Consider the following 72,089-nt stretch of genomic DNA (forward strand, 5'->3'; position numbering starts at 1 on the left):
TCAACTATAGCTGTATCAATAAATCCTTCCCCTGTATATGACTAACAATATCTAACATCATCAAACCAATCCCTTGTATGGTTTGTAAAAGAAGAAATAGTTTTCTAGGTCCAAATAAATTCAAGGTACACCCACTCACAATATTTCTCATCTTGGATATTGGAGGATGACTTTGACCTGAAAAAAAAGAGCCTGCTGGTCTGTTCAAGGTTGCTTGGCACAATGAACTGCCAATCAGATTTAACACCGCCACCAGTAAGGTAGAACTAGTCATAAAATCCGATGATTTAGGCTTGGCAGAAGACAGATAATTACATTTGTCAATGATAACCATCAATCTTCTTCAATAATCAGTAGACACTCCCATAAAGACAATTTCAACATTATTGATTATAGAGTTTCTATTTATAGTATCCAATTAAAAATAACCCTTCAAATCTGCTGTTTTCTTTTTTCAATAGTTCTAAACTATGCATAATATAACATTTTCATGAAGCTGCATATGAATCATTTGCATTTCTACTAATGTGTGTTATTTTAGAACAATCTATTAGATAAACTTCCTTGCTCCTTATCATACCGCCTGTGGTTATAAATGTATGTATGGCTCAGTCCTAATCACCCAGCCTGACACTCTGACTAATGAAAGCCTATGGAGGAATGGACTTGATTAACATTGATATAAGAAATAAAACCCAAGTTTTTGTCAATGCTAAGATATATTTCTGTATACATCACTGTATTTATGCTCAAGGAGAAAAAAAATCCTCTTTAGATGGCTTCATTATCTACTACAGCCCAAACATCATAGTTTTAAAACTCAATAAACATGTAGCATACCTGTTGATTAAACTGACTAAACAACGCTGTGATTCTACCATGTTATAATTCCACAAGATTGTAATCACGTGAGATTTTTACCCATTTTGCAATTATAATATCATGCTAATGAAACTCATTGGGTTGGATTGAATGCTGGTGATACATCCATCACAATTATTTGAATAGAAAGCCTTGCCTAGATCCTTGTAATAGATTTATCTGCAGAATTGAATTTGTTTCTTTATGACCACACGTAGTATACTCTAACAAATTCTTCTTTGTTTTTAAGAGCTATAAGGAACTCAACTCAGTGATGTAATCCACAAAATGAAATGAAGCAATTTATAACAGAATATATATGGGCAGTCAAAATGTTCTCTTATAATAATAACTGCACAATTTTGAGCTCTAGCTAAGTGTTAATACCCAGTTGTGAGCCTTAATATGAGTTATTTCAATCTCATAGCCTGAGGTAAGAAGTAACATTTTGAACGCATTTGGATCCAGTTACTATCAATGCTCTTGAGAGCTTTTTCATTTTTGTGTGGGTTCAGTAACCTAGACCCTCTAACAATTATATAAAATGCAGTATACATTTATGGATGACCATGTGAGTAAAAACAGTCAGTTTATGTGAACTAAAACCTTTTTTTTATTTTATTCTATTGCTTAGGACTAAATTAAAACACTGATTGCTTCAGAAATAACACGTTAATTGCTGTGTTTCTATGACGTATGATGGATGATTACTCCCTTGGACAGAGAACATGTGTTTTTTTTTACATCATTGAATTCCAATCACGTTTTCTTGGCAGGAGCGGTGTTATAGAAAATTGCAATATTAATGAAGCAAGGAGTGATTTCAACAAGAAAAGGTGTGAAAACAAATCCATTCTCTTGCAGTAACATTTTGGTAGCTATGCAGGGAACTTTATTAACACAGTTGATGCCTTGTTGAAAATTACACTTAAAATGAATGTATAAAGGTAGTGGGGATTGTTCTCTAACTACCTAAAGAAACCAACAAACAACAACCCTACTTTTACCCAAATAACTACCGACACAGTTGTACGGATGTTAACAGGCCACAGCTTTATTACATTATAAACAACCTATTGTGTTAACCTATGATTGAACACAAAAACTTCTCATAACCAAACAAATGTTAACATATAAATACGTTAAGCCCCGACCCAACACAATACTGGAACCAACAGCTGTCTCTGCCAGCTACACTTTAGGTAACCACCATAGGTACTCGCTTCCCTCTTCATCCATTAACGCCAACAGCTCCATATGCTGCCATCCCACCAGTGGTAACGACAAAGGTCACTGACCTTTCTACAGAAGAGGTTAGGGGAGATTCAGACCTGACCTACCATCCTTAGCACCAACTTCCATCTCCACCACTTATAATCTCTGACTGGCAAGGACAAGCCACCCACCTGATGTGAGAAACAGTAATCTAAAACGAGACCCTCATACAGACAGCCAATCACACCGCACTCACACACACTGACACACGTGCCCTGTCCTGAAGATATGCTAATTCCCAGGGGCCTTTCTTAAATATTCACTAAATATATAGAGCAGTTGATTATGTATTGGCTTTAGTGTTTTACCTTTTCAACGACAAGAGTTTGGCTTAACACCACAATTTAGTGGGGACTGATTGCAAAACCATGAGATAACAGATTTATTAATGCTTGTAGATGGTGGTAAAAAAAAGTACCCACATACATAATTCACTGTTAGTGAAATACAGAAAATCTTTACTTGGACAGATAAAGGCATCTTTAAGTCCACAAGTCTAAATAAGGTTGGAATAGCATCATAGTATGTTAATATCCTGAAAGAGAATTAAGAATTTGAGTCTCTACAACATGACAAACCTGCAGACTAGATGAGCCAAAACTTTTCTGTCAAAATGTATGTTTCTTTGTACCTGAGGAAACATTTTTAAAGAGGACTATCCTAGCTTTTACCATAACTAAATTCCTTTATTGAAACCATAGCTTTCTACATGTTTTATTTGTTGCTCCAACTATGTTTGGGTTTATTAGCTCAAATTTTTGAGCAGTATGTGGCTGACAAAATCTAACAGATCAATTTCCTGTTATGAAATGTTCTCTTTTTTGCTTACCCACCTGTGGCTACCTGAAAAAGCAACATCAATCGGAAACTTAATGTTAGAAGAGATACTTAATGCAGATTCTGAGAACAATAAGTTAAGATGGCTGCTCACATAACATATGCATACAATAGGATATATGTCTACTGCTTTTGTTCATTCACTTATCTCCAATCTTGGCTACTGTAACACTGTCTTGGCAGGTCAACCTCAAAACCATCTTGCCCCTATGCAATACATGATGAATGGCTGTATGTATGTTTCAATGTAAAATTCTGATTCCTGCCTACAAAGTTCATCATAGCAGTTCCAATTACTACATATCCTCACTGTATTGTGTATAGCTATGATGATATTAACATTTTGGAGAGAGGAGGACTACCAAAATGGTAAATGGTTTGCAGGATAAATCTCATCAGACTCAATATGTATGAGTCTAGACAGACCCTGTTGGGTATATCCTTTCTTCCAGTAACCTTCCGGTGGACATCAGCCCTCACAGTGTGCAACCAGCCAGACAAGCTTTTGGAGAGGTGAGAGGTAAGCGGGGCAGGCAGGGATATGTAGGTTAGTTTGTTTTTATGTATGTAAGCATGAATGCCTAAGTGTGTGAGCATGGGTGTGTAATTGTGTGTGAGCATGGATGTGTACTTTGTGTAAGTGTGTTTACATATGTGTGCCAGAGCATATGTTGGAAAGAGGGGCAAGGGGCAAAAAAGGCACAGACAATTTGCTTGGGGGCAATGATGGTACAGGCCAGCTGTGAAGCCCCTGTAAGAAGTGCCTTTTTTATTGTTTATTAAAATAAAATTGGTACTTATACAATCATGTAGAGAGAGTGAGAATGAGAGAGAGAGAGAATGAGAGAGAGAGAGAGAGAGAGAATGGGAGAGAGAGAGAATGAGAGAGAATATCAAGCATTGAAATATTTTTTAATGTATTCTATATACTTTTTATATTTTTTATTTAAGATTAGAAACTTTGGTCCCCTTGTTTGCTGATCACACAGCTGCAAATTTCAAGAGAATATAATAGTTCTTCTTAAGTGACGGTTTGTGAGGTCATACTGGTAGGTCCTTAGAGGGTTAATTATTTTAGTGGGGAAATCATTGAATTTTCGGAAGTAGCTAATATTTTAGAAATGTATTATTTACGGCATTAAAAAAATTCACGTGGACTGATATATTATTGAAGGACATGTGTGAAGATCAAGGGCCAGTCCACTAGGTCTTATAGTTCTCATGACCTTGTGACCCAAAAGCACACTGGCAACAAAACCTGTCAAAGACACTTAGAATCCATCAATAATATCCTTAGGCAAAAACAGTGTTCCTAGTTCTGTATCTACGTATGTTGATGTTTATTACAGTTTGATAATAAGAGCAAACATAAACACATTCTTAGTCATTAATCTTTGAAATGGGACCTCAAAATTAGGTAAGTCAGGCATGATATCTTTTAATATAATGTAATTTTTTTAACGTTATCAATCTATGTGTTGTTTTGCTAAAAAATTCACTTAAGAGGAGTATCACTTAACTTTTGGTACATATACCCCTTGTGAAGTAAGTTTAATTCTGAAAGTGCATGACATTTTATATAAACAGTTATATGAGGAGGCACTTACCAAAAATGTACATTGAGAGTACATTGTTGGACACATAATTTCATTAGGGTTAATTTTTTGAGAAACACTACTTTAACCCTCATAATGCCTCATAATGATTTGTTTGTACTGTATAAGATACAATTTGTTGTGTTAGATTTGTGGTACTGTTCATGCTACATTGTGCAAATACATTTTAAGATTACATTGAGAGTACATTGTTGGACACATAATTTCATTAGGGTTAATTTTTAAGAAACACTACTTTAACCCTCATAATGCCTCATAATGATTTGTTTGTACTGTATAAGATACAATATGTTGTGTTAGATTTGTGGTACTGTTCATGCTACATTGTGCAAATACATTTTAGTTGTATGCGTCCAACTTTGTGGCACCAGTTTTGTAAAGGCATTTTCCTGTTCCAGCATGGGTGTGTCGCTGCGCTCAAAGCAAGGTCCATAAAGACTTGTTTTCACTTGTTTGAGGTGGGGGAACCCGAGTGGCCTGTGCAGACCCCTGACCCCATTGAACACCATAGGGATGAATTGAAATACCTTCTCATTCAACATCAGTGCCTGACCTCATAAATGCTCTTTTGGTAGGATGGACACAAATTTTCATAGACACACTTCAAAATATTGTGAAAAGCCTTAGTAGAAGAGGAAAGATGTTATAGCCACAAAAGAGGGCTAACTCAATATTAATGCCCACGGTTTTGGAATGGGATGTCTAACAACCTCATAGCTATGATTGTCAGGTGTCCATATACTTTTGGTTATATAGCATATATATAGAAAATATTACAATTTTGACTACATATATTGAGTAGAAGAGCTCCTCTTTCGAATAGATAAAATAATCTGAGTTTAAACCATTTAGCAAAATGTGGAGTATGTCAGGGACCATAAACCAGAAGGATATGAGAAGTGCAGTTTTATTTACAAAGAGTAAGAAATTATGAAAATGATACAATTAAGGAGCATAGTCATAGAGTAAGCCAGGACTCAGATGTCAAAGCGGGTAGTCGGACGATGCCAGAAGCCAGAAGGAAATGAAGATCGGGAACTGAAAAGGAAAGTCAGCCAAGCCAGGGGCATACATGAGAATTCAGGATACAATACAGGAACATACTTAGAGGTCAGAAACCACGCAGAGAGTTACTGAACCTTTACAGCTAAATAGCCAGAGCACAGCAAGAAGGGAGACCTGTGAAGGTCTTTCATGACTGTGGGGAATGGGCCAGGGATGTAAAGGGTTAAATGTATGTATCTGGGCAGAATAGATAAGGAAGTTGCTAGGGGGAGGGGCTTATAGGTTAAGTATATGTCAGTTAGATTTTAAATCAGACAGAAATTTGCAGTTGAGTGAGTAGGACCCTTTAGGTATATATATAGGTTGTAAACCCCCTCCCATCCATCCCTTTTTTAAAGCTTTACTGTCGCGGCGCTTGGCGGTTGTTCTTGCCTGTTATGTTAATTTGGTACATGCACACTTGAGTGACAAGTGGCGGGCATTCTTTACACGCCCACGAAGGCTCGTGGCGGGCAGTTTTATATGTGGTGAGTAGAATTTAAAAGATGGTTATAAACGTGGTTATTGATGGTGATTACAAAATTTGATTTTATAGGCAAGACATAAGCCAGGTGCTGTGGCCGCTCCCACCCCACACTTTATAGCAGGTTATGTTAGCTCCAATGTCAGGTTATATATATATATGCAATTGCATGATGTATTTATGTTGTGTTGTCATTGATATAATAAATGTTTTGAATGTATTTCTTTGTCGGTATTGTTTTTTAGCCCAGTCCCTTATAGCAGTCAAGGGCTTGGCTAATTAGCAGCTAATAAGGTAAGGATATGTTTCCCAATAAAAGGGAAAAAAACCATAATTATAACTTAAGTGTAGTGTGATAACCATAAAAACAATAAGATGGAAACTCTATTATCAATATTTATATCCAGCTGTTTTGGGGATAATGAATTATAAATAGTCATAAGGCTACACATATCACATTATGTTTGAACAACTACTGTCTGCCTCTGTAGTGGTTTGCAGTTATCAAAAAGCAAAAGTAGGTCGCTGACCTTGAACCACAGGTTTCACAAGCTCATTATTTTCATTTGGATAATTGAGATAACTTTTATTATTGAAATTACCTGTTTATTTAACCTACTGTGCTAGAAAAATAATAAGTAAAGTCTGTAACATTTAACTCTATTCACTAAGAAGTCTTACAACGATTAAGCTCTTCAATAGGCTCCTGCACAACCAACCACCATTTGAAAATCTGTTGCCATAAAATGCAGAAAGGATTACAGTATTTTATTTTGCTTGCTACATCTGTTTTATCAAAGAAATTGTGTATGGTCATGTATGTCATGTGTTAGAAAGAAAACTGATAAATTAATTTAAAACCAAGTATGGTCATTATTGTATCATTGTTCTGTATCCTATATATAATATTTTTTATATAATATTTGTTAATCCCCTGATGAATCCACTTTTTGAGTAGGGAAATGTGCACCTTGTCCAGATTACAGGGAATATGGGGCTTTAACTACTACAAATTAATTTAGGATCAGTAGATTTACATCTGATGTGATACAAAGGAGTAGTTACTAATTGTAACATAATGATGCTACAAATTATCTAATAGCGAACTAGCTGCCTTTCAAAGCTATCTGGATAGAGAAGCACTAGCACTGAATAGGGAAGTAACAATCTAGAGCCGAATTTTAGGTCTATTTGGGCTGGAATTTGATAGAATCGAGGGCATTAAGCCAAGTATAATATTATGATGAGTTAACTGGATTATTTCAAAATTAATTAAAATAGATAGTTGCAGGAGTGACACTATCAATTGCAATAGTAGTGACAATAATACTATTTATAGATCAATATATATCTGAAGACAACTTTATTTAACTATGTAAATATCAAGTGCGTTAATCAATTCCAAGCTCCTCCTGAAATACCATAGTATCTATGACTAGAGGGCAAGATACACAATGATCAGGATTAATATGGTATACACACCCTTAAGTCCAGACTTGGACACATCGCATAGCACTGGTTTAGTTATCAATACCCTCATATACCATGTCATTTTTCTTTCTGATGGCCATCTCTCCAGATTAAAATATCCTCCCTAGTCTACACATCCTATGACATTATTCTTCCAATCAGTAGGCGTTTTGAAATATACAAAAATTAAACACAAAAAACCAAGCTACTCATCTAAACAAAATCAGAATCTAATTTTAAGGAAAACTGGAAGAGCTTGGTCTCTTAATACACTGACATTTTAAAACTTATCAACATGATCTCTAGTTTCCTCAACATTGTTGCTACTAACTTGAGATTTAAACTACAGGAGAAGCCAATATTGTTTCTATACATTTTACAATGTGTCATTCATCGTTACATTGCCAAAAGATAACACCTCTATGTCTTTGTTAACCCCTTTGTGACAAAGGCTGATTTTACTTTTTGTACCCTTCGTGACAATGGCCGTTTTAACATTTCTGCGCTGCTCGTGTTTAGCTGTAATTTTCTTCTTTCCCGTTTACTGAACCCACACACATTAGATATTGTTTTTTTTCAGGACAAGAAGGGCTTTCTTTAGATGACATTGTTTTGATTGTATCATATTATTTACTATTAAAAAAAGTATAAAATATGGTGAAAAATTTAGAAAAAAATGACTGTTTCTAACTTTTAGTTGAAAAATCTTTTACTCATCTATAAAAGGTAATAAAAAAACCTGCTAAATAGATTCTACTATTTGTCCTGAGTTTAGAAATACCCAATGTTTTTATGTTTTTTTGCTTTTTTCTGCACGTTATGGAGCAATAAGTACAGGTAGCGTTTTGCTATTTCAAAGCCATTTTTTCCAAATCTGGTAATTCTTCCCCCCATGTGCCATTTCGGGTATCTTTGAAGCCGGCCAATGCAATTTACCCCATCAAGTCATATATTTTTGAAAACTAGACAGCCCAGGGTATTCCAAATGCTGGTATTTTAACCCTTTCCAAGCACTTATTCTACCATCAGCCTTTGTCAAACTTTATGGTAGTAATTTTTTTGCATTTGTTTTTTCACACACATTTTACTTTAGGTATAAATAAACAGGTTCTGGTATATGTCACTATCAAAAAGCACCCCAATATGTGTTCAGCAACATCTCCTGAGCGCAGTGATACCCCACATGAATGATTTTGCCTGGCTGTTCGGGGGCAAAAGAGCCACATTTGGGGCATGCACATTTTTCAATGTTGAACTTTGGCATTTGGGGATCCACTGCCCGTGCCCTATTTGGTACATCTTTGAGCCGGGCCATTTCAGTGTGCCCAATAAAGCTATATATTTTTGAAAACTAGACACCCCAGGGTATTTCAAATGCTAGTATTTTAACTCTTTCCATGCACCATATCTACCACCAGTCTTTGTCAAACTTTGTGACATTTTTTTCCATTTGTTTTGTCACACACATTTTACTTTAGGTATAAATAAACAGGTTCTGGTATATGTCACTATCACAAAACACCCCAATATGTGTTCAGCAACATCTTTGGTACATCTTTGAGCCGGGCCATTTCAGTGTGCCCAACAAAACCATATATTTTTGAAAACTAGACACCCCAGGGTATTTTAAATGCTGGTATTTTAACTCTTTGCATGCACACATTTTATCACCAGCATTTTTTCAAAGTTTGCAGTAGTATTTTTGTGTGTGTATTTTTCCCACACACACCTACTTTATGTATGAATTTACAGCTCCTGGTATATGCCGCTGTCACACGACACCCCAGTATGTGTTCAGCAACATCTCCTGAGTACAGTGATACCCCACATGCATGGGTTTGTCATTTTTGGGGGGAACTAAAAGGCCACATTTGGTACGTGTGCATTTTTCTAATTGGAAATTAGATGTGTGGCCATCCTTCCCCACGTGTTATTTGGGACCTTGTTGAACCCGGCCAATTCAATTTACCCCATCAAATCATGCATTTTTTAAAAGTAGACACCCCATGGGCATTTAATATGCCAGTATTTTAACTCTTTCCATGCGAGAATTGTTTTAAGCTAATATGCTAATTTTAGGACTTGCTCACAAAAATATATTTTTTATATATATATATATATATTTTTTTTGGCTTTTTTTTTATTTTTTTAACATTTTTTTTCAACTTGAAGGTTCCCCTGATAGTGACATCAGTGGGAAATTATTTTTACATTTTACTGGTTTTTTACAATTTTTTTTCTAATTATTATTAATTTTATTTTATTTTTAATTTATTTTTTCTAATCACACTGTGATTAGAAAGCTGAGCTCCATTGACTTGCATGGTTGAATGCAGTACCTATATTCAACCTGCAAGTGGAGCCAGAGTTCTCTAGAGGGTCTGGAGACCGTCTAGCGAACTTTTTAGACTTTATTGTTTTTCTTAATTGAATTTTCCCAGACCGCCGCCATCTTGCAGATGGCGAAGATCACCGGCAGCTGCGGCTGTGACCGCTCTCCGGAGCGGTCACAGTCCATCCCCAGGTAAGTGTTTGGTGTCGCTGGATGCCTCGTTGATCGCCTCCTAAACGCTTTTAAAACGGGCGTCCGCCCGGGGAGGGGCCAGAGATGGCCCCTTTGTGCCGATAATGGCGTTGCTGAATGCCTCGAGGTCGAGGCATTACAGCAACGCCGTTTCGGTGCAGAAAGCGAAAATAGATCGCTTTCTGCACCCGTTTAATGACGTGCCAGTCCTGGCACGTCATTTGTCGTTATCCACATGAATTTCCGTGACGTGCCCGGACCGGCAATTGTCATCAAGGGGTTAAACATGGTATGGCATTTAGAGTATATTATTAACCCCTTAAGGACAATGGGTGGTCCCTAAACCCATTGAAAACAATGCATTTTGACATTAAGGGGTTAATTCAATACCTTTTTTGTTCTTTTTTCTCATTTTCTCAAAAGAACCATGTATTCTTATCTCCTAGAGCCTTCAATGATTGTCCAACCTGCCCAAATGCCATTCATTCATTTTAATAAAATATTATTTTCAAGACAGGATAAATGTTTCTACCCTTTTTTCTTTCTTTCTTTCTTTCTAACTTTAATCTTTAACTTAACTTCCATCTTTAAACGTTTTGACTCCCTGCTTTAGAAAACAGCGTGAAAACATTTTCAGGTCATGTTCTTGACTGACATTTGGATATAGTTGAACCTATAAAATACGAACATGGAAAACAGTAAGTGTCAGGAACCAATTTTTCGCTGCCTGAACCATGGCTTTTTTATACCTGTGATGTTTACATCTGCAACCACTAGTGGCCACCCTCCGCCCTCTGGAGCACTCTGAACTCAGGTGTGCCTTGTTACCTGGGTTGAGCCCTAGTCTACATCCAGCTGGGCCTTGTTACCTGGATTACCCTGCCTTTATGAACCTGCCCTGCCCTTCAGTCAGGGCCTTGGTATTGAAGTCTATGGACCTTCCGGCTGTGGCTCTGCACCTGTACTGTTCCTGGTTCCCTGCTTTGTGTCCTTCCAAGTGGACTCCCTGCTTTGTGTCCTTCCAAGTGGACTCCCTGCTTTGTGTCCTTCCAAGTGGACTCCCTGCTTTGTGTCCTTCCAAGTGGACTCCCTGCTTTGTGTCCTTCCAAGTGGACTCCCTGCTCTGTGTCCTTCCAAGTGGACTCCCTGCTTTGTGTCCTTCCAAGTGGACTCCCTGCTTTGTGTCCTTCCAAGTGGACTCCCTGCTTTGTGTCCTTCCAAGTGGACTCCCTGCTTTATGTCCTTCCAAGTGGACTCCCTGCTTTGTGTCCTTCCAAGTGGACTCCCTGCTTTGTGTCCTTCCAAGTGGACTCCCTGCTTTGTGTCCTTCCAAGTGGACTCCCTGCTTTGTGTCCTTCCAAGTGGACTCCCTGCTTTGTGTCCTTCCAAGCGGGCTGTGTGCCTTTTGTACCCTTCCAAGCGGGCTGTGTGCCTTTTGTACCCTTCCAAGCGAGCTGTGTGCCTTTCGTGCCCTTCCAAGCGGGCTCTCTGTCTGTCGCGCCCTTCCAAGCGGGCTCTCTGTCTGTCGCGCCCTTCCAAGCGGGCTCCCTGCCAAAAGACTTATTACCTGTATTTTATTTTGCCATACGTCCGGTTACTTGCTTAGACTATATTACCCTTATTTGCTGGTCCTGTTATATACATGAAATACACTGCATTACCTGGATTTCTGTTTGTGGTGTCTTTGTTTGCACCGTGGGTTACATACTGAACCCCAAGTATCCCCTGCGCATGGGCTCCTACCTGACCTGATCACCCGAGTCCTGACAGAAAGTGAAGAAAGTAAAAACAGTTTGAAACAAAGTGTTGGTGTGCTTGGAATGCTAGCACTATATGTGTACGGTAATTAAAAGATTGATTTGACAAATTCCATATGTCTCCAGGAACTAATAAGGACAAAAAGTATTCATTAGGGCTGCCTTGGGAATATTTTGATGCAATTCCACTTAAACATTTTTCTTACATCGGATAGTAAAAGTCCAGAAATAAAATAAATGGTCATGCAATACACAAATAGTTTTCTAATTATTAATTAGCATGATAAATGCATGAACCTATTCAATTCAGTAAGTTGATGTTTACATATAAATCACATGTTATGTTTATTATATATTTGTAAAAATTAATATTTATTAAACAGTGAATAGTAGGGGATTTTCACTAAGAGATAACTAATCATCCACAATGTGTAAGTCTGCAAACTAGCAACTAATTGGTAGGGGGTGTTATCTTCAGTGTAAGCTTCAGTGTAAGCTAACAAGCACATTCAAGGAGGGGGCAATGGAGATACAGCTCACCTAGAACCATAAAAATACAAATACATTGCAAGGAATTCTGTGATTTTATCTCCCCACATAACCTGTGCATTTTTTTTATGGTCAACTGAGACCTCCATCATAAACAACTCCCCAGGTTGGGGTTAACACACCTACTGCTCACTTATGTAAGGAGACCAATCTGTTTAGTGTTGACTTCTCCGCAGGTATTAATGAGATCTAGACAAATAAATAATATCAACTAGAATTGAAGGTTTCCCCAGTAAGAACTAGTGTCATTATTTAATAAGCATGTTATAAAATGAATAGACATTCAATTTACAATTTAGCAAGTTTTATTAAAATAAGAGGAGCATTATTCACTACATGAATAAACTGTAAAGTAAGGATTAGACAAATTGCCTAGTGGAACAAGCCTCAGTTAAAGACATAGCAAAGGATATGGTTTTTGTGGGTGACAAGCACATAGCTGGGCCAAGGGCAATAAATAACCAAATTACACAATTGATTCTATCGCGTAATAAATATATAATAGTTTACCACTAGATAAGAAGGTATAGTTATTTAATCTTACTGAGACCTACTGTCATTTCATGTTGTGTGTTTTTAAGACTCCTCAGTGCCTAATCCGACATTATATCTGAAGACATGACCTTTAAGGTCTTATCGACATCTTACTCTGTGAATAGGTTGACCCGTTAAAATGTGTCTCCATATTCTGAAAGAACAACATGCAATGTATATTCTCCTCCTTTATATTACAGTATTACAGTATAAAAATTGACAAGCGAGCAAAAGAAACCTATGATATATAACAAATGCCTAAAAAACTTGCATTTTCATATGTTTTATATATATATGTTTTATACATTGCTATTTTCACAAAATGTAAAAAATTTTTTTAACAAAGTGTGAGTACAGCTGGGGAAAAAAATAACCAGTTTCCAAAAAATGGATGTAAAGTAGTACTTTCTGCACTGCAGCTTTAGTTGATGTGTAAAACATGAGTATCTAGATGTCATGAGACTACTCATGATGTCATAACACATGATGTCTCCACCCAATTTCTCTAATTGTCATTGCTTCCTTGGGAGTTAAAGCAAAAGCACATAAGAAAAGCTTTTTGTGGTAATCCTTGCTGGAGCCGTTTTCAATATTTCACTCTAAATATGGGCAATTTTCTACAAGGAGTACAAAGAAGAACTGAAGACTATCCTTAAATGGCATTCAAGTCCTGCTTATGTCTGGCTATCAACAAGGTATATGGAGAGTTTAATTATTTTTTGTTAATACATTTCCTTCATAAACTAATTTTAAACATAAAAAGGAAACAGTTGCATATGTCCACTCTGAGTCTGTGGTTGTACCGTTTTCCTGTCAACATAAAGACAATATAAAGAAAATGTATTTAAATGTATCTACTGTAACTGCATAACTGATTTTCTTCAAATGTATTTATCTTTCATCACTATTTGGATTACCTCTGCACTTTTCTTCACATTTAGAAAAAAAATCAACTGTTAAATATTTTGCCATGTGAAACTATGTACATAACACATTTTAGCTCCTCTGCTTGTTCTTTTACATGTCTGCCTAATCCCTTCACTGCCCATCAACCACAATCTCCCACTCCTAGTTTGATTCCTATATTAGTTCATGTCCTCGGTTCTTCCCTGGTGTCTGGTATTTTCCATACTCTTTTAAGGTAGGCAAGTGTGAGATCTCAATTAAAAACACCACCCTTGACCCCACAAATGTATCCAGTAAACTCCTCCTGCTGTATTTTATTTTTACAATCTCTTAACTACGCGTAATAATACTTACCTCTGACATCTGGCTATTGGAATCTTGCTTGGACACATATTCCTTTTCTTGCTTTGCTAATTATCTCATTGTTAACTGGTCTCTCAAATAATTCCTCCTACAATCTCCACACTTCTTTATAAAGTGGAATAACGCACATCTCTGGAAACAAAGTTAAAACACGCAACCTGGGAAAAGTGGCATGAGGAATGTACGTTAAAAGTGAACCCTGTAGACATGGGGCAATTATGCTTTAATATGGTAAAGTAACAGTTTTCCTAAGGCACAATGGTTATATCATTGACCTGGGCCCTAAGTTGTTGATGGAAAATGCCTTAGACATGAAGTCGCTAGGGACTTGTCGAGAGACAAGCTCTCAAACAAACTCAAGCAAAAAAGAAGAGTAACGCTGAGCACAGGTATGTGGTTTTTCTGAGGGCTGGACTCTACATAGTCCTTGAATATAACTATCACTATATAAATGAAATAGAGTAAATGGCTTAAACCTTTTTCTTTTTATATCAGCCATGAACAGGTTTGACCTGTTGTTCTTTCCTGGTGGTTTTTGACACCAAAGCATCTATGCGTAAACTTCTCCCTACTGAAAACTTCCTTTTTCTCTCAAGATTTGGTAACCCGAAGGGAAAGGCCATAACTAATGTAATGTTACTCCATAGAGCAACTCAGCATGAGGTTCAGAAAATAACATCCTGGCTGAGTTATGTGAAAAAGCTCATAATAAAAGAGGGATTGCTTCTTAGCACAATAAATGAAAAGTGGCACTTCTGATAGTTCCAATCAAAGCATGGATCAGCGGACGAGACCAATTTTCACAGTTCCTAGTTTTGATGGCATTTAGGACTCAATTAGAAAACTATTGACTACACTAGCCTTCAAATGGCTTTCTTTCAAAGTTGTCAAAAAGATAACATTTCAACTCTTGGAGGAACTCAAGGGATAACTTTCATCCCTTACAAGCAGTTCCTTCTTTTAAGCTCCAGGATTCTTGACCTTTGAGAATTAAACTACTAAATCTGTTATCATGTTGCCTGAAGGCCACCACTCTGATATTTCATCAAGGATTGAAGCATCATTCTGTATCCCCCCCCCCGCTAGTTTATTTCTCTTCATTCCATTTGGAGCCATGTAAAATATATTTGTATGCTTATACCATATTCTAATGTAAATATGTAACCAAAATTTAAAGTAAGCATTCGTTGTGGGAATTTTCTCCAGTTGTTATATTTTAAATCCACAGTTTTGGAATTTATGGAAATAGTGGTGTGATTAGAGTATTTCAGGTGGTATATTTCCTAAATATGAAAAGTAAAGTAGTTTTTTTGAGTCAAACATTTTGTGGTTCTGTGGAATGATGCATTGCCTCTGCTACCCAAATAGTTAACATCCCAATATATATCTATGTATGTATAGATATATATAGATACTGTATATATATATAGATAGATAGATAGATAGATAGATAGATAGATGTGTGTTTCTGCCATGTCTTCAATTGCCCTGAAATACAGATGTGGCCCAGACCATTGTGCATGACCCACAAAAGATTGTAGCGATTAGTAACATACCTCTCTTTTTTGCTCATTTAACTCTTTTGTGACCTCCTACTCTTTTAAGAACCTTAAAGAGTGAAGCATATGCAAGTAAAATAATTACTGTGAGAGAATTTAAACAAGCATTTGATAGACCATGGCCTGATTAAGATTTTATTCTTTACATAAAAAATGGGCATACTTTAAAGGCTGGTTCTTTTCTGCTGTCAAGTTCTAGACTTCTATGAACAAAATCAGGCTGATTTAAATACAATATGCTGTAGATGATTTTAGATTACTCATCATGGTGTGATACTAAAGAAGACCATGGATTTGCCTTGTTAATGTTTTTTGTGTGGCGTGCCATCATCCAGAAAATGATCGATTTACCTATTAACCTACCATCCATCTTTTCATCCTCCTATTCATTAATTTGCACAACACAATAGAGCTTGATACAACTTTCCAAGCCCTTAGTGATATTTAAAGATAAACTGTCACCTACATAGCTTTTAGCATTATTAAACAATATCTTTTTCTTTAAGCAAAATGATTTGTCTTTCCTCAAGAGGAAGTATAACCATCATGGAGGAATAATCATGCAAATCTTGAGAACAAAAACCCAAAATGGTTGTTCTACTGGCATAAGCAACAGATGGCTGTCTAAATCATGTGTATTGCTTATTTTAACATAATGCTGACATCTTACAATGTGTATTTTTTTATATATCCTAAGACTAGAAAATGTCTATTGGTTGCACCAACACTGATTACAATATCAATGCCCACTCCCCAGAAGAGGTACAGCTCTGGGTAGCCTTTCCTGGGAAGCTCCCAGCCTTTGGCAGCCTTTATATCTGTGTTCAAGTTCACATTTGATAAATTATATTTAACAAGTAGTAAGAGGTCCCAGCTTGCTGTACGTTTTTCAAAATAAATTGACAACATAAAATAAAATGGAACTTTGATTTAATGAGGGATTAGATCACAGTTAAGGGATAAGGTTAACATGGCCTTCTTTCATGACCAGATATACACCCAAGATGATGGGAAACGTCAGCCTAAGGTTTTGCCATGTATTGGAGAGTACATAAAGGCACATGACTATTGGTGCCCTGGATTGTGCGACAAACTTAAGCTCCTGTCCATTGCATAACATATATTTAAAGATCACCCACAGATTCTGAAGCGCTGTCATAATAACAGGCAGTGACAATAAAGAATAAAGCATTGCAAATATACAGAACTGACAATAGTATTGAAACCTTATGCTAGACATATGATATTATTATTTATAATACCTATGTGAATGCTACACAAACATAGTAATACTGTTTCATTTACAATATCCGAGCATTACTTGTTTTGAAGAAAAAAGCGGAACCAAATATAATTTATAAATATTATGTGTATATATATATATATATATATATATATATATACACCAATTAGAAAAATGCATACTGTCTCCTTGTATACTTAAATAATGAGATGCCTTCCAATTCTTAGGGTGAGAATCAATATTGTTGTGTGTTTAGATGGCATCTAACTAGTGTTTCAAATATCCACAAAAAGGTCTCTGTGCATCATTATGTTTAATAATATTTGCCATGTGTCGAACTCTTTCTTCTTTGCCTGTCACACCTTTAGTTAACCTTGCTAATCGTGTTAGTCAGAAAACATGGTTTAATGTAACACAGAGAGTGACCTTGAACGATGACCTCAAAGAGATCAGATGGCACATATCAATTTACGGTGGAGTCAAATGAGAACAACTAGAATTCTCTGTATAAAACCACCTCATCAAAATTAACAGGAAAAGCGAGAAAACATATATAGACCTCCATATATTATACAAAACAGTACTGGGCAGAACATATCTGTTAACATTCAAAATAATATTTATTTATATACTGTATTGTCAAAGTAGGACTATATGTCATGTAGGACTCTCCTACATCAAAGCAATACCCCAGATTTCGTGCATTAAGATCGGAAAAACAGCAAGTCGATTGTGACAATCTCTTCCTCTGTTTATCTGTGTTGGCTGATGCCAATGTACATGCTTTCTCAGCTGATATAGGCTGCATTAGCCTCATAAGGAAGAGAGCAGAAGAGTCCCGACCGCATGGAGAAGAAGTGTGTGCTCTCAAGTACCAGCTCACCATCCATAGTGTGAAACAAAGATTATAGTGTGGCCTATGATAGAAAAAGTGAAAAAAAAATAGAGAGAGAAATTGAGGGGATAGATAGAGGGAAGGGAGGGTAAGATGAGGGAAAAGAGCCAATGGGACATAGAGGCATTGGACTTTAGGATACAGATGTATTTGCATTTGTGAAACTGATATAAGTATGGATACATTTTTGATGCAAATAACAATATATGATTTTGTAGCGAATAAACATATACAGTACAAATTACATAAGGAGAGAATTGAGGTTCCACATGGTGATTTAAAAAAAAAATATATATATATATGTGTGCAATTAGTTACAGAGCAGTTTGCAATACAAATATAATCATGACATTTGGATGTATACATTGTGAAAATAAAACACACACCGGTCACATATTATGGGTTTATGCTGCAAGCAGCATACATAGAATTATGGTATAACTTGCATACTAAGCAAGTTATAAGAGACTGGTCACTATGAAAATATTCAGCATTTCTTCCATCTCATAGAATTCTTGCAATAAAATGATTAAACACACAAACATGTTCTGGGCCCATTGTTTTATTGGAATTGCTTTTTGGAATTGTGAAACAATGAATGTATTTCAACACAAGACAGATATTGAGGACCATTTGGACCTAAAATAAATTTAATTCAAAGGATATACTATATATCCTTCAAAGTGAAGCCTTTTTAAGTTGAGTATTAATCAATTGTAGTTTTTTTCCAAGGGGTTTGCATAAATCATAGTGGATTTCAGGAGGCTAAATGCCTAATAAACTATCATTCTTTTCCCTTTCCTATTAGTTTTAATTTGAAAAAATTAGGGGCAAACCGTTGACACTGAAATGTAAAACATGTGCAAAAACATGTGAGTTAAAGGGTCGCTTGAGTTGAAGTCACATATTTTGTCAATGAAGTATAAAACAAGCAGTGTTATTTCTAAGCCTTTTTTCACCTTTTTCCAATTTGTATCATTAATATCAGATTAAAACATACATTTACAAAAATACTATGATGTTTACTTTTTTTAACAGTTCTATTTTTTAATAATTGTTAATAAAAATTATTTCAGGCACTATCAGATTGAAAATAACCTAAATATTCAGCTGTTGTATTCTTTTAACCCCTTATTACGGGTTATTTTACAGATAGAGCTTTCCTTTGACAACATTTTAAGATCTATAGTACAACATTTAGCATGAATAATACATTAAAATAATAAAAATATATTTAAAAAAAAAACACATTAACACATAAACCACATAAACCAGCTCAAAATACCCCAACAAAATAATATATGTTGTTGGAGAGCCAACAACTCAGGGTATTTCATTGGGAGCATTTGAACACATATCATGCAACCATTTAGTCAACAATCTCTGGCAAAAGGAAGCCGTAACATTAATTTTTGTTGCCTTTTCACCAATCGTTTCAGGTTTCTTAGGATTGTTTGCACAGATTACATGCAACAGCAGAGAAACCCACCAAAATGTATTCAGCTGCATCTCCAGATTATGGAAATATCCCACTGTGCATCTAATACATAGCCAACTAATGAAAGTCTATGGAGGAATGGACTTCATAAGCATTGCCATAAAGAGTCCGCTCATTGTGGTGTTTAAGCACACAGCACTACCCAAAATATCGAACGACTCACATCTTTGGCAGCCTTCAGGTCTACATATGAAGGAAGTTTGTTGAAAAAAAAATGATATAGAACCAGGTTTATGCTAATGCTTTAAACTATGTAAATATTTTATGATGGTATTATAGCTAAAACATCCTTTTTTATGACAGCCCACATATGAAGTTCTTTATTAGTGATAAATAATGTAATGGGGAACAAAAATATGGGTTTGTTAAATCCTTATTTACTACATATTCCATGTATTCCTCTGATCAGTGTCTGCGTTTGCCAAATATTTGGCAAAAATTATGAATAAGGAAAATTGTTACATGATTAAAAAACTATTTCTGGTAAAGGTGTGCATTCAGATAAACTCAAAATAATACTTCTAATGCTGCAAAAGTTTCAAAGTCAGCAGCAACACCTCCATACAAATCAAAACCAGACAAGTCTATTATTTATTTAGTTATTGAAAGCCTCTATGTGACTGAAATAATATGACAATAAACCTCAACGTGAGAGCCCCAAATGGCTACTTAGAAACAAAAAGGCCAAGTTTTCTTTAAAAAAAAAAAAATCATATTTCAGATTTACTTGTCATGAGTCCCTTGGAGTCAACATTTTTGTTATAAATAAGACAAGTTTTACCTATAACAATGTCCCACTTGGTTATTAACCATAAAAATACAATCACAACATCAAATATGTTGCACCATGACTTGACACACATATTTGCACTTGGACTTGAAGGCAATAATTCAGGTTTCTGACGAGAACCATAAGTTCCTTAAGTAACATGTTTCTCTTACGGTTTCCCTAAGATATATTGGCGTGCTTATATATTTCCTGTTTTATGCATATGTCCTCAATACCCTAAATTTAATTAGATGATTGTTTATATTGTACTTATGCTTCTTGGGTGGAATCTGGGATTTTGATGTATTGGCACAGTGTAAGGTAGGAAGGACTCAGAGCAACATCTGCACTGATAAGCAAGTGTATGTTTATTTGCACACTCCTTTGCAGGGTTACTTAAATAAAAATGTAGCTATCATACTACACCCAGCAATCAGTAGCAGCCGCCCCTCGCGATCCCAGCGTTCATAGCGACGCTGGATCACACATCATCGATGCCGTACCTGGTACGTCCCGGTCTGCCGGTGACCTTTGACCAGGAAGTACCAGGTAAGTCCCGGTCTTGAAGGGGTTAATGTGACCTATAACGTGAACAATTCAATTGCAAAACAAACTGAAATCTTTGAGGGAGAAACAACACCTCACAATAACCTGGTTGCATAAGTGTGCACACCCTCTTTTAACTGGGGCTGTGTTCAGAATGAACCACATCACAAGCCATCCTAAGGTGCTGGAAATGGACACCTTCCACGTTCATTGAAGTATTAGGAAATATATGGCATCTCTTCACCATGGAGAAAATTACAGCAAAGTAGTAGGACAAGATGGAAGTTCCAGAAGATCTGACCTATGAAGATCTGAGTCTGTGATCCATATCCGTGACAAACTCTCTCTTTACTTCCTCTCACCTTCCTCTTCTTTTTTTCCTCGTCTTTTTCACTCATTTTTAAATTTACATTTCATTCAGAGTCACCACAAAAGAAACAAGGAAGCATTCACATTCGGTTAATTGTAATTTGAACTATTGTGAGCATAAAGTTAATATTCCGTGCATTATTCATTTATATCTGTAATATCAGCCTATGCAGCCACGTACAAAATGTTATTAGGTAACAATGTTATGTTTTCAAACCTTGGAAAACCCAATAAAACCTTATAAAAAAAATAGTTGTGATTTTATAGATTTAGAAGTACATGTAATCATTATGTGAACTATGCACACATCATCATCGGAATTCCACACCTACATTATGGTTTATCCTCTTTAGTTTCTTAATCTTACAGCATGTCCATTATCCTCTCACCTCACTGCATGAATTCCCAGTGCCTTTCTTACTATTGCTGTTACTCCCATTTCCAATCCTAACAACTCATTTTTTTAAAAGTTCCTTCGGTAATGGCACATTTATTATGTGAGCTTTTCGCTCCCACTATAAATAGACCCTTACGCAACTCAACTTTTCCTAGTAACCAGCATTTCATATCTTTAAATCACTTTGTGTTATTACATGAGTATGTTGAGCACACTTCATAGATGGCCTTGTACTACTTCTGAATCCTTCTCAGAGAGAATTCATAAAAGCTTCATAAAGCTGTCCTTTTAGATAAGTGCAATGCAGGGTATCCACATGTTATCTCAATGAGTACTACTTGTAATTAATGAAAATGAAACTATGATTGGTAACCAAAATTTCATATCCTTAAATCATTTATTAAATGAGTGTGTTGTGCACATTTGATAGTAGTCCTTCTTCCACTGTAGGTCCTTCTCAGAAGGATTCCATAAAAGATTTGTAAAACTACCATGATAGTAAGAACTATGTTTCAAAATAGTCCAATTCAGGGTTTTTAAAGGTTCCCATAATGATCGGTACTCCTGATTATGTACTGGAATATGACATTATTAATATATTTTGTGGTTCTGTTTTTTTTCCTTTGGAGTAAGTTGGGTTAAAATAGATACATATAATCCAATCATATCCAGACAAGGTGTGTGCAAGTCTGGCAGGGTAGTAACACTAAAAAATCAAGTAGCAACCTATATCTTGCAGGTTGCCTGCTGGATACTCTTGGTCTAAAGGATTTATTTTGGCTGCACACACTTTTTGGACTCAAAGGGATGACCTATTTAGTGGACATGCGATACAGCCCACCTCGGTTTGTAAGATTTGGTACTCTAAATGAAATGTTACACTATAACATGCAAAACACTTATTTTAATGTGGTACTGATAAAAAATGTGTTGCAAATAATTACATAACTATGGCTTCCAACGTTTCAAATTAAAAAAGTATCTGGTTAAAAACATTTTAAGATTACATTAATTTTAGCTTTGATTATTAAAATACTAAAAATACTTCAACAGTGATTTTACTACCCCCTCATTTGCTTCTAAACAGCTTACAAACCATGCTTTTTAAGTAAAAATGACATAGTACCATCGGGCCTCAGGAGACAGTGTCTATAAATTCATGAAGTGGCATATGAAACTGGAAGTAATCCCTGGTGAGTTCCACATTTCTTCTAGGTAGAGGTGCACTATGTGATGGTAATGAAGCATAAGACAACTGCAATAAAATATATTTGAGCATGGAGAAAAAAAACCAAAATAATAAAAAGTCAACTGCATCTGTTTAGCTCATCTTCAGAAAAAGAAAATTTATAAGGTGAGAGAGGATCCACAAAACACTTTATCAGAGGAACTGAGATTTTGCTAGAATTACATTTCCAAGACATTTTTGGCAGTGAATGGAAATGAATGGGGAATAGATCTCTAGAAATTATTGTGGTTGATCACAGGGAAGGATTTTGCAATTGGCCTTTCTTTCTCATTTAAGTATTAGTGTTTTGCTAAAAGATTTAATTTTTTTAAATAAAAAAATGCACTCATATTTTGCTAGATTTGAAATGATTTCGTCTTGCCAACAGTTACACACAGCATGCATTAATTTTGGGAATATTATCATATACCACATGATGCTAACATAAAATATTTGTGTTGTGCAAATAGCAAAAAATTGCACATTAAGAAATACCACTTTTAAAAACAAAACAGAATCATGCTAAACTAACTAATTAAACAGACTGTTTGATCACCTTTCTGAGATGAAGCTTTTAATATTTTACATGAGGACTCTTCTTTCATTTCTTCCCATAGGGGGATTCCTGATTTGGCCTGCTTTGGCATGCCCTAGCCATACCTGTAGGATTGCTTTAGCCTGCTTGTGTTAGCAAACAATGAACTGAAGAAGGAGCATTATCGTCATTATCTTTTATTTATATAGCGCCAACAATTTACGCAGTGCTTCATACAATACATATATTCAAGGGGTATGACAAGACTAGAATTGACAGACTATGACAAACCGATACAGTAGGTGGAGAGAGCCCGGCTCGCAAGCTTACAACGTGAGGATAATAAACATTTGTGAACAGTGATATATGTATGCAGGTGATTCTCTAGGTTTGACTGAGAGCAATCCCCAGGCACTCCAAACCTGGGCTCCTCATTCTTCCGCCTCAAATACCCATGCTCAGGTGACATCATATCCCAGCATTCCATGTCAAAAGGGCACAAGGGAAGTGATACTACCAGGGACCAGGACTTTCCACTCTCAGTTTAGACTGACTGTATGTGAATGAGAATAGGTTATTGATTAAAATATGACACTGTGGCTTCTCGTTTAGCGCATTAATATATTCTGTGTATTTCAAAGTAGGGCATTTTAATTATGTTTTTTATCCTAATCCATTATAATTTATGAAGCTAAAGGAATTTTTGTAGCCTACTCTGAAGAAACAAAAAGGGCAAATGCTTGATGTTATCCTGGTTATTATTTACCAGGCAATTACTGAAAACTACATGTATAACCATAGTGTAAATAACTGATACTGTCTAAAGAACCTGAATTATAGTTATGAAGAACAGAAATACCCTTGTGAACCTCAAACATTCCGAGCTTGCAGAAAAGAAGACAGAAATGTATCAAAAAAGGAACTATTCTGCCAAATGAAGGAGTTGTGGTATTTTCCAAATCAGCCAAGTTTAGTGAATCTGGAATCAAAGCATTGTTTTAGCAGAGCAATTCCATAAAATTATTTTCCTTTCAAGGAACCATTCCAGAATATTTTAGAAATTATTTTATGTAAACATTCCACAAATAGCATATTTTATTCCAAAAAATATTCCCAATTTAAATTATTGTGCATGTATGTAACAAATCAATTGTGATGTACTTAGCAGAAAGATCAAATATTTTTTTAGACATTCCTACATTAGTAGCGGATGCCAAATTGAAAACAGGTGCATGATATTTTAAACTTCTTTGCTCTGGTGGAATGTATTGTCCCCTACACATCTAGGTCTACAATAGTACTATACATCATTAACTCATTAGCAAACCATCCGTCTCACATTTACCATCCTGTTGTACAATTGACAATACCTATGGGAGAGATTGAATATGTACTAAGAAAAACATAGCCATAACAACACAATATACAAATACTCTAACACAATTCTGAAACACACACTCATGCTAATACCATACACTAACACTCCCACACACATTTATATGAACAGCATACACTAACATACACAAATTTAATACATTAATACACACAAAATACAATTTAGTAACATGTACACATACATGCTTACACCATACATTCACATGTATTCCCTGGAATTTGCCACCCTACTACCATGGAGTCGTGTAGCATACGGAACTTTGTTAGGCACCACATTTACCAGGTGTCTGGGTACCATTCACCCTCGGCCTCTGTGCAGGCTTTTATGACGCTTGAAAGTAACTTGTATTTTACTTATCTTTAGTGATTTCCTTTGATGACGTCAACTTCAAGTGAGATATGTAATATGTTGTTAACAGTCAAACTTTATTGTGGACAAGCTTTGCAAATTGTCAAATACTTATTTAACAAATCAGTGTTTCTTTTAACCCATTGTCAGGAAAATGTTCTTCAATTTAACATGTTATGTATGAAAAAGCCACACACAATTAAAGGCTTGTGGATATTTGCTTAGTTCATGAAAATGCACAAATTCTTTATGTTCAATTTGCTTTTCATCAAACTTAAAATATTTCAAATTAAACATAATATAATGTGTTTATGGTCAAACATATGTATAGTTTTAGCGGATTTCAACGCTTACAGCAGAATGCATAATGAGCAGTTTTTAAAGACTTTATATTTTATATATGTAGTTTTGCTTTTTATGTGCAGTATTAATGCATAACATGCTCACTAGCATTAACTCGTCATAAATGAAAAAAAGTCTTATAAACAATCTGTCCAAAGAATTAGGAAGTACTAATAGCAAGCAATATTTTTATTTCAAAAACAGCCCTGCACATCATCTAAAGTTTTGCATGCACTTGAAATATTTTAGTTCGTAATACGTCCTTGTTTGAGTTCTTCTCGTAAATTTACTAAAGTGAACTTGTAAAAAAAAATCACAACTCTGACTCTTGCCTGCAGGACAGTTGAATGTATGCAAATGTATTACCTTTGAATTGCAAATACAAGTTGCAACTAAGTACCAGCTCACAAATTTACAAAAAAATATTGAATTGTTAATCTCCAGGACCCCTGGGGGTGCAACTATTGTTCCCCACTCTTCTCACTAGAGGTCTGCATCGTGATCGGGGTCCCGTGGAGCCCGTCAAAAACCTTTGGTGGGGTAAGACCTTAATCAGTTTCCCCTCCTTTCCTACCCTGTGGGATGAAGGGGCCAATTAAAAAAAAAAATCCATAAAGAAAACCATAAACAAAAATCTCTCATTACCGTACACCTCTCATAGAGTTGAAACCTGTAGAAATCAGCAAAGCTGTCAATCATAATTTTTAGGAATTAAAAGGCCATCCGAAAAAAGATTAAAAAAAAAAAGCTTGACACAAAGGGGAAACCAAAGTAATGCATTCATGACTGTGGAATGGCTGCACATAAATATCTCCCCAAAAAAGAAAAGGAAATATCTGACCTCAAAGACCATGAGCTCCATGATAACAACCAATAAAACTAGCAAAACATCCATTTATTTCCTAATAAATATATAGTTTTTTTTAAAAAAAACAAACCTGTTACACCCATTAGATTATTTTGGTTTCCACATATGCCCCCTCAGACACATCTTTAAACTTGATCTGCTGCAGAACTCTGTTGAAAATTATGGAAGAGTGACTTGAATGACTCCCCAATGTAACATCAACACAGAGTTTGTAAGAAAAGCATTGACTGAGTGCTTTTATTGTAAAATATTACCTGATGGTTTAGTCTGTGACAATAGGAAATCTATCATGTTAAAACAGTTTCTAGAGGTCAAAAATGTAACATTACCTACAACAATGTTCCATTCAATAAAAGTATCGTAGTTTACTTTATTCTAATGCATCTATTTTTGTTATTTAATGCCTGAAAGAACCATCACATCTTTCTTAAACTGCATTGTAGCTATAGCAGCCTCCACTCTTCTGCAAAGGTTTTTCACAAGTTTTAGAATGTGTTTTCTCGATCCATTATCGATCCACCACCGAAATTTATAGTAAAGCCCAGATTCATCTAATAAACTTCCAGACGTTGCTTCTAGAGGCAGTTTGAAGCCCTGTAATGAGTGATGCTATAGAGAACTGGTGATTTTTACACACTATGAGCTTCATCACTTAGTAGCCCCGCTCTGTGTGTTTTGCATAGTCGACTGCATTGTGTCTGAGCTGTTGTTACTCCTAGACACCTTCGCTTCACAATAATGGCACTTAGAGTGGGCTGGAGCAGATCTAACAGGGCAGAAATTTGACTGGCAGACAAGGCATCCTCAAAATGTGCCATGTTTAAAGTCAACCTATTCTACTTCCAACTGCAATGGGTGTGGCTGAAACACCTAAACTTAAAATTAGGAAGGATGTCCACATACTTTTGGTTTTATATTTATATAAAACATTATGACCACTGACAGGTGAAGTGAATAACACTGATAATCTTGTTCAGTGGGTGGGAGATATCAGGCAGGAAGTGAACATTTCGTCCCCAAAGTTGATGTGTTAGAAGTAAGAAAATGGCAAGCATAAGGATCTGAGCGACTCTTACAAGGGCCAAATTGTGATCGCTAGACAACTGGGTCAGAGCATCTCCAAAACTGCAGCTCTTGTGGGGTGTTCCCGGTCTGCAGAGTTCAGTATCAGGCTGGCCCCTGTGGTCAAATCCAACAGATAAGCTACTGTAGCTCAAATTGCTGAAAAAGTTAATGTCGGTTCTGATAGAAATAGTTCAGAACACACAGTGCATCGCAGTGCATATGGGGCTGCGTAGCAGCAGACCAGTCAGGGTGTCCATGCTGACCCCTATCCTCTCCCGAAAGCATCTACAATGAACACATGAGTATAATAACTGGACCACAGAGCAATGGAAGGAGGTAGCCTGGTCTGATGAATCACATAGCACCAGGATGGCATCCGTGAAGACCCCACCTCGCACCTTAACGAACTTAAGTGACCTGCTGCTAACGTCTTGGCGCCAGATACCACAGCACACCTTCAGAGGTCTAGTGGAGTCCATGCCTTGACGGGTCAGGGATGTTCTGGCGGCAAAAGAGGCACATACACAATATGCAGGTGGTCATAATGTTATGCCGGATTGATGTATATAAGCAAATTTTATGTGCATTTATAGATTATATATGGCATTTTGAGGTTTATTGAGTTAATGGTTTATTCACTAAAGGTGTATTTTGCAGGTCCAATTTTAATGCTTCATGATAGATTCTAAATGTTCAATCACGTTTGTGACGGAAGCCTCCATCACTGGGGCCACTGGAGAAGCCTGACTGCCAGCCTCCTCCCTATTGACTATGGGCCCTGGGTTTGTAGAGACTTCTGTGGCTACCCCCAGCAGTATCATCTCATCACTGGCTGAGGGGATTATCTCCAGCAGACAGCCAGGATCTGCCACCAGGGAGTGACCACCATTCTTTGATGTTTAATGTTGTATAAATCAGTCTCCCCCCCCCACACACCTATTGTATTGTTAATCCCGTTACTGCCCCTGTTGTCTCTGAGAGGCAGATTAAGGGGGCGGTTTGTGTCCCAATATCTTGTTTTATGTTAATGTGTGTTTTGCTGGATATATCCAGTCCTGTGTGTCCAAAATAAATCAGTCTTCGTTTGGTTTTACCCTACACTGAGTCTCGGCTAGTGACTGGGGAACCGGGGAAAGTGTGTTGTCCCAGGCTAAGGGAGCACAAGACAGCGGAGGCAGTCGGTCGGACTAGCCAGCTCCGTGACAACGTTCAACAGTCCTCTCCACCACAGAAAAGATTTTTGTGGGATCACTAAAACTTCAGGGGACCCTCATGTGCATCATGCATGAGATACATGGTTGGCACTCTGAACCTTGTTTTGCTAACCACTCCTCACATTCATGGTTGGCACTGAAATGGTTAAATCCTAGGAAATCGGCACCTAACCAGTCAGTCTGAAAAATGATGGTCAGCAGCATGTAAAAGACATACTCTTCACAAACACTGTATGCAAGGGCTTTATTCAATGTATTCAATGGCTTTTGTCGGACTCACCTGCAAGCAGTGGCGGAACTACCGGGGTCGCAGGGGTCGCGACTGCGACCGGGCCCTGGAGTTCTGCCAGTCAGGGGGGCCCAAGGGGTGCCGAACGGTTGCTGAAAACGACCGCTCGGCACCCCTTGGGCCTCCTGACTGACAGAACTCCAGGGCCCTTCTGTCTCCTCTGCTCGCTGCCGCTTGCCGCCGCCTGCCTCAGCGCTGCCCCGACTGCACGTGCCTGCACAGTGTCCTGTTCTGTGTAACTCCGCCCCCTTGAGCGGCACGTCACATCATCAATGTGATGGGCCGCTCAAGGGGGCGGAGTCACACGGAACAGCTCCTCGTGACAGGTAGAAGAGCACGTTGGAGGACAGCAGCAGTGAGGAATGACAGCAACAAAAAAAAAGTATTAAAAAAATAAAAAAAATTGTTGGGGTAATAGGCAGAAGGGGAGCCATATTCAAAGGGGAGGGCTGCATTGGGAAAACAATTAAATGCAAAATGGGGGTGGCTAGGGGGTATAAGTACATAACAGGGTGATTGAGGCACCACATAAATCAATACACAATACACAAAGGTGGGGGGGTGGCTGGGTTCAATATACATTATTGACATTAACAATGCAAAGGGGGGCATCAAAACACAAGGGAGGGGGGCTGGCTGGGGACATCACATAAATCAATACACAGGTGTGTTGGGGCATAATGTACAAAGGGGGCTGGCTGGGGGCACAAATCCACATGGGGCAATACACAAGGGGGATAATGTACAAAGGGGGCTGGCTGGGGGCACAAATTCACATGGGGCAATACACAAGGGTGTGGGGGGGAATACATTAAAACCAAAGGGGGGGGCTGGCTGGGGCATCAATACACAAGGGGGAAAACAAACAGCAAACCAGTGTGGAAAGCATTTTGGATGTGGGTGTCAGTGTCGCAGAGCCTGTCCTGGTGTGTGTTTGGGTGTAGCTGTGGCAGAGCCTGTCCTGGTTTGTGTGTGTGTTTGGATGTCAGTGTGGCAGAGCCTGTCCTGGTGTCTGTGTGTTTGGCTGTCTGTGTGGCAGAGCCTGTCCTGGTTTGTGTGTGTATGTGTTTGGGTGTTGGTGTGGCAGAGCCTGTCCTGGTGTGTGTTTGGGTGTTGATGTGGCAGAGCCTGTCCTGGTGTCTGTGTGTTTGACTGTCTGTGTGGCAGAGCCTGTCCTGGTGTGTGTGTCTGGGTGTCGGTGTGGCAGAGCCTGTCCTGGTGTGTGTGTTTGAGTGTCGGTGTTGCAGAGCTTGTACTGGTGTCAGGGTGGGCTGTTTGGGGACAAAATTGGCTCACACTGGGCTGTTTGGGGACAAAGTTGTCTCACTCTGGACTGTAATTTGTTAATGTTATCTTGGTGCTGGTCGGGTTCTATGTGGGCAGTGTGGACACCAGGGCTGGCTTTGGGGGTGTGCATCCTGTGATCTATGCCTGTAATTTAGGGGGTTTTATCTATACCTTTAATGCTTAGTTGTTATGTGATTTCCAGTTGATCTGTACCTGCAATGCTGGGTTTGTGTGTTATTCTGTTGATCTGTATCTGCTGAGCTATGTTTCCATACATTATTTATGTATACCTGCAAATACAGGGTTTGTATTTCTTATTCAGTTGATCTATACATGCACATGCTGTTTACATGTGTTGTTTATTTGATCTATACCTGAACTACAGGGAGTAAGTAAAACAGAGGTGTGGCTTTGTGAATGAGGGACAAAGGGACTCTGAGGATGATTACAGGCAGGGGCCCAAGGAAATGCCTAGGATCCAATTTTTCCATAGTTAAATTTTATTTTTTTACAAAGATTAGCTGTTTTTTAATGTATTAAACATATTTTTTTTTACTTCCAGTCCCATCACATTACATCAATATGCGTTAGAAAATCAGGAAAAGATGGGCATGGATGGTGTGCTGATTCGGTGGCGCAACGGGCCACTTGACTAGACTTGCCCCCCAGGCCTTAGGCTGCCAGCCCTCCCCTGACTGCAGTGGTGGGAGCGTGAGGCGTCTGTTTCGGGTGCCGGCGTTTCACGCTGAGCACCGGCATATGACGTTATATGCCGGCGCTCAGCAGTGAAGCCGTGCCCAGCGGCAGAGCTGCGAGACAGAGGCCGGTAAGTGACCTACAAAGCGGTGTAGGGAGAGGATAGATAATGAGAAGCGGGGGGAGGGAGAGGGTAGATAGTGAGAAGGGGGGTAGGGAGAGGGTAGATAGTGAGAAGGGGGGTAGGGAGAGGGTAGATAGTGAGTAGGGGGGGTAGGGAGAGGGTAGATAATGAGAAGGGGGGAGAGGGAGAGGTTAGTTAGCCTGAGAAGGGGGTAGATGGGCTGGGGTGGGGGGGCCCTTAACAGATTCTCGCACCGGGGCCCTGAGGCTTCTAGTTACTCCCCTGCCTGCAAGATATAGAATTTATAGGTGTCAGGTTTTAAGTGATGGCAACTCTATTCAGAATACACATGGTGATGATGTTTAAAACCATGACTTTCTGCCAAATTCTCACATTACTAAATCCCTAATTTAAAAAAAGATACAATAGATCATTACATTGTGGATTTACAACTTCCAATGAAGTTGCCATGTGTAAATTTTTAACATTGATAATGTAAAATAATTGTAATGTAATTCACATATTACTCTTCACGGAGAAATTGTAAGTATAATCCAGGAATGCGATAGTATTATTACTTATTTATTTTTTACTTATACTCTGAGGCGTTGTGATATTTAAGGGTTTTCATAGCTGGCCTATCACTTAATGGATTGCAACCATATCCAGTACATATTTAATCTATTATGTGCTTATAAATATTTTAAAAAATACAATGTTGAAATATGTGTGTTATAAGTAGATTATGAATATTTATTGCACTTTCCCTTTGTAAATAATTTATGTACATAGTTAATACATAACCTTTTGGTCTCTTGCACTGCAGATTCGTTCTGTTAAACTTCTACAAGTATTTAGATGTTCACATCACATTTCTGCTTTCTCTTCTTTCCTCCAAGCTATATATATTGAGTTCCCTTAGTCTCTCCAAAAAATCAATATCCTTTTGGAAATCTTCAAATCTTTGGAAATCTTCTGACCAGAGATGTGTACATTGGCAGAACCACCTCCATCTACAGTATCTGCTAATGCTAATAATTAGCCATATGTGGCAGTGTACTCATTTGCATTTATTGAAATAAAATATATTCCCATGATCCTTTCGTGTAATGGTTTAATAAAAAAATAAATAGAAAAAAAGAGTTTGCACTGTTGCAGCGGGGAGACCAGCAGATCATGGGAATATATTTTATTTAAATAATTAATAAATAAAAATGAACACACTACCACATATGGCTAATATGTCTTCGGACAGAATGCTGCCCTCTGTTGGTTATACATTGAGTAGCATAATAACTTATTATGCTACTCAATGTATCGTACCAACAGAGGGCAGCATTGTGTCCGAAGTTATAATAAGTTATTATGCTAAGTTAAATGTCCGTACCAGCGACTTTGTTTTACCGGCACTGTCTTCTCTTCTACATTTCTTCGGAACGAACAAAAAATCGGACTCTTCGTGTTCGTTTTCATGTTCGCCTGAAGACGAATGCACAAGTCTACTAATAATGCCTCTTGCTATACAACCCAGCACTCTGCTTGCTTTTTGCAAAGTTTTATTGCATTGGCTGTTTACCTTTAGGTCCTCAGAAATAACTACTACCAAGTAACTCTTTTCTAGACCTGTACATTAAAATTCATACAGATTTTAAATTTAACAAAATTTGATAATTTCCTCAATTCATATGAATGTCTAAAAAAGGGAGGGGATTCCAACAAAACAAACAAAAATTAAGCAGAAGCTCCAAAATATTCTCTCACGTGGGCTCACTCTCTGTCAATCAATCTCTCCCTACCTTCTACTTCACTATGCTTGTTGTTCTCGGTTTCTTCTTTCATCTGTCTTCTCAGGTGGTCTGCTTGTCCCAACATCGCTTCACATCATTATCCTGGCCCAGTGTAGTAGTTCCACCACAGGGAAGAGACTCGACGCCTACCCTCTCCCCCAGTTTCTATACTTCTCTCTATATTCTAGCCTGGTGTATTAGTTTTGCAACAGGGCAGATCCACAGTGCACACTCCACTGACAGATTCTCCCTTATTCCTCCAATTGGGAGAGACGATGTGCAACGAGGTTTATCCCTGATGTGGAAGTATATGGAAGAGGCCAAGATAATGCAGGGGATTTAGATTACTCCCCAATGTAACATCAACACGGAGTTTGCAAGAAATGTACTGACTAGGTGCTTTCATTGTAAAACATTACCTGATGGTTTAGTCTGTGACAATAGTAAAGCTATCATGTTAACACAGTTCTGGAGGTCAAAAATTTAACATTTCATCCAACAATGTTCAATCCAAGAAAAGTATAGTAGTTTTAATACTTTATTCTAATGCATCTATTTTTTGTATGCATTAAAGAGCCATCACATCTCACACGCTATCTCACACTCTCTCTGTCAATGTCTCCCTACTTTCTGTGTGCCTTCACTTCTTCTTCACTTTGCTTGTTGTTTTCTGTTTCTTCTGTCTTCTTCAGTGGTCTGCTTGTCCCAACACTTTGTGTCTTGCCAGTCAACCATTGCCTTATCCTTTCAACTATTTTATTTAACATCCAAACCCAAACAGTTCAATTTATTTATCAATCTTCTATGAGGAACACCATGGAGTATAGTAACCCACTAAAATAGCCCGTAGCTAACTTCTTTTGTGCCAGAGACAAGAATGGAAAATTGTGCCCCCTCGGCTGTTTTTTTTTTACAAAGGTTATTTTATTGACACTGCCCTTACACACCTGCCCATAAACACACATATACACACATACACTGCCCTTACACAATGCCTTTACACACACCTGGCCATAAACACGCATATACTTATACACTGCCCTTACACACTGCCTTTACACACACCTGCCCATAAACATACACATACACTGCCTTAACACAAGCCTGTCCATACGTGCATATGTATACACATTCACTGCCCTTACACAATCCTGTTCATTCACACACATGTATACACATACACTGCCCTCACACCCCTGCCTTTACACTCACATTTACACATACACACACCAGCAAATGCCTACACTGCTCTTACACACACCTGTCCATACACACACATATACACATACACTACCCTTATACACACCAGGTTACACACACATGTATACATATACACAGCCCTTACACCCCTTTCTCCCCATCACTTACTATCTCATCTTTCATCATCTATAATTTTCTCTTTTTTTTTAATTTTTCTATCTATGATGGCATTGAAGGGTTACCAATCAACTTGATTTTCCAAAACCAAAAAATAATCTTGGCCATCTGTCTCCTAATAGAGACTCATCCAGCAAAACCTACCTGACCAGGCAGAAAACCTAAATCTACTTTTCCTGGCACAAATTCAACAAAAAAAACCAAAAAACAGATGCATGCATGCTCAGTATTGAAAAAGTTAACACAAAGCCCGACCCCAACCTTCAATATTTATTTTGTACTATATGTTAACATTATAAAATGAAGAGGGCATATGTCAAATACTATAAATTAAAGAGAATTACAGACTATATTTAATGCCAGGATTGTGTGGAAGTGTATACGATATTAAAGCACAGTAGTGTTTTCAATGCTTGGGTTAAGGTGATTGAAGGGGGCAGCTGGGAAGTGAAGAGAAAGATGAGGACTGAGGTGTCTGTGGAGGATGTCGATCTATTTAAAATTACCTGAGTTAGGGAAGTTCAGAAATTCCAGAATATACTGTATCATTTTCTCACTGTGGAATTGACCCATTGGACTGGAATGTGAGCAACTCAGGTGTCATATTTTTGCATATACCCTGTTGTGTGCTCTTGGACTTGGCTTTGTGATGCATTAGAATATGATGCACTCACTTATTTCTTGCTTATTAGGGGAATTAGGACATTCATCTATTCAGATACGTTCTTGTATCTCAAGCCATGATTAAGAACCGTAAGGTTTGAAACGCGTTGGCGTATTTTTTCTCAATCACTTGAGCACATCTCTCTTTTTTTCTCTTTTTTTGTCTATCATGTTTTAACCGGTCTAATTAAATTTTGAATTTTTAACCCTTATTTGTGGAGCTGGATCTTCTATCTAAACTGTCATTTGGATTAACCGAGGATATGGCTCGGCCTTCTATCCCGTGCTCCCTGCAATTTGAAGCGTCTCTGCAAAACATCTAAATGGTGAGCTGGAGTTATCTTTGTTTTTTGTTACATTGCTGTTAGAAATCACACTCCTATCATGCCAAGTCAGCCAGTACATGCTGAAACCTAGCTAGCTGCCCCCCTTGTCTATTGATGCTGCCAGCAGTATGGGGTCTGCACATCACTTACAGCCACCCTTTACCAGCATGTACTGGCTGACTTGGCATGATAGGAGTGTGATTGCTAACAGCAATCACAGTCCCATCATGCCTAGGGTCCAGCATTTTCTGGTTGGATGTGTAAGTGCTGGAACCTAGGCATGATGGGACTGTGATTGCTGTTAGCAATCACACTCCTATCATGCCAAGTCAGCCAGTACATGCTGAAACCTAGCTAGCTGCCCCCCTTGTGTAGGGACAGGGTAGCTAGTGAGAAGGGGGGTAGGGAGAGGGTAGCTAGTGAGAAGGGGGGAAGGGAGAGGGTAGCTGGTGAGAAGGGGGGTAGGGAGAGGGTAGCTAGTGAGAAGGGGATAGGGAGAGGGTAGCTAGTGAGAAGGGGGCGGTAGGGAGAGGGTAGCCAATGAGAAGGGGGCGATAGGGAGAGGGTAGATAGTGTGAGAAGGGAGGGTAGGCAGGGGGTAGATAGTGTGAGGGGCTAGATAGTAAGAAAGTGTGAGAGGGGGGGAGAGGGGGTAGATAGTGTGAGAAGGGGAGAGGGGGTAGATAGCGTGAGATATGGGAAGAAAGTGGGGATCTGATGGTGGAAAATGCTGCCCCCCCCAGATTTTTAGGGGTTCCTACGCCCATGAGTGTGTCTACGTATATGTATGTGTAATTATGGAGGGTGTGTGTGTTAGTGTATAGTGTCTGCATATGGTGTCAGAGGTGTGTTAATGGATAGTGTTAGAGTGAATTTGCATGTTAGTGTTATTTATAGAGGACACAACAAAGAAATACTTTACACAGGTGCCACTAATCTTCAGTTTGACCCTGATGATAATGCTTTCTATCCATTCATGTAAAGGAAACCTCACTTGTTCCAGTGCTTGACAGAAGGTGAGTACTGCTGCATGCACATTGATAAGCATGAGATGTGTTTAGTCAAATGAATCGACTACAAAGCAAGATGCTAGGGGTGTTGAAAACACCAAATGAGGTTTTGATGTATCTCTCTATGCATTTGGATAAAAAAAAAAGAAATAGCAGGAACACTCAACTATAATATGCTTTAAAGTGCATATGATGGCAAGAGTATACCTTTAAATAAAATCATATGCTTACTTCTAGTTCTTCAGGTCCTTCAAAATTGTGTTTGAACGTTCCATATAGCTTGTAAAAATTCCAATAGAAAAAATCTCTGAAATACAAATGTACATGTTTTGTATTAATGCTTCTGTACTCATACTAACAAAGATTTAGGTTTCTTAATTTCTTAGTTATTTTCTCTTCTAATGCACAATTTTGTAAAAGCAAGACATGCCACGGATGTATGGATTAGTACAATGTTATACTATATGTAAATTATGTATACAAAAATGAGAGATGCAGAAATATAATCAACTATTTGCATAATTCTCTTTGCATAGTATAACACTTTAGAATGTCAAGCAAATGTAAGATTTTCAAAGAAAGCAATGCAGTTATTTCCTACATGCAAATGGGTCCAAAATAGTTTTTTTTTGGTAGAAAAAAATACTGAATCTGTTACAATTAAATCAGTATTCTTAATGTTTCAAAATGTAACATATAAATTATTGAAACAAACAATTCACATTGGGGATGATGAATAGAGGTACCTAAGTGCATGATATTCGCAATGATGAATAGCACACATGTAGCATAATAAAAAAAAGAATTAGCATTTTAGAGATATTGTATGTGTCAGTTTTTTTTTGTTGTTTTTGTGGAGGCATCAAAAACACACAAATATTTATACACTAAAAGCTTTTCGCTAACAGATTTTCTTTTTGTTAGTATAATTAACGTGCTCTAGAACAAGAATCTATCTATCAATCTATCTATCTATCTATCTATCTATCTATCTATCCTAAAACAGTTTCACATTTTTGTGTAATTATGATCAGGTCTGTTGCTGTATTTTGATCAATTTACTATCTATCTATCTATGCTAAAACAGTTTCACATTTTTGTGTAATTATGATCAGGTCTGTTGCTGTATTTTGATCAATTTACTATCTATCTATGCTAAAACAGTTTCACATTTTTGTGTAATTATGATCAGGTCTCTTGCTGTATTTTGATCAATTTACTTACTATAAGCTCCTTTTCAGTTATCTGTGAAATCACTTCTCACTGTCTTAATGATTTTCTCCTGCAGTCATTGATTTTTTTTAATCATAGTCCCACAACTGCAATACATGATATTCCTTTTAACTTATCTGAAATTGGATATTTAAAGATATTGGTAACAGGATTTAGTCAGTCAGATAAAATCCAATCAGATTAAATAATCATGGTGTAGTTCTAAAAGGTTGCAGGTTAAGAGAAATTCCACTATTGATATACCGGTCTCTGGTCTAAAAAATAAAAATACGTTTTGTTTTGGATGACTGTGTTATCAGATTTTAGTTTTTCCGTTTTTTTCTTATAATGTTTTTAAAAATAATATTCTGGTGTGAAATATCTATCTATCTATCTATCTATCTATCTATCTATCTAGTTAGTAGAAGCATCATTAAACACTCATCTACAGACACCAGACAAGCCAGAGGGCTTGTTTTTCCCTCAGAAATCTCATGGTGATGCCACAACCACAAGGGATTCTTGGAAGGCTCATACAAATAAGGTGAACAATAATCACCATTTGCCTCTATATCCACTTTGTACATGGATCCCTTGAATTATGTATTATTGTTGACCTTATTTGCATGCATCCCCCCACAATCCCTTCTGATTGTAGCAGCACCAGAGGACCAAGCTTTCCCTCTCTTGCAAGCACTCAATTGATCTTGGCTAAAAAGCAATAAACAGCTTTTTTTTTTTTTTTATGGAGCCCGAGGGACGTGCTCCTGGGTGCCGCAACTGTGCACAAGGCAGCAGAAGCCAGACTACGATACCGAGTTCCCTCACGGAGAACTCGGACAAATTCCAACCCCCCCCCATGGGAGGGTCAGATCTTGAGTCTCACACCGAAGAGTGAGACTCCTTGCTGGCCTTCTTGAAGAGAGGAAGGGGCCAGAAGGCTCCCAATCCTCCTCCAGCAAAGTCCAGACTTCACTGCCTCTAAAAAGAAAAACAGTGTCCAAAAACGTGGTTACAAAAACGTGTGCCAAAGAATCGTGGGGGCCAAGCCGTGAATTTCAAAAGCCGTGAATTCAAAAACAATTAATAGGCACTCGTGTAAAAACGACATGAATTATATAAATTAAAGAAAAATAATTTAGGGACAAGCCATTTCTGGCCTGCCGGATTCAAAAATAAAATCTTAACCCCAAGACCAGAAGGTACATGGGGAAAAGGTAGTGCTGGTAGGCCGCATGTGAAAACATGAACTCACCATGTGCAGTGGCGTGCAATACCACACACGGTGACTCCAGCATTTCTGCCGGGGCAATTCCACCTCAGGCTCCATTGCTTTCCCGAACCCTAAGGGCAGAGGAGCAGAGGACCAGTGTCGTCGCCGTCGCCGTCGCCGTCGCCGTCACAACTACAGCTGTTTTATCCTTAACAGGACCCATCAGCCTGAGGCTGTGATATTGGCTTAAGACTTGAGGCTTGGGGTAGCATGAGAAATACCATTACATAAGTTATGGTGGGTAAAGGTGATGGAAAACCCCTCCACTTAAAATTAAGGGGGAAGTAGAAGCACTATTAAACACTCATCTACAGACACCAGACAAGTCAGAAGGCTTATCTTTCCCTAAGAAATCTCACGGTGCTGCCACAACCACAAGGGATTCTGGGTAGACACATGCAAATAAGGTCAACAATAATACATAATTCAAGGGATCTGTGTATAAAGTGGATATAGAGGCAAATGGTGATTATTGTTGACCTTGTGGTTGTTGCAGCACCATGAGATTTCTGAGGGAAAAACAAGCCTTCTGGCTTGTCTTGTGTCTGTAATGCTTCTACTACCCCCTTAATTTTAGGTGGAACGGTTTCCATCACCTTTACCCACCATAACTGGGGGTCGTCCAACAGGGCAACCGATCTTACGCGAGCCGCACCTCAAGCCCTGCTACTTACTTGTGGGAGGGTCTTCTGGACTGCACAGAGGAAGCGGAGTTCACGTGACATCCTACTTCCTCTGTGCTTTAGCAGAGGGAGGCCGTGCCCCCTGCTGAAGTCTGTGAGTGGCATCGAGGAGCTGCAGTGCAGGTAAGGGGGTGGGGAGGGTGTTTGAATGAGTGTGTGTGATTGAGGGAATGAATCTGTGAAAGAATGATTATATGAATAAATGAGTGTGTGTGTGTGTGTGTGTGTGATAGCATGGATGTGTAAGTGCTGGAACCTAGGCATGATGGGACTGTGATTGCTGTTAGCAATCACACTCCTATCATGCCAAGTCAGCCAGTACATGCTGAAACCTGGCCAGCTGCCCCCCTTGTGTAGTGATGCTGCCAGCAGTATGGGGTCTGCACTTACAGCCACCCTGTACCAGCATGTACTGGCTGACTTGGCATGATAGGAGTGTGATTGCTAACAGCAATCACAGTCCCATAATGCCTAGGTTCCAGCATTTACTGGATGGATGTGTAAGGGCTGGAACCTAGGCATGATGGGACTGTGATTGCTGTTAGCAATCACACTCCTATCATGCCAAGTCAGCCAGTACATGCTGAAACCTGGCTAGCTGCCCCCCTTGTGTATTGATGCTGCCAGCAGTATGGGGTCTGCACATCACTTACAGCCACCCTGTACCAGCGTGTATTGGCTGACTTGGCATGATAGGAGTGTGATTGCTAACAGCAATCAAAGTCCCATCATGCCTAGGTTCCAGCATTTACTGGATGGATGTGTAAGTGCTGGAACCTAGGCATGATGGGACTGTGACTACTGTTAGCAATCACACTCCTATCATGCCAAGTCAGCCAGTACATGCTGAAACCTAGCTAGCTGCCCCCCTTGTGTAGTGATGCTGCCAGCAGTATGTGGTCTGCACATCACTTACAGCCACCCTGTACCAGCATGTACTGGCTGACTTGGCATGATAGGAGTGTGATTGCTAACAGCAATCACAGCGAGCACAGTCCCATCATGCCTAGGTACCAGCATTTACTGGTTGCCTGGGTATGATAGGAGTGTGATTGCTGTTAGCAATCACACTCCTATCATGCCAAGTCATATTGCTAATTTTGTCCAATTGTGTGTTACCTACTTTTATTAAACATGTGAGTTTTTATTATTATTTTTAAAGGTGGGGGTCATTTTCGGTTTTGGCTAAGTGAACCCTGAATGTTTTGGTCCAGAATTTTCATTTTAGTTCATCCCTAGAATAAATCTAGGGAATCCTGAATTTGTAGTCGCAAAACTTTCAAGGCCCAGAAATCAGTGAGAGGAAGAGTAAAGGTTTTGTGTCATTTTACTTTATTTTAATCTGCATATTTTATTAAAGGCCATATTTTTTGTCACAGTGAAAAATGAGTGCGGCCCGCGCATGTATACAATTCTGATGAAGTGGCCCACTGCAGAAAAAACTTGGACACCCCTGACTTATGTAATGGTATTTCTCATGCTACCCCAAGCCTCACGTATTAAACAAGTATCACAACTTCATGCTGACAAGTCCTGTTGTGTCTTTGCTATTTGGCTAAGAGCAAGTGTAGTATCCTTTGGGAAGGGGAGGAAACACTTGATTCTCTGTCTTTAGGACCGGGAAAGCATGGGGCCCGAGGTGTTAAATTGCCCTAGCGGTAATGCCTGCTGCTGCACACGGTGAGCTGGCGGTCTTTCTGCACCTTTTTCTCCTTGTACCATCAGGGTTTTGGAGTTAAGAACTTATTTTTGAACCTGGCTAGGCCAGAAACGGCCTGCCCTTATTTATTTTTTCTTAAGTTATACATCACTACATTTTCGCACGTGTGCTGATTAATTTCTTTTCTGGACTACATGGTTCTTTTTTGGGACGTTGCTTTTTTTTCAAGAAGCAGTGAAGTCTAAAGGGGGTCACTCCCTTGTGGGAGTGCCCTGAAGGTTAAAGGAGTCTCACCCATGGGGGGGGATGGAGTCGTATTCTGGGCTTTTGCTGCTAATGCACAGAACAGCACCAAAAGAGCACGCACCTCGGGCTCCAAAAAAAAAAATGTAAAAAAAAATTGCGTCTTTGCCTTTTGGCTAAGATCAAGTGAGTACTTGTGAGAGAGAGGAAATGTGGTTCTCTGGCTTATCTGGTATCTGTAGATGAGTTTTTAATAATGCTCCTACTACCCCCTTAATTTTAAGTGGAAGGGTTTTCCATCACCTTTACCCACCATAATTTATGTAATGGTATATAGGACAGGTTAAGCTACCAGGTTAGGGTAAATTGAGAAACCATTCTGCATGATGCAGAATATAGGGAAAAAAAATATAAAAACAAGCATGCACAATTTTCCTCCATTATTTCCCCATAAATTCCATACAAAATTGTAAAAATAAATGAAACAGATTAATTTTCTCAAAATCCTCCATCCCCGGAGGCATCCTGAGCAAGCTCATCTCACAATAGAACAGCTAGCAGCATACTGGTGCTTTCATTTTCCTCCCCTAGCATCTGTTACCATGGTAGCAAGCAGCCATGTTACTTTGCCTGTTCCGTAAGCCGATCAATGCTTAAAGGCTAGGATAAGACTGTTTATAATAAATACATTTTTTTTAAAACTTAAAATTAAAGCGAAGTATCGGATCACTCTATGACTGATTTGTGGCTTTCTCTTCTTTTCCAATAAAGCCAGCTCATTTTAAACATTAGACGCATGGGTTTCTTTTTTAACTTAGGTGTTCCTTCTGAAGAAGGTTCTACATCTACAATACAGAAGTGTTTCCTTTGCAATTGCATCTACATGATACATAGTTGGCACTCTAGCCCATTTAGTTTAGCTACATATTTTACATAGCTGTCATTTAAAAGGTTACATCTGCATTAATACAAAATAAGTTGGCAGAAAATTGAAGCAGTGAAAACAATACACAAAACATAAAAGAAGTCCATAAGAACTTTACCTATTTACTTTTTGTGACTGGAAGAATATTAATAATTTCTTACAGTATTGTATATTTATTTGTTTTTAAAATTATTTTATTTAATTTAATTCTTAAGAACACTTTCCTTTAATTACATACAGAACGTCAGCCTTAGGGTTACTTATCTTACGGTTTGGAATATGTTTGCCATTAAAAAATAAAAAAATAATATTTATAACATTTTAATTTTTTACATTTCTTGTACTGTCATCTAAACCTCTGATCAAAAGTCAGCCTGGATTTTGAAAGCAAAACTGCATTTACCCTAAATCCATTTCAATCCCTGTCATCCTATTAAAGCAAATATGACTTGGTATCAGATGCTAATTAAGCAGTTATGCCCCAGAATGTAAATTTTAACATCATGGTATTTGGATCCTATTGAAGACTAGATAGTTCCTTTCAATTTTCTCAACTTAACTAAGAAACAGATAGGTCTTATTGAAATAACCACACAATAACAGATGATAGAAAAAAAATAACATTATTGAAATGCAGTCATTTACACATTTTGCTTTTCATTAATTATACATTTTGTTCTTGCAGCAAATTATGAACTGTATCATTTAAAGAGTGTTTCCAACAAAGCTTGGTAAAACTTTTAAGACAAAATATTAATTGCACTCTTAACATGCTAATCAAATAAACATTTAACAAAATTAATAGTAGATTCATACACTAAACATGGGCAATATTGAATGTGTATTGAATAATTACCAAATGCATAAATCAGCAATCTGGCAGGTAAATGCTCGATGGGAAGCAGAGTGTGCTCTAAGATTGGATATGCCCACTCTGCACACTGCCTGATTATAAAAATATAACCAATTCATGTCTCAAATACCATTGAAGTTTAGTCTCTTTTTCATAATTAATATGACATTTTACGTTAAAATAGTTGTGGTCTAGGGTGGAGTTTCAGAACCCATGGAATCTGGCTTACTTTATGCTGAATATGCAAGACTGTCAATATGAATGCCAATTTTTTTCAGCCTATTTTTAACTAATGCAAAAATGCATTTCGTTCTGATTTTCCCAAAATTTATATGAATGTATTTCTCACTATTGAATAATAATTTTTCAATTGTTTCTCCTGTCAAACATTTGTTTGTTTTTTTATGGTTTTTGTTTTGGGCCCAATTTTTTCTTTCATTAAGATAAAATATATTTTGAAACCATATGTAGAACATTCTCTCATTAAGAAATAATATGATTGGAAGTAAAACATTTTCTATTCTTGATAGCCCATGTAACGGTGGGTAAGGAATCAAAAAGTTACATACCTTGCACTTTTTAAGTTCTGAGCAGTATTGGTTTTTAAGACGAAGCACCGAGGAGTAATTTTGCTACTTTTTTTTTTTTTTTAGTTACAATATGCATATTGAATCACATAGATAATGAGGTAGGTTTGTTTTGACAGATGTTTCTGCATGGAACCACACGTTAGAAATAAAAATTATATATATATATATATATATATATATATATATATATAAAGCAGGTGGGGTCTGTAAATCAAGAGTGTTTAGGATCTAGCATACACCAAAGGGTTGTGGCAGGCAGAGGCTGGAAAGAAGGATTTTGGACACAGCATGTTTTTTAGCACTGTACCCATTAGCCTTACCTGCAGCCACGAACTGGAGCCTTTATAGGCTGATTCTAAACTGTGCTGTTACGCATTGGGGGCTTTGTGTGGTTTTTGTTGGGTTATTTCGTTTTGGTTTATATTACAGAGCTCCTGTAGAAAAATTTAATGGGATAGGAAAAGCGGACATAATGATTTGGGTACCTAATAGGCAGGGGAGGGCTGGCAGCCTAAGGTCTGGGGGGCAACTCTAGTCAAGTGGCCCATTGCGCCACCAAAGCGGCTGCGAGCGACATTGAAAGCGGCCGTCGTGCGGCAGTCACTCCACCGGAGCCTAATGAAATTAAAGCAGCTGGCGTGCACGCACCGCACTGCCCAATAGCCGTGCCTCAAGTCTTTATCCCACCCCTTTTAAGACGTGGGACGAAGAGCTGAGGAATGGCCATTGGGCCCGACTGCCGCACGACGCAAGGGCGTACCTAGAGTATTTGGCACCTGTGGCAGATCCTGTATGTGGCCCCCCCCCCACACACACACACACACACTTTAAAACTGCATAGTTTCTATGGTTAGGCAAACATTGACAGGGGTACAGCGTAATTGTTGTCATTATATACTGAGGCACACATTGACAGTGGTACAGCATAACTGTTATCATTATATACTTAGGGATTACGCTGTACCACCGTCAATGTGTGCCTATACATTGAGCCAGACACTGACAATACTGCAGTACAACCCCTATCACTATATACTAAGCCAAACATTGATGTGGTGTAGGCCTAACACTTCAGTGACTGGCTTAGTACATAGTAGGGATGCATCGAAATGAAAATTCTGGACCGAAACTGAAAATTCTGCATTCATTTGGCCAAAAACGAAAAAAAAAAAAAAAAGTAACACACCAAAATTAGACAAAAAAAAAATCAATAACAATATTAATATATATATACATATATATACACATATATATATACATACATACATATATATATATATATATATATATATACATATATATACATATATATAATTAACAGCAATCACAATCCTATCATGCCCAGGTTCTAGCACGTACTGGCTGACTTAGCATGATAGGCGTGTGATTGCTGTTTGCAATCATATATATCTATTAATACTGTTATTGATTTTTTTCTGTCCAATTTTGGTATGTAATTTACTTTTAATAAAAGTGTTGTTAACACACCACAGTTGGACAAAAAAAAAATTGATAACAGCAATCACACTCCTATCATGCCTAGACAGCCTCCCTATGCCATGCTATCCCCCCACACTTCCATGCAATCTCAAACCCTCATTCACAAACATTCATCATAAACTATAGCATAACACCCATCACTCTCACACACTTACTAATATTTTCCTACCTTTCCTCTGGCACTGTCACTTTTCCTCCTCCTCTTCATTCTTCCCCTTCTTCTTCCTATTCTTCTTCCTCTTCTGTGTCCCATCCTTCCGGTGCAGAGAGCGCGGAAGACGTCATCAAGTCCCGACGCACAGCCACAGTTGCCGCGCGCATCGTTTTTGGAGGCGTGCCGGCACCCCTCAGTGAGCGGCACTCCAGGCGGACCGCCCCCCCGCCAGGTACGCTACCGGCACGGCGGACAGTCCCGGTGGCAGCCGCTTAGTTTTTAACTTTGCAGCTGCCATGAATGTTCGTCTGCCGGCCACCCGGCCAGCCCGCCGGCCCGGATTCAGGGCGGCCTGGGGGGCAATTGCCCCCAGCCCAGCACGCCCCTGCTAATAGGGACTGTTCCTGCAACAGAAAGACACTTAATATGAAGCTTTTGGGATTGCAATTTGTTAAACAACTACAAGAAAAAGTAATATTCAGGCTTTACTTATATGTTTTTATGGTTTTTTTTTCTGTAAGCAAATCTCAGAATTATCTTTTTTAATGTTCCCCCATGGACACAGTATAAGGCTCACAAACAAGGTGTCAAGATGACCCTTTGGACTTAACGTATGCACTATCGTATCCTACCACTAGAAATGGAACATTACAAAGAATTCTTTGCTACCCGCAGACACAGAAAAAAAATCAAAGTGGGTACTATATAAGGGGAAGATGTGGCTACCTAGAACATAAAAGCTATGTATGTGGAGTTTTACTGTAATGCTGAAGATTATTGTTACATATTAGCAGTAAAAACTATTGAGTTTTATGTATTTCAAAAGAAGACCTTACTTGTTGCAAAAAAAACCAACAATATATACTTTGTGTAAACTAATCATAAAATAGATAAATCATGGTTTAAGAAATATGTGGTAGAATGGTTGGGGAAAAAAATCTTGGCTGTAGGGTATAAAAATTCTGTGTCACGAAGGGATAATAAAGGCAAAAAAAAATTCAACTTATTTTGTTTAACTCCTGGAAATTAAGGGAGTGGTTACAATAACTTCATGCTTGAAATCATGTAATCATGACAGAAAAAAATTTCTAAGTGAAGCAAGATTGCTGAAATATATTAGGTGGAGCTAGGATTTTCATACAATGGAATTGTTTATTCTGTATTACTTCAGACAGCAATCTCACATTATATTCCAAGAACTTTTTGCTATTTGGAAACATTATTGATGTCTAGAAGTCTCAAAAATATTTTGTTCAAATAAATGAAAACATGTTTTCCTAAATGTCAGAAAATGCTCAATGCTACCTTGCTGATATGATTTAAAAATGCATAGTTATCTACTCGGACCAAAATTATTCTAATTCCCTATTTATTTATTTATTTATTCATTTATTTTTAAATAATTGAAATGATTTCCAATGCAAAACCATACAAACAAAAAAAATACAACTTTTAATTAAATACCAAGAAAAATACAAAGCATATGTCCTGCTCTAAAAAGATTTATCTTTTTTAAATAATTCAGCTTTATATTTTTCTTTCCAAAGGAATAGATATGCTATTGCATGAAAAGTAGGATGTTATAATATGTCTTGGGGTCTATGTGGAAGACTGCACATGCACCATAGCCTCAACATTTCAGGTATTGACCAATTGACCTGGGCATTACAAAAAGGTTTCTGGTTTACATATGGCTATATGTTCAAAGTATGTGTCAATTTTTTAAAACATGTTTATCATATAGTGTGCAGACACAATCAACATAGTTGGATATAAATCACCTCACATGGAGTTTACTGCAGCAAAGGACAAAGGCCTACAACCAATCAGAAATGCTCTTATGATCAGGAGATGGGGCATCTATCTGCCTTGGAACCACTGGCATGATTTGGTTAATTGACATTAAATTGTTTTAAAATAGAAATGCAAATTTTCTAGACATCTAGATTTTCGGTATGTTTTGCTTGATATTTTACCCTTTGAAGATCTCTTGGGCTCACCCCTAGTAAAAAGGTGGATCCAAACAAGTGCCTCATTGCTCTCTTGTGCCTAGAAGGATACTAAACATGGCCTACTGATGAGGCACAAAACATACGCATGGGGTTTGTTGGTTCCCTCATGCCGAGGAAATCTGCCTCACATCTTGGTTTTGAACTGCCCTTTGCACAGGATTAAACTGATATGATGATTTTCTTCTGTAATGCCTCAAGTGAGTTAAAACTTCAGATGCTCCCATGTGGCGACCCACCTTAGGACAGCCTATGAAGCAGTTGTCCATTCTTGGATCACCATCTCATATTTGTTCTGCTGCATTCCTTATTTTCCCTTGTGTGTTCCTTTCTGAGAGGCAGAAGCATATGCAGACATATTCAGGCTTGGCAGTCAAGCTGTAAAGGAAGAGCATTTCCTGAAACATCTACTCTTTCTGTCGAGTGGATGCATAACCTACAGGAAATAATATGTAGATGGAGAGCTACCTGTCACTTCCTGCAGTCCATTATGACCCTTGTCCTTTTGTCCATGAGTGATTATAGAAAACTTATACTGCAGGACTGAATTAAAAACTTGGCTACCCTAATGCACATGTACCAAGTTAAAGGAGCCATCTGCCTCTTGTCTTAAACCCTTTTGATTTTTAGTGTCTTTAACATCATTTAAATTTGTTGCTCTTTGGGTCACAGTGGCAACTTTTATTAACGTTCTCTTGTTTTGACGTACATTATTTCACAGTAAATTATAACTGAAAGGAATTTGTTTCTTGTGGCAAGGAGTAAAAGACAAGAGAAATTATGCTCCATATGTATCCAATTGAAAAATAGTCTCTGAAAGCAGTTTTAAATTCCATTCCATTAAACTGTATTTTTACAAACTGAATTAGTATCTTTATTTCTCAGCTTATTGGAAAGAGAATTGATTTGGGGGAAATATGGAGTGTCAGACTTAGATATTTCCCTCAAATGACAAATATCTACAAGAAAGCCAAATAATTTTGGAAAAACAGATTCCCTGTACATTCCTTGTACCGTACTTGTCAAATTAATCTATGGAAATTCCACTGCAAAATTCAGACCAATGCTGGAATTTAGTGATTTAAAGTAAAGTATTACATTAAAAAAGTGAAATGTAGGGGTTTTTTAAGAAATGAAAAATAAAACGTATTACAACAGAATCATGAGAAAAATGTAAGCAACATTTTCAATTTTTTTACCTCTTATTAGTTTCCTATACTCTACATTTAAAAACTGTCCTTTCTAAGTAGCCTAATACTAAACTCTCAGCTAAGCTTGACTATTGTTCCAAAGCAAACAATATCAGAACATTACAAACTAATAGTTTAAACTGTTGTATTTCAGAGATACGATCAAATTTTGGCTTCTTAAAAACTGACTGTTTTTATGGAATATGAACCACAAATAAATTAAAACAGAATGTACAGAAAATATTAACCAACACATCCAATAATATTAACCCTTTCATATAAATATAGAAACTGTATTCCTGTACCAGTCCTTACAAAGCCCTCTGGGACTGAAATATTACTATTAAATTATTACATTTATGTCAGAGAAAATTATCATCTAAATACAAAAAATAAATTGAAGGACAGTTCATCATTAGTCCTTCCAATCTGCCCATTTTTACAACCAGCTTTAACTCCTCAAACCCTACTTTGTCCTAGGTCATGTGCTATGTCCAGTATAGTCTGATATCTGTCCCATGCATGCTTAAATTCCCTCAGTGTGTATTAACCTTCACCATTTCTAATTGCTGTTGAGCTGAAAAAAGGTGATTTGCAGTCAAGTTAAAATTAGCTAGTAACTTATGCATTACTCAACTACTCACTGTTTAACCTCTCACATCTACATGCACAGGGTCAGAGAATTTGACAGCAAATGAGAACCTTTCACCAAATCTAGTCTATCCATTTTTATGGTGTCTTGCTGGACCTTGTTCTTGTCTTACGTTAAGGATAGCCTAATGCCTATCCCATGCCCGTTCAAATAAGGTTTGATGTTTTTACAGTAGGGAAAATGTGCTGACTAGATAGGATGAATGATCCTCATCTGCTGTCAAAGTCTTTATTTCTCTCCTAGGAAGCAGAACTCAGGAAGGAGAAAAATCTTGGAGACCATCCCTGTTCACATTTATAACTAGCATAGTGAAAATGTTCAACAAATTCAGATCTTTGTTCCCAAGTATCAGAATACTCCTGACACATTGAACAGAGCTCTGTGTACAAGTTTGTGTATATATACATGGTTTTCTTACTGATCTTTACAGCCAGAACCTCAACCAGCCCCACTTTCTATGGTAGAAAATTACTGGTACCTGTAACCCTGTAGAAAACCAAGTTCATTCTTAAAATGAATAAATTACTAACACACTAAACTCAGTGACTAATTCCACAAAGGGGACTCTGTATATTTGGAAGACACTAAGTTTATATCATACTTAAAAAAATGGTTTTATGTTGGCGATTACTGAACCAAAGCTCAATAGTGGCCCATAAGCTATTTTGAAACTTTTGTATTAGTACACAGACTTCATTGCAATACATCACATTTAAGTATATGTTGGAAAGCCATGTTTACATATATTTCTATAAACATATCACTACTGCATATAACAAGATTCTTTTTATATATCCCTTTTTAGATTTAGTGTCCAAGTGAAGAAAATGATACCCTTAAAGATTAAATAATGATTCAAATAATGATTAGATTTATAGCTCCCAGAAACATATGGACTAGACTAGAAGAGTGCGTTTTTGTGTTCGTTCCGAAGACACGTAGAAGAGAAGACAGTGCCGGTAAAATGTAGGCGAAGACACACGCGAAGAATTGGTTGATGCCAGAGGAAGACCCTGCAGGTGACCAATAGGCTCACTCGCACGGCCTTTTTAACCCCTGGGATGCTGCGTTGGATAACGGGAGCAGAAATCCGTAGGTTAAAGGGCCGTGCAAGCGACCAATAGGCTCACTCGCACGGCCCCTTACCACTAGTTGCTTTGCAGAAAAAAAGGAAAAAAAAAACTGGGACCCTGCTGCAACAGTTAAAAGTCCGTGCCTGCGACCAACAGAGTCGCTGGTACGGACATTTAACTGACACAGCGGGGACACCAGTGGTCTCCCCGCTGTGTCAGTTAAATGTCCGTGCCAGCAACCAACAAAGTCGCTGGTACGGACATTTACCATAGCATAATAACTTATTATAACTTCGGACACAATGCTGCCCTCTGTTGGTTAGATACATTGAGTAGCTTAATAAGTTATTATGCTACTCAATGTAAAACCAACAGAGGGCAGCATTCTGTCCGATGATATATTAGCCATATGTGGCAGTGTGCTCATTTTCATTTATTAATTATTTAAATAAAATATATTCCCATGATCCACTGGTCTCCCTGCTGCAACAGTTAAATGTCCGCACGGGGGAATATTTGCGGAATACGAAGATTTTTTTTTACGAAGACGAGCACGAAGACGAAGAGCCCCCTGGTGCCCAAGTCTACTATGGACCATTGGCTCAATGCCATTGAGATCATGCACATTCTTATTGTATATCTCTTTCCTGTACATGACTTTTGGATTTTTTGGCACTTAATTTATTAATGTCAAGACAGTGATAGTATTTTTTTCTTACGAAAAATATTTAATTTCCAAACGCATACACACTAGTATATGCTATATAAGTCAGATGCAAAAAGTTTACAGGTGGCTGCATACAAAATTTTCATGAGGAGCCTCTATATATATTTTCACATGGATATAGCAAAGTGTTCCTTGTCTTTATTCACTGTTGCATGCTTCTTATACGTATAAATCACCTTTCTTGCTGCATATTTTAAACAAATTATTAATAAATTAAGGCAAATTTCTCTTTATAGTAACAAACTAGCCTACAGTGCAGAAAAAACATATGAAAATAGTTTAGGTAAGTCCTAGCTGTGTCAGTTGCCTGGAATAAATAAGTTACCAGTCACCCGATATGTTATGCACCAGTATATTAAAAGAGCATTTCTGAACCATGCTTCTAAAAAATGTTTTTCGGTTAAATATCCGAAATGATGCTTGCTGGTTTGGATTTAAGCCAAACTTGGAAAAAATTGAAGACTGTATCTAGACTTTAACATTAATAGAAGCAAAAATATTGACATGTCCTACAGAGAATGTCACAAAATAGACAAGGACATTATTTGTCTGTCCTCATTCTAGATTTCTTCAGTTGATGATAGATAAATATGAAAGTTGGAATATTATTATTTTTGTAGTCACCAAAGCCATTATACTCTGCCTAAAATAAGTTAAAACATGGTTAACTTTAAGTGACTTTACAATACGTTTAGGCACAGGAAGGAATGTTGCAGCTGTTGTAGTGATAGAAGCACAGTTTTTCAAATATTGAATGCAGATATGATGGAAGGAGGAGGACAAGCAACTGCAGTAGACAAGGCAAACTAAGGTTAAGCTGATACACAGATGTGTCAACGAAACAACCTCCATGACAGAGGAAAGATGGATACAGTGCAGACACAAAAGTATGTGCAAGTTGAAAGAGACAAATGCATCTCCGGACACCTGACCAAATAGTTTACTCCACTGGTGTGACTGATGTGGAATTGAGAGGACCATTCTTAGGCAGCACAGGAAAGAATGCAACGGACAGAACGATATTTACAGCTTCCTGTTATAAGTTCACAGATAGAGGTTTTTAGTGTCATCATGGTTTTCATTTGATTTTTGTTAGCATTCTCTAATGAGCTTTTTGTTACAAATTAGTATGGAAAGGAAGAAACCAAAATCAAAACCAGATATTTGATAATCAGACTTAATCATTGGTTTGTCGCCTGTTTCTGACCAGTCAAGAGCATAATCTACTTAAATGTTTGTTTCACATATTAGATACGGCAGATGTTTACTGGAGTTAAAGTGGACACTGGAATCAAATCTTAAACAAAAACTCTTCAAGGGAATCCCATACTTGAAAAAGGAAAGCAATTTGAGGAAATAAAGACACATTCAAGGAGCTTTATTCTGCTGTCAAATTAGTAAATGATGTTCAGTCTAGTAGAAATATAAGAGAACTATAAGACAAATTGAGGACATGAAATTATTTAGAGGAATATTGGTTTATTTGTAAATGTTTTACTAGGAAGATTGCATTGCCCTCTTATTTTCAGGTCACGATAAACATTTACAGTTAAAGGGACACTCCAGCCATCATATGCACATTAGTACATGGAGAGATTTTGCAGATGTTGTTTTTATATGAAAAGGTTCTGTTGCACTTGAGATTTTTTTCTTCAAATTGAGTTCATTTTCAGTACAGATTTCATTCAAATGCGCCTCTTCATTGTATAAAAACAGAATCAGCACTCATGGATATGATGGTACTAAATAAAAAAAAAATTAATATTATAAAAAATAATCAATATTTCAACTACTCCATTTTCTATATGTATGGGACATTAGGTCTGTTGCAGAGATACCTTGATAAGTAGTTAAGCTTTTTGTTCCCTTAATGCCTTTAGAAAATGAGACTCCGTAGGAATGCTGAACGTTAGTGATTTTGTTGATTAGGATATCCCTTGGGTCAGTAAACCCAATAAGTGTATTGCCCTAGGCTGAGCAGAACTTTAGCCTTTAATAGCAAGCACATGTAACTACCATGTGCTTTGATCGGGGTGAGTATAAGATTCATTGACTCAGTTGGTCCAATGATCTTATGAGCCATCCCAACTGTAAGTATCATAGATCACCATTATTATTATTGTAAATGTGAGCAACCTAGGAGGAGTGGTGAAGTCTACGTAGATAGGAGGATAAATAATAAAATCTTGAATGAAGATATATGTTTATTTAATTTGATTTAGTTTTGCTGATTCTGCAATTTCAATTCGGCAGAAAGAGGAGGCGTATGGTCAGTCAGGCAAATTAAAGATCTCCCTGCTAACAACTCAAGCCGAAGACAGATACAGGTGCGGCCCTACCCTTGCTACATGTCTTTATTTCCACAAAATCCACGTCCAAATGGGAAGCTTCTCTGGCTCATTCCCTTGCTTCAGACAAGAAGAGTACAGTAAACCTGTCTGAAGCCACCCATTCCTGCCTCAGCCTCTGGAACCCTCTATGATGCATCTGTGCAAAATAAATATATGTTTGTGTATTTCTTACTTTAATGTTTTCATTTGGTCATTTGATTAGCTTGTGATTTGGTTCAAAAAATGCCCTACTAAACATGTCCAACACTACATTAGGCACAAATTATAGATGCCTAGGTTTTCAAATAGCTTGTTGTATTGATGTATACTAGCAATTAATTTAAATATAGTTGTGATTAGTTATTTTTACTTTGGTTGAGTATAAATACTAGTTAAATTATATGCCAAGAAAACTGCCACTGCATTTTCCTGCGTTTTGGCGTTTTATCTGGAGTTTTAGCGTTTTAGCCTTTCTGTGGAAATTGCTTTTTTGACCTTAGGCAGGTTTTCCAGCCTTTACACGTTAGAATTTTCACCCAGCTGAGGCTAGGTTTCCACTTGGGGTTTTTTTTTGCAAAAACTCCCATTATAACACCAATTCAGCCACACAGCGTTTTATTAGTGAAAAAACGCTGCGGCCAGATGTTAGCTGTTCTTCAATAGGAAATCGCACAATGCCATATCCACTTGGCGTTTTTCTGTTTGTCGTTTTTTCAGTCCTCTTTGGCGTTTTTCTGCTTTTTTGGGGCTCTGTGGCAGTTTTTCAAAATCGCAGCATGTTGACACTGGCGTTTTTTGCAAGGAAATCTTGGCATTTTTCTCCAATAGAAGTCTATGGGAGAGATAAAACACCGTGAAAAAGCCATGTGGGTTTTGCCTTGGTGTTTTTTATGGCGTTTTTTCCCACAGTTACAATGCAGAGGATAGACCCAGTATCTGTGTGTCCTACGCAGAGGCGTATATAGGTTATGGCAGCCATGGCACGTGCCATTGGCGCCATCTCTAGGGGGGCGCCGGTGAGCGGCTTTTAAATGCCGCTCACCGGCATTTTTTATTTTTTTTTTATGCGGAGGAGAGGGGCGCCTAGCAACCGCTCGGCGCCCCTCATTCTCCTCCACGAGCCCTCTACCCCCGTCCCGGTGCCGGCATTTCATGCAGAGCGCCGCAATATGCCGGCATATTACGGCGCTCTGCATGAAATGCCGGCACCAGCGAGCGGCTTTTAAACACTGATGCGGAGGAGAGAGAGGGGCGCCTAGCAACCGCTCGGCGCCCCTCGTTCTCCCCCGCATCAAAAAAAAAGAAGACCGCGTTTAAAAGCCGCTCGCTGGTGCCCGCTGCTTCACTGGTGGGCGCCGAAATATGACGTCATATTACGGCGCTCAGCAGTGAAGCAGCGGGCACCAGCGAGCGGTGCAGGAAGACAGCAGCATCGTGCTCCCGTCGCTGGACTTCAAGGTGAGAGAGGGGGGATATATAGTGGGGAGGGAGGGAGTTAAAAAGTGATGAGGGAGGGAGTTAAAAAGTGATGAGGGAGGGAGTTAAAAAGTGATGAGGGAGGGAGGGAGGGGGTTAAAAAGTGATGAGGGAGGGAGGGGGGTAGATGTAAGTAAAGAGTGTGCATTAATGTGTTGATGCATTGAGTGAATGAGAGAGAGCATGAGTTAATGTGTGGATGAATTGTCTGAATGAGGGAGAGCATGAGTTAATATGTGGATGAGTTCAACTCATCCACACATTAACTCATGCTCTCCCTCATTCAGACAATTCATCCACACATTAACTCATGCTCTCCCTCATTCAGACAACTCATTGTCTGAATGAGGGAGAGCATGAGTTAATGTGTTGATGCATTGAGTGAATGAGGGAGAGCATGAGTTAATGTGTGGATGCATTGAGTGAATGAGGGAGTGCATGAGTTAATGTGTGGATGAGTTGTCTGAATGAAAGTGTGAATTAGTGAGTGACTGTAAAAGTGTTTGTGTATCATAGATGTATAATTGTGGAAGGGCAAAGATGGCACTAGCAGGAGGTTTGAGCCTTTGGGACCAAGATGGCACAGGCAGGGTGTATATGGGACAAAAATGGCACTGGGCGGACTGTTTGGGGACAAAGATTGCAAATCTTATGTGTGTAATCTGGGTGCTGGCCAGGTTCTATGTGGGCAGTGTGGACGCCAGGGCTGGCTTTGGGGTGTGCAACCTGTGATCTATGCCTGTAATTTAGGGGGTTTTAAATATACCTTTAATGCCGTGTTTTTATGTGAATTCCAATTGATCTGTACCTGCAAAGCTGGGTTTTTGTGTTATTCTGTAGATCCATACCTGCTATGCTATGTTTCCATACATTATTTATGTGTACCTGCAAACACAGGGTTAATATGTCTTATTCAGTTGATCTATACCTGCGATGCTACGTTTCATATATTATTATTGTATACCTGCAAATACCGGATTTGTATGTCTGATTCTGTTTATTTGATATATACCTTCAGTGCTGAGATCACAAGTGAATTTCAATTGATCTGGGTTTGTGTGTTGATCTATACCTGCTATCGGCAGCAGGGACTAATATTTATATATATATATGGGCAGCAGGGGCTAGTAAATGGGTTTTAGATATTTGGACAGGGGCGCAATTTCAGTGCTTGCCATAGGCGCTATTTTCAGTAGATACGCCTCTGGTCCTACGAGAAATAGGCTGGAAACAAACAGTTTCACATAAAACAAAGTTCATATTGAATTTTACACCATTTGGAACAAACATGCCATTACAAACAAACATACCCGACGCATCAACTGGATCCTGCGTACCAAAAGCAACAGCAAACAATTTGCACCATCATTTGCGGCCAATCTTCCTAGAGGAGCAGACATTCGGAATAAAGCATGCCTTACAAACCACAGAAAAGAGACAAAAGGGTCCGCCGGGGGATGTTTAAGTAGAACTCTACCAAGGAAATGACCTGGGTTTTTGTCCTGCGTTATTTTCTTGATGAAAAACGCGTTTTTTCTGACGTTTCTGTGGAAATTGCTTTTTTGACCTTAGGCAGTTTTTCCAGCCTTTACACATTAGAATTGTCACCCAGCTAAAAGGGATTAGGTTTAATGGCAAGTATCTGCCCCCTCCTGATGTCATTTCCTTGGTAGAGTTCTACTTAAACACGCCCCGGCGGACCCTTTTGTCTGCTCCTCTAGGAAGATTGGCCCCAAATGATGGTGCAAATTGTTTGCTGTTGCTTTTGGCACGCAGGATCCAGTTGGGTGTGTTTGTTTGTAATGGACGTTTTTAGCAAAAAAAAACCCAAGTGGAAACCTAGCCTCAGCTGGGTGAAAATTCTAACGTGTAAAGGCTGGAAAACCTGCCTAAGGTCAAAAAAGCAATTTCCACAGAAAGGCTAAAACGCTAAAACTCCAGAAAAAACGCCATGGCGTTTTTCATCAAGAAAATAACACAGGACAAAAACCCAAGTGGAAACCTAGCCTTAATCGGTTTTTCTGCGTTTTTTTTTTTCTATTTTGCAATAACAATAGTAATTGGAAAAATAAACATAAATTTGCAGAAAATATGCAAGTGTATATAACCTTAAAACAATAAGAGTACATTTTAGGCACAACAACAAAATAAATAGACATTATTTAGAAGAATTAAGAAATATTGTTAAATAAAATTATGGAAACTAAAGTTATATTGGATATTAAATATCTTGAAAAGTTCACACATTTTTGTGCATAGTAATGGTATATTTCAAGTCAAGATTAACATACAAATTCCTTCCCCAGGCATTTCCTGTGTGTTACTACAAGGTGGCCAGGAGCCAACAAACAAATTGCAGGTGCATGTAATCAGAACAAATCACAAGGTTCAATGTTATTTTAGATTTGCCTTTAATTGATTTAAAATAACTTAGGTGAAAGGGCAAGGTACCACTTGCTGTCATGTTCAGTTGAAATTCACATTCTTTCCAAAGTAATATATATCTTGTGATTCAAGTGGTCAGTTCATATTAAGAGAACAACTCATAAAATCAAATGGGAGTTTTGTGTTTAAACCTATGTTTTTGTTTGAATAAAATTTACGCTAATTACAAGAATTATTTTAAAATAGTACATAGGTACCTCTGTTAACATCTCGAGTTCTATATATATTTAAAAGCTTTGGTTAAAGAAAGAATGCCATTGAACATTAAATATGGTTCTTTATATAGTAACATAGTTTAGCAATGAAGAAAACTTGGTATTATTTTCGTTTGTCCCAATACACTTTTTTATCTGCAGACCTAAAGGCCGCCATTGCAGGCAGTCATGTGATATTTTGGGCAACTTTCCTTGCTCAAACTACAATACTAAGTTGGCTCTTCATGGTCATGCTAATATTAAAATCTATTTTAATCTCCTCTATTAAAATCTTTAAACTTTTGGAAATTTTAAAATATTTATGAACTATTAAATTGCATTCAAAGCCATATTGCCAATATTTACTAGGTCTGGAAGTCTTTTGTGTGTTATCCAAAATACAGTACTAAAGGCTTAGGTTTACAAAAAGTAATGTATGTCACAATCATTTTGTATGTCACCATAAATCTATGCTTTATTTTTGCGTAAGTCAGAAGAGTGCCTATTCTTTTATGCAAACCTAACTTGCCATATTTCTGTATCCATGGTACATGTTACCAGTCCAGGGCACCACGGCAGGAAAACAATTAGGAATTCTTTTGATGATAGTCTGCAATCCAAACCCAGCCTGTAATTTGGAAGTAGACCATAAATATAGGAAGAGCATGGGGATAATGGATTCCATCCTCCTCCTGCACCTTTCATCTTTTGTAGCAGTATAAGTGGGGCTTGTAAATTTCATCATGTATCATAGGTGGGACATGCTTCTAAATCTGCTATTAACCCAAATAGGATTCAATTTACTGAACCCAATAACCACATGTTATAAAGTTACCACAGGCACAATAATGGTTGCCATGTTTAAAAAAACTATGTTTTTGTTACTTGTTATAGTTGTTTTACCCCAAGTAAAGTCAATGAAGTAAACCCACATTATTTCTGTTTTTATCTGGATCTCTGAACAATTCCCAAAGCTCAACCTCTCTAAACTGAAATACTTATCTATCCTCCCATCAATGCTAAATAAAGTATTGAATAAAGTCTCCCTCAAAGTCATTTGTGCGACCATCATTCCTACTCCACATGCTTGCTGCCACTATTGACTTTGAACTCTTATTCCCCCCATAGATACATTCTGTTTCCAAAAACCGTTATATATTTTATGCATATTGCTCATATTTCCTTCTTCCTTACACAAGATGTGACTTGACACTGCAACTCCGTCTAAGCTTGTCCTGCTGCTGCCAAGCTTATGTTCATTATCCATCTCTCTACTGACACGTTTCTCATCTGTCAGTCTTTTTGCCAGCTGCTTATATGTTTTGGGAATCAATTTCAAATGACTCTCATATACAAAGCTCTTCATACAGTTCCCCTACCTACATCTCCTCACTTTTATCCAAAAAGACACTTACCCAATCCCTTGGCTGATTATCTCCTCTTATCATGTGCTCTAGTCTTCACTTCTTATGCTCATGTAGAAGATGTCTTAAGGCTAGGTTTCCACTTGGGTTTTTTATGCTAAAAACGCCCATAAAAACGCCAATAGCGCCACCTGGCGTTTTTTTTGTGGAAAAACGCAGCAGCCAGATGTTAGCTGTTTTTCAATAGGAAATCGCAAAATGCCATTTCCACTTGGCGTTTTTCTGTCTGGCGTTTTTTCAGTCCTCTTTGGCGTTTTTCTGCTTTTTTGGGCTCTGTGGCAGTTTTTCAAAATCGCAGCATGTTCACACTCTGGCGTTTTTTCAAGGAAATCTTGGCGTTTTTCTCCAATAGAAGTCTATGGGAGAGAAAAAACGCCATGAAAAAGCCATGTGGGTTTATTGCCTTGGCGTTTTTTATGGCGTTTTTTCCACAGTTACAATGCAGAGGATGGACCCAGTATCTGTGTGTCCTACGAGAAATAGGCTGGAAACAAACAGTTTCACACAAAACAAAGTCCTGGACTGGTTCATATTGAATTTTACACCATTTGGAACAAACATGCCATTACAAACAAACATACGCGACGCATAAACTGGATCCTGCGTGCCAAAAGCAACAGCAAACAATTTGCACCATCATTTGGGGCCAATCTTCCTAGAGGAGCAGACATTCGGAATAAAGCATGCCTTACAAACCACAGAAAAGAGACAAAGGGGTCTACCAAGTAAATGACATCGGGGGCAGATACTTGCCATTTATCCTAATCCCTTTTAGCTGGGTGAAACTGCTAACTTGTAAAGGCTGGAAAAACTGCCTAAGGTCAAAAAAAGCAATTTCCACAGAAAGGCTAAAACGCCAGAAAAAACTCCAGAAAAAAACGCCAAAACGCAGGAAAATGCAGTGGCAGTTTTCTTGGCGTTTTTCATCAAGAAAAAAAACGCAGGACAAAAACCCAAGTGGAAACCTAGCCTAAGGGCTGCCGCTATCTTTTGAAATGCCCTACCCTGGCTTATCAATTCTGCCCTTGTCTCCAGTGGTTCAAAAATCCAATAAGACCCATTTGTTCAGAGAAGCCTTTCAAGTGGACAGACTAGACGGACGAAAAGTTATTTTCTGCAGTCAAATTCTATGTTTCTATATGACAGATTAACTCCTGTCCTCCCACCTACTTCTGCTTCACTCATGCAATCAGGTGTCCACTTTACTCCTTTACTCTTCAGTAAGTCTATACATATTTTACATATTGTATTATTTTTTTTACAGTTGTGCGACTGCTCTACCTTAAACATTTGCATTTTCACTTCTTGTGTAATATTACCCCAACTTGTAACATTAATCCAGGTCTCTGCCCCTTTTTTCTGTAAATCCAAATTATTATATAGTGCACTACTTGCTAGGTCCAATTTACCCATTGCACAGTTCTGTGCAAGATGATAGCTTTATATAATTAATAATTATTATACTATATAGAAACATAAGAACACTACTGTTATAGTCTTAATATATATTTATAGCAAATTATCTTTGTTTCAACATAGGATATGGTACAAGGTAAGTTCCTATAAAGATGATTTCATTAAAATATATATTTTTTTATTTGTTCTTGGGTTTGATTCAGTAAACCATCTAAACCTTACTTGGTGTTAAAAGTGGTAGACAATACATGGATGAGTATGATATAAATGTTCGGTGTTCATTTTATGTAAAAGTCTAAATCTTCAACAAGTACCGTATTTGCTCGATTATAAGACGACCCTGATTATAAGATGACCCCCCAAAATCTAAATATTAATTTAGGGAAAAAAAACAAAAAGCCTGAATATAAGACTACCCTATAGGAAAATTTTTTTTACTAGTAAATGTTAATTCATGTAAACAATTTTTTCATATTTAATAAAAGCTATGATTGAGAAAAATATATATTTTTTATTTCCTTTTATTTGCCAACCTGCCCCCCCAGTTATGCACATCTGCCCCCAGGGTTGCCACTCTGCCCCCAGAAATGCCTTATACCCCCTATTTGCCACTCTGCCCCATGATGTGCATTTTAACCCTCTATATGCCACTCTGCCTCCAGAAATGTCTTATACCCTCCTATATGCCACTCTGCCCCATGATATGCCTTTTAACCCCCTATATGCCAGAGTGGCATATAGGGGGTTAAAAGGCATATCATGGGGCAGAGTGGCATATAGGGGGTTAAAAGGCATTTCTGGAGGTATATATATATATCTGCTAACAGCAATAGCACTCCTATCAAGCCAAGGCAGCCAGTACATGCTGGAACCTGGGGATGATAGGAGTGTGAGTACAGCCTCCCTATGCCATGCTACCACCACCACCCCCCTTACACATCCATGGTATCACACACACACTCATTCACAAACATTTAAATACTCATTCATTCCATTAATCACACATACTTCACACATTAATTACAAAAACCCACCCCCTTACCTGAACTGCAGATCTCTCACTCCAAGACTTCTGCAGGGGCCCGCCTGTGCGAGCAACTTCTCTGGACCCGCCCCCAGAGGAAGGAGGGGGAGGCAGAATTATGTGACACTCTGCTAGCTTCCTGTTCTCCTGCTGCTAGAAGAGACGCTGCTCGCGACCAAAGCACTGGTAAGCAGCCTGGCCCCAGCGGACATTTTTTTGAGCTCTGATTAGAAGACGACCTCGATTATAAGACGAGGGGTATTTTTCAGAGCAGTTGCTCTGAAAAAAACCTTGTCTTATAATCGAGCAAATACGGTAGTTAATTGACCCCGTTCTGTTTACAGTTCTTAGTTGTTGGGCTTATCAGATGTTTCTGTAATTTTATTTTGTTGTATGGTGTACGCTTCTTTATCATCTCTATGTACACAGTCTACCATTTTGCTTGTAAGGAAAAGAATCTTTGCCTTATCCTAATCGAATTTATAGTGTATTTAAATGAAAATAGTTGACATTTTCATAAGTGTGATAAATATATGATATGATGTGTTAAACCATACATATTGAGTGTTGAATTTTTCATAACCATTCTTTGGGTTTTGCAGCCCTATGTGACAAACATGTGTCTTTCATTCACATCTGAAAAAGATATATATGTAGACAAAAATATGAAACAAAAATAAAACTAAGACTTGTTGGCTCTCTAACAGATGGCACTTCCTATAAAGAATAATATTACACTTAATGTTATTAATATGATAGAAATATTTTTTTTACCATAAAGCTAGATTTTCTCCTTGCAATCAGTAAGTTGATTAAAGCTGATTAAGTTAGTTATCTAACACAACAAATATCATGGCATTTTAGGGTTTCTTATTTGAGATTACTTTTTTATCCTTTTTTACTTAATATTTTTAACCTTTTAAGAATTTTTAACCTTTTGTACTTAATAATCAAAAGCAAGCATTGCATAAACCAGAAGTAAAGTGCTGTTACATATTAGAGTTTTTTCAGCAACAAACACGTAGAGTGAAATTACAAATAAAAGCATAACAGTTACAATGGCATGGCATCAAAGAAAAAAAGAAATTAAGATATTCTTCCTATTTTTTATGTTTTTAATATGCAGGTGTTCTGTGTGTGCAAGTTAATGAAAAGTAGGCATTGAATTTAAATTATTCCTTATGTTCTTGAATGCAATATATAACAACACATTTAATGTGAAATAATGTTAAAGCATAAACAACACATTCAATTCCAAAAGCCAAGGCAAACAAGCTGAGATTAATATAAAACTTTAACCCTGGTAACTGTGGAAACCCCAGACTTTGTTTAAACATACTACAAAAAAGAGATTTGTATTAGACTTCGAAAGATGCTACAAAATTGTGCAGCTCGCAAGCAAAGTGGACTCATGGTGAGCAATGAGCAATTGGTTATGGGTCTCAATAGAAAATATAATAAACTACGCACAACATAAAATATGGATCCATATCTCCTTAACACCGCTGGTGGGATATCCACAGCTCAGGGTCCAACTCGCAGGATTTTGGAGCCATGAATTCCCAGTGATTTCTGAGCTTGTGAGAGTTTTCATTCTTTTCTATTTAAACAGAGCTACAAGGTGATTCCTGAACCTTGGCAAACCTGACAAGTACAGAACTGTAAAATTAATAGAAAGGAGTTCTATTCAACTTCACTGCTGTAATTCTCAGGTACGTAAAACTCTTGCTTTTCTAACTTCTCTAGAAGGCTCACTACTGTCCACAAAGTTAACTCTCTGAGGATGTACATGGAGCACAAGATTGGATCTGGGGATTTCCAGTTACCAGGTGCACTGCTTATAACAGTACATAAACAAAATATTCGCCAGTGTACCATACCAACCACTAAAAAAATAAAATTACAGTTTCTCTATGTGCTGAATAAGCATCTCAAGGGCCTCTTGTAGCTTTTTGTGGAACCATATCTATGGGTTTGGGCTGGGTTTAGATGACCCTACTCTGCACCACCAGTATTTTCTCTTGTACTCATCTTTTTGGTGACAAAGATGGCTCAGACAGGACATTTGGGTGCAAATATGGAGCAGACAAGCGTTTGGGGGCACAGATATCATAGAGGGTTCACAGGCGACACCTCTGCCAGTGAGGGCTAGGGTGACCACATTTTATTTCATAAAACATAAAACAGGAACACAGTATGGAACCAATAAGATTACACATATAGGTGTATATTATATATTAGACTTATGCAAGTGGCCCAAAAATAATTTGGAATTCTTTTTCGTTTCATTTTTGGCTAATTTTTTTTTCGGGAAAAAAAATTGGAAAATTTCGTTTCCTGCCCTTTCAGAAACAGGAGGCTTTTTTTATTCGGAAATAAAATTTGTTGCCCCAAAAATGCCCCTTTTTTTCCCTAAGTCTGTAACCCCTGCACTCTCCCTGCCCCCTCTCACCTGCTCACTTACACCAGCCTGTGAACCCAGATTGCACACATAGGATTTGCCCAGCACCCATATTGCACACATGGGATTTGCCTTAGCACCAAGATTAGATCCACAGGACCTACCCGGCACTCAGATTGGATTTATAGGATTTGCCATATTTTTCCCCAAACAGCATGTCTGCACCTTCTTTGTCCCCAAAAAGCTTGTCTGTGCCTTCTTTGTCCCCAACAGCTTGTATGTGCAATCTTTGATACCAAACAGCCTCCTGTGCTATCTTTGCCCCCCCTAAACACTTATACACCCATGGTAACACACACTTACACATGCACATCCATGCAAACACACAACTATACATACATGGATATATACATACTTAGTCACACATACTTATTCATACTGCCTCCCGCACCCCATTGCTTCCTCTGCGGCACGCACACACACACTGTGCAAGAAATGTCTCTTTTACTACCCAGGGAATGCAGGTATAGAGCAGGTTCACGTAACTTAAAACAATGTCACCACACTGCTTTCCTGCTTCCCCTGGGCAGTAAAAGAGAGGTTGCTTGCATAGTGTGTGAGCAACACAGAAAGAATGCTCTGGGACTGTGTGGAAGTGGTGGCAGAGATTGCCCGGGTCCCCTAGCAGTTGCAGGCTCTGGGGCAACTGCTATTGGCTGCCCAGGATTGACTAGAGCTCGGGAAGCTGCCCCTTTTGCCCCATGGGTCCTATATAGATCCATCAAGCATGACATCATCAACTCAAAGGCAGCACAGTCAAGTTGGAAAAGCAGAAAGGGATTTATTGACTCAGACTTGTAAATCAGAGCTAAAACTATTCCAACTCTTGAGATTTTTGGGGACAAAGGTGGCACAAACAGGCTGTATGGGGCCACTGAAAAGCTGTTTGGGGACAAAGATGGCACAGACAAGCTGTTCATAGGCAAATATGGCACAGGCAGGCTGCTTGGGGACACTGACAAGCTGTTTTGGGGCCAAGATGACACACATGTTTGGGGGCTTTGATGGTACAGGTAAGCTATTTGGTTGCAAAGATGGCACTCACAAGCTGTTTGGGGGCACATACAAGCTGTTTGGGACAAAGATGTTATAGGCAAGCTCTTTGGGAGCAAAGATGTCACAGGCAAGCTGTTTGGGGCACACATGACACAAACAATCTGTTTTGGGGACAGAGAGGGCACATACAAGCTGTTTTGGGGACAAAGGTGAAAGTGTGGGACACGTGGCTTGTGGAGTTGGGGGGAGAGAAATTTTTACACCGGGCCCTTTGATTTCTAGTTACTCCTCTGTGTTGAAAAGTATTGTTAAATGTTGTATGAATATGAAGGGGCATGCTAAGGGAAGGGTATCAAGATGATGTATTAAGGTGTTATGTATTATAATGATAGAGGTATGCATATGGTGGTTGGGTGATAATGATTGTGGTTGGATATTGGAATGAGTTAGTTTGTGAGGGGATGATGATTCCCAGGGACAGCTGTACACTAACACATACATACATACATACATACATACAGCCACTCTAACGCTGCAAACATACATACACACATATACACATACCCACTAAAACTTTTCACATATAATTACAGAACATGCCAATACTAAATCTAATTAGGAACTATGTGGCCTGAATTCCAGGTATTTGAAAAACCACAAATAGAACATAACTGTGTTTTTCTTATACTTTACACTTTTGAGTACCAAAAATAATGTTTAGGTAAAATTGAAGACAACTAAACTGATCTACTTTAGTTTGGGGTCGCTTAGCTATTTTCATGGAAAATAGGGAGATCTCTAGATGTCCTAACAAAATTGAAAAAGTTTTTTTAATAATAAATTAGCCTTTTAAACGTAACCACTTAACGGCCAATTACGTGCCAGGTTTGTCACAGAAAAAAAGTCAGTTAACAACTGATGGTTTCACTGTACACGGGAAATGTTGTTGAACACATATTAGCGTGTTGTTTGGCTGTAACATATAACAGGAGTTATAGATTCATACCCGAAGTACAACTTGTGTGAAAAAAATGGGATGGGTGGAAATTGATTTGGCTGACTTCCAAGATGTCCCAAATAGGACATGGGGCCATGAATACCAGATTTGAAAATAAGATTTTGAAATAGCAAAACACTATTTGTACTTATTGCCCTATAACTTGAAAAAACATAAAACATTGGATATTTCTAAACTCTAAAGTAGAAATAGTAGAATCTTTTTAGCAGGTTTGTTCATTAGTTTTTGTAGACGAGTAAAAGATTTTTCAAACAAAAGTAAGAAAAAGTGCTTTTTTTCAGTGTTACACCATTGAAGGCTGGAGACAGCCTTTCTTTTTCTGAAAAACAAAAATATGACTTGTGTGGGTACATTAAACAAGAGAGAGAGAGAAGAAAATCATAGCTAAACAAGAGCACCGCAGAACTGTTAAAACAGCCTTGTTCATGAAAAAGTAAAAAGCAGCCTGACCATTAAAGGTTGTATTGGCTAACACAACGTGCCATTGGAACACATGAGTGATGGTTGCTAATAAAGGTCCTCTGTACTCCTTTGAAGATATTATGTAATATTTTGTTGAACTAACATCTGTGGCAGACTAACAAATATTGTAGGGTAAGCTGAAATGCTTGTTTAATTATGAATACCTTCCATTACATGGCATGTGCGGTGAATGACAGAATATTCTAAACTTGTTTTGAGAACAGATTAGAAAACAAAACATAAAACCAAGAAGTTTCATACTTCTCAAAGACAAGTACTTACTCCTTTTATTTACATCAAAAGACATATAAATTATGAAGAGCTATAGAATTGGAAAACTAAGCATTGTAATAAATTTAATTTATTAAAGATTGTAACAATGAGAACATATACACTTGTGATATACTGTATGTGTACCCTTTTAAGTAACCAGTATCTAGGTTGCATAAATACAACATATCATGCAGAATTATGGCTTGATGCCATCTAGTGGTCATAAATAGCATTTCAAATTATTCATTCATATATGATATGTAAACATAAACAGACATCTTTTTAATCACGCTGAGACAGACAAAGAAAAATAAAACTTTAAATACTCAGTTTGTGATTCTATTTGTTTAGGTTAGATGTGACCTGTGTGCCTTTATTGTAACATAACATGTACATTCACTAAATGACAAAATGTTAACTGAATAAAGACTAAATTATGAATACCATTGCTGCGGTTCAGTAGCTGTTAGTATATATAGCACACTGCAATCATGTTACCACATGTTGCGAAAATTCTGATTGCACAAGTACTACCTGTAATACAGTTATAAAAAAATGTTTGATAGAATGTTTCCATTCTCTAGGTTCACATAAAGCATATCAAATTCAAATACACTTGATATTGTTACATTTAATGAACATATTTTTATTAAAAGTTGGTCATGGCTATGGAAGAACTGACCCAGGGACCTGATATCTAGTCATAGTCTGATTAACAATGAAGTACATACTGTTCCTAAAATGTTCAGCCAAGGTAATGTAGACAAAGATTTGTTTTTCCTATGTAGGCCATTTGTGACATTAATGTTTTATCTTGGGATATTGGAAAACCCTCATATTTTATGATACTTGTTTAGACCTATGCTTCTGACACTGTATGTTTGTAATTGTTAACACTCTGAATTACTGCATGTGATTTCAGGTGGTACTTAAGTTTTTGTCACAAGCCATCATATCTGTCGTTTCTACGAAAAATAACACAACTATACATTCTGCCCAGATCATTATAACTTGGGAACATCCAGTCAGGGTAAGTTAATAATGTAGGCCCAAACTGACCATCTGGCAAACCATCTGTGGGCCAGTGGCAGATAGCACATGCCACTTACCTTCAGACCCTGATGTCATATCTCAGAGTTCAGTAGGCAATAAAACTGAAAGATGATGGGAGGCAGTAAGGGCATAGGGTCCCTGCACCATTTGATTGGCTAAATTGGCCAAATCTAGGACAGTGCCACCTGTCGTCCCCACTTTGCTGCTGTCCTTACTTTTATATGGGGGACTTATTAATGGGCTCTTATGAAGATTTATATCCATGTCTTAATTACGATTAAATACAATGTTACAGTTACTAGTCTTTCAAAAAGCATGTTTTGAAATGCTATGTAGTCTCATTTGTGGTATTTGTGGTATCTCCTGATAAAAAATTATCAGGAGAGATTAAGAGGTCTCAATATATATATATATATATATATATATATATATATATATATATATATATATATATATATATATAGATAGATAGATATAGATATAGATATATGGTAAGAAAAGAGATAGGCGAAATGTTTAAATACATAAAAGGGACTTAACAAAGTATAAGGGGGAAGTTTATTTCAAAGGAGGATAAAAGATTAAAACAAGAGGTGAAAATCTAAAACTAAAGGGTCAGAGATGTAATTTGGGAAAGTTTTACTTTACTGAGAAGTTGGCAAATAAGTGGAACAAAAAAAGAAAGAAAACAACACAGCGCTAAACCTATTCACCAGCTGCAATGTGAACCTATGTAACCCCTCTTTACACCTTCAAAGATAAACCAAAAAAACAAAAAAGTGATTCACTCACTTATAGTGATCAAAAATAAATAAGTGAAAGGGTGAAACGCTCTGCGGAACTGCACTGATTCTTATGAGACTTTTTTTTTTTTTTTTAATTTTATATATTTTTAATATTTTCCATTTCCTGTTGAAAAATAAATGTTATTTATATATTTTTTAACTCTATTTGTGAACCGGATGAATGATATAGCAATCCGATAGAGAAAAGTATTTTTTCTTCATACCTAAAATTCCATAAATCTTTTTCTGCGTTGTGCATATTAGCTTACATTTTCAAAAATGTACATTTGGCTGGATTGTTTGTCTAGTCAAAAGTTTATATGTTAATATTAAACCTTTCATCATTCTCCAGTCTCCACTACCTACTGTGGCAGACTCTCTGTAGTAACTTTTAATTTTATTGGAATTAATCAATCACTGTAAAGATCTATAAAGATGTTAGCTCAAAACGTAGACGCTATACATAACAGTTAAAACTGGTCAGCCTGTTCTTTGGAATAGGAAAAAAAAGTTTTGGTATTTCTGACTGCAAAAGTTTAAACAAAGAATACCTTGCCAGAATCCAGTGGTTATGACCACCGGGCCCTGGTGCGAAAATGGCCCTTGGGCTAGTCTGTGCCAGCATTGCCCCCAAATAACTTGTCCATGCCTTTTTTGACTCTTATCCTCCTTCCATCATACAACAAATGTAAACACACTTACACAAATTACACATACTTACTCATACTCACTAACCATCTTATGTTACACATACATGCTCACAAACACCTACACATGCATACTCACACACACACAAGTACGCATACATGCTCACGCACACAAGAGTACACATGCATGCTCACAGACATATATACAACCACATATATATATACATCCCAGCTCCCGCCTGCCCCAGCTTAACTCTCACCACTCAATGTCACCCCGGGGTCACATGACACCACATGACCCTGATATGCTTCTGTCTCCCCGTGGAGGTTAAAAATAGGTTGGAAAGATTCCTTCCAACCAGGATCGGTGCTGTCCAGGTCGAAAGGGCCCTTTCTAAACAATTTTGAATCGGTATGAGGAGACAGGAACAAGGGGTCACAGGGGCCAATCGCTGAGACCCCTGTTGTTACACCAGTGTATATATACTACCATTGTTTTTGAAGAAAGCATATTTAGTCAAAAATACAGTGTAGACTTTGTTAATGTTGTAAATAACTATTGTAGCTGGAAACGGCAAATTTGTAATGGAATATACAGTATTCATATGCATACAAAGGCTCTTCATCAGCAACCATCACTCCGGTGTTCCAATGGCACGCTGTGTTAGCTAATCCAAGTTTAACTTTAAAAGAGTAATTGATCATTAGAAAACCCTTTTGCAATTGTGTTAGCACGGCTAGAAAACAGCTAAGTAATCCCAAACTTTTAAAACATAAACATGTAAATATGTTTTTATATACATAGGTATATAAAGTAACCTGTTTACTTATTTTTATTTCATTTCATTTATTATAAAACACACTATATGTTCTTTTTTGTATACATGATTTTCAGATTTCAATATATCAATAATGCTGTTTGTTATTTAGAACTACTATGATTTGCCCTATAGTATTGCTTATAATAGGTACCTTATAATGCAATCTAATAAAGGCTTCCAGAGTATAGTTTCCCTTGAGACCTGGAGAAACAATTAATTTTTTCCTCATGGGATGGGAGCAGTATTTATCTATGCCCACTACCCTCCCACTTCCCACCTACTCTTTGCTAACTTCCCTCCTACTCCTTGCCCGCTACAGGCTAGCCCTGCCCAAATTTGATTTGACAAGCTACCCCCGACCATACATGTGGCTAGCTATGTCCCTTCCTGAAGCCACTTCTGCCCTGGGCGTCTACCCCAGGATGTTCCCAGGTATGCTGAGCAGCGTAGGCTCAGATACTCTACCTAATGTGCGGAAAATAACCACCGGTGTGTTTGGGATCATTGTCATGCTGAAAGACCCAGCCACGCTTCATCTTCAATGTCCTTGCTGATAGAAGGAGGTTTTCACTCAAAATCTCACGATACATGGCCCCATTCATTCTTTCCTTTCCACGGATCAGTCGTCCTGGTCCCTTTTGCAGAAAAACAGCCCCAAAGCATGATGTTTCCACCCCCTTGCTTCACCGCAGGTATGGTGTTCTTTGGATACAGGTCAGCATTCTTTCTCCTCCAAACACGACGAGTTGAGTTTCTACCAAAAAGTTCTACCTTGGTTTCATCTGACCATATGACATTCGCCCAATCCTCTTCTGGATCATCCAAATGCTCTCTAGCAAACTTCAGACGGGCCCGGACATGTACTGGCTTAAGCAGGGGGACACGTCTGGCACTGCATGATTTGAGTCCCTGGCAGCGTAGTGTGTTACTGATGGTAGCCTTTGTTACTTTGGTCCTAGCTCTCTGCAGGTCATTCACTAGGTCCCCCCGTGTGGTTCTGGGATTTTTGCTCACCGTTCTTGTGATCATTTTGACACCACGGGGTGAGATCTTGCGTGGAGCCCCAGATCGAGGGAGATTATCAGTGGTCCTGTATGTCTTCCATTTTCGAATAATTGCTCCCACAGTTGATTTCTTCACACCAAGCTGCTTGCCTATTGCAAATTCAGTCTTCCCAAGCCTGGTGCAGGTCTACAATTTTGTTTCTGGTGTCCTTCGACAGCTCTTTGGTCTTGGCCATAGTGGGGTTTGGAGTGTGACTGTTTGAGGTTGTGGACAGGTGTCTTTTATACTGATAACAAGTTCAAACAGGTGCCATTAATACAGGTAACTAGTGGAGGACAGAGGAGACTCTTTAAGAAGATGTTACAGGTCTGTGAGAGCCAGATATCTTGCTTGTTTGTAGGTGACCAAATACTTATTTTACCAAGGAATTTACCAATGAATTCATTAGAAATCCTACAATGTGATTTCCTGTATTCTTTCCCCCATTCTGTCTCTCATAGTTGAAGTGTACCTATGGTGAAAATTACAGGCCTCTCTCATCTTTTTAAGTGGGAGAACTTGCACAATTGGTGGCTGACTAAATACTTTTTTGCCCCACTGTATGCTTGTCTATAAATCATTAACCCCTTAAGGACAAGGCTGTGTTTTACCTTTTGTACCATTGGGACCGAGGCTGTTTTAACACTTTTGCGGTGTTCGTGTTTAGATGTAATTATATGTTGTTTTTTTTCAGGACAAGAAGGGCTTTCTTCAGATACCATTGTTTTAATCATATTATCTAATTTCCCATAAAAAAAATAATAAAATATGATGAAAAATGTAAAAAAACCCCACATTTTTACTCATCCAAAAAAGCTAATGAAAAAACCTACTAAATATATTCTACTATTTGTCCTGAGTTTAGAAATACCCAATGTTTTTATGTTTTTTTGCTTTTTTCTGCACGTTATGGAGCATTAAGTACAGGTAGCGTTTTGCTATTTCAAAACCATTTTTTCCAAATCTGGTAATTCTTCCCCCCATGTGCCATTTCGGGTATCTTTGAAGCCGGCCCACGCAATTTACCCCATCAAGTCATATATTTTTGAAAACTAGACACCCCAAGGTATTTCAAATGCTAGTATTTTAACCCTTTCCATGCATGAGATTCTACCACCACAAATTGTACTTTGGGTATACATTTATAGCTCCAGGTATACGTCACTATCAAACAACACCCTAATATGTGTTCAGGAACATCTCCCGAGTTCAGTCATACCCCACATGAATGGGTTTGTCTGGTGTTTGAGGTTAAAATGCCACATTTTGGAAGTGCGCTTTTTTTTCCCCCATTTCGGTCAGTCTGTGCCTATGCCCTATCTTTGAGCCCGGCCACTCCAATTTACCCCATCAAACCATTCATTTTTTAAAATTAGACACCCCTTGGGTATTTGAAATGCTTTTATTTAAATTTTTCCACGTCAG

The sequence above is a fragment of the Sceloporus occidentalis genome, unplaced genomic scaffold (assembly GCF_023333645.1).
Source record: "Sceloporus occidentalis isolate IW3139 unplaced genomic scaffold, rSceOcc1.0.p SCAF_159, whole genome shotgun sequence".
Classification (NCBI taxonomy): domain Eukaryota; kingdom Metazoa; phylum Chordata; class Lepidosauria; order Squamata; family Phrynosomatidae; genus Sceloporus; species Sceloporus occidentalis.